Here is a 72,089-nt window from a genome sequence, read left to right on the forward strand (position 1 = left end):
TAGGGACAAATCATCTTTTCATTATGGAGAGGTAAATATGGAAGATATGGCTTATATTTCCCAACTCTTCAAGATTCAAGCAATATTAATTAAAGAAGGAATGAAATACTTGGGCTTTCAATTGAAGCCTTCGGGTTACTCCATATCCGACTGGTCTTGGATCCTCAATAGATTTTACAAAAGGATATCAGGTTGGGAACTCAAATGCCTATCTTTGGCTGGTAGGTTGATTCTCACTCAATCAGTGCTTGCACAATTAATTGTCTATTGGGCACACCTTTTTTACATTCCTTCAAGTATCATTAAAAAATTAAATATTTTAATGGCTATCTTCATATGGGGGGGTTGTAAGGAGAAGAGAAAATTCCATCTTACCAAATTTACAAACATTTCCCTCCCTAAAAAGATGGGCGGTTGGGGCATTATGAATCTTCGCCATTTCGGATTGGCCTTTTTATGTAAATCTCTGTGGAGAGTGGTTCTATAATATGGAGGAGCTTCCAAAAGGTTTTACATTTTGTTTTCAAGAATATGGTCTGGAAATTTCAAACTGGCAACAACATTCTCATCGGCCTTGATTCTATCATGGGTGTAGAGGTGGGTTTCCCTATCCCACATCAACTCCTATTGTTCCTACAGCAAAAAGGTATATTTTTCTGGGGCACAGGTAATTCAAGAATGGCAAGGTACAATACCTAGATGGAAATCTACTATTGAGATGGGTCTCAATGATCAAATGGTTGCCCATTTGGAGAAGGCTATCTGGGATATGAAGAATGGTGGGATTATCAGAACAGAGGACAATGACAGTATAGTTTGGCAGGATATGAGAGGCAGGACCAATGTTTTAGTCAGAGATATATATCTCTCCCTAATTGAAGAACAACATGATAATTCCCGGAAAATATTTCCAAATACTTTCTAGAAATCTGGATGCCCATTAAAAATTATACTTTTCTCGTGGCTTGTATTTCATAATAAAAACCTCACATGGACTAATCTACAAAAAAGAAATTGGCACGGCCCAGCTATTTGCTCGATCTGTCTATCTGAGACAGAGGACAACATGCACATATTTCTTTACTGCCCCCTCACACAGGACCTTTGGAAGAATTTGGCTTCATATTTTGGTTATCTTGTCATAACTCATTCATCCATTATGGACGCCTATGAATGGTGGAGTACCCAAAAAATTATTTGGCAGCCTATTCCCCTTATTGTCTACTGGTTTGTTTGGAAATGGCGAAACAGAAAGATTTTTCAAAATAGCAAAGAGGATTTCATGCATATATATGACAAAATTATCCCCTATTATCTCTCTATCCTCCCATATATTCCCCAACCAGTAAAAGTTCAAGTAAATGCAGATTCCCTTCCTTAGTATATTTACCCACGAGCACACTTTGATGGAGCTGCAAAAGACGGTCTATGTGCATGCGGAATTTTCATCAACATTGTAAAAGACCAACATTTTTCAATCTTCTGGAATGGTGGCCCAGGGACTAGCAACAAAGCTGAGGCCATGGCTCTACATGGTCTCCTCATCTTTTGCTCTTTTTTGAATACTAGCCCAATTCAAATTTTCGGGGACTCCAAAATTATCATTGAGCATGTGACCGGAAAACAGTCCATAAAAAACGACAATCTATCTGGTTGGTTGCGTAGGATTTCATCAATATGGGAGTCTTCACTCTTTTCCATTTCACATATTAAGCGTTCACAGAATATGGTGGCTGACGAGCTATCGAAGAGGGGCTTGCAGACACAATGTGGTGTTTGGCATCTGAGCATAACTGTGGAATCCAACAAGTTCCAAATTCATCCATTCTCCATGTCGGGTATATAGAAATCTTAACTATCCTGGTATGTATCATGATCCCATCTTTTCATCTCTGTCTGATGCTCAGGTAATATGATTTTGGCTCCTATTTTCTCTATATTGGAATCTAATATAACTATCACTCAACATACTAGATCTATCAGTAAATGCAGTCTTCTATCTATGGATGAATATGGTCCTATTTGTAATTAGATTGGAAATATTGTCAATATCTCCATACTATATGATGAATTATCATAATATGAAAATATGCAGCTTTTTCTTCTGAAAAAAACTATTATTAAATTTTGCGGGCCTTACAATATGTCGAGCTCCCTGTAGGCACAGGGCTTTCATCTGGGGATGGTACTAGATTTTAACTTCGCACGACATTTCTGCCCAAGACTTCCGGTTCGGTGAGATTTTATTCTCACAAATGTAAATATAAAATTTAAATTTATTATAATAATATATTTATTAAAAAACTAATTTGTAGAAATTAATTTTGAATGAGAGAGAATCAATTTTATTTTATGTATGAATAATTTTAATAATTTTGAAATTTTGATTGATTTTCAAGATTTTAATTATTAAAAATTTGATAATATTTTTATAAAATTATCTAAATTTATGAAATTACTATATGTTTTTTTATGAAGTGAAGTATTTATATTTTACAAAATTTTAATAAAATATTAGGTTGACCTGTTTCCCTATTTAACCTTTTTCACAAATCTGTTTCTTCATCATGTCCTGAAGATAAACCACACTCATTGGTTCGAAAAGCGTGGACCAAAATCTTCAATGTGATTTCTTCCGAAAAAATTATTTATACATTATGATATACCATCGTAAGTTTAGGGAAGCCATTAAAATTGAGAGGTCTTCTAGTAATATTAATAGGGACGACGGCTGGAAAATTAGTAGTTATTGGATTCTTGCCCTTTCTTTTTAGTTTTCCCCATCTTTATCAAGCCCCTTGGTTTTTTTTGTATGATCAATATTCTTATTATTTTTTTTTTCCCTTAAGGAAAAAGTCGTAATTTCTATTAATAATAGGAAATTACATTTTGTAGATGCTGGTCGCATATTCATATGAGGTCATTGACCTGTCTGTATATACAAAAATAAACTGAGAGAGCTGGATCTCCACGCAGGGAGTCATATAGTTGACTGTCTATTAATCCCTCAGTTTTTTACAAAAAATATTGCTCTGCTCAATGAGTACTGCTATAGGCCGTGCATAAACTTAAAAATATACAATATAAGTCCATGTGTCAAATTTTTTCAAAAATGGCTATGATTGTTTTTGGCGGGTCAATGACCCGTTCTGTTGAGGTCGTCAAAAGGCCTGTGATAATATTAATGGAAGTTTCCATCAATCTGCTCCTGAATCAGCCATTGATCTAGATGGTTGTGCGCCACTTCTTTGGAAAGTTGGTCCGCTTCTGTATTCTGTTCCCTATATATATGACGACAAACAAAGGATTCAAAGGATGATATCAGTCTTTTGGCTTCATCCAGTATGTGTCTCAAAGAATATGCATGACAATGTGATGCAGAATTCAGCCAATTGCAAACAATCTGTGAATCTCCAAACAATTGCAGGTGTCTGCAATGTTTTTGGTGAGCAAAATGAATGATGTGCTTTGCGGCGCATAATTCAGCGAAATTATTTGTGCCATTGTCATATTTGATCTGTACTTTGAAGTAGTGCGATTCATTGATGTGTAGTACAGCACCACCACCACAGCCCGCATCCGGTGCGGAACCATCGAAAAAGGCCCAGGGCTTTGTTTTATTGACAACAATGGGATTTAAAGTGCGGGGTGGGGGGTTGGGTACAGCATCTGGTATTAGATTGTAATCTGCAATGGTATGATTCAGGATTGTAGGCCAGTGGGGAGCTTTGTTGTTGAATATGATATGGTTTCGTGCTATCCAAATAGCTCTACATACTAAGAGAGGCATGTTGGTAGTTTTCCCTGAGTGTGCTCGAATCCAAGAGCACCAAGCCTCTTGTATGTTCGCACCCTGCCATGCAGTGAGGAAAGTATAGTATGATGATATTCTGTGCCAGAACTCTCTAGTTACTGTGTAGTGGAGAAATAGGTGATCGTGCTCTCCTCGTCGTTACAGCAAAGGTGACATCTGAATGGCCCGTGGAAATATCTTTTCAAAAGAATTTTCCCGGTGGGAACCTTGTCCCATATGATGTTCCACATTAATAATCGGCAGCGGGGAGCAGCTTGTAGCTTCCATATATTTTTCAAGTGAGGGAGGATATTCGGGGGCATATGAGGCTCCATTAATTTCAGGTATCCCATTTTGGGGGAGTACAATCCATGTTTTGAAAAGGCCCATAAGAGCTCGTCCGGTCCCTCAGTCAATCTAATGTGAGCCTGGGTGAGGGCTTCGGTGAAGTTATCCCATTCAGCCTGCCATTGCTCAGGAATACCCAGTGTCTCGGATGAAAGCCAAGCCTGTTGTAGGAAGCTTGAGTTATCACCGTCTCCAATTTGATTGATATGTGTGATGCCTCTGCTGTGTAGATGTCTGATGAGGCCTTCCGAAAGTCTGTGTAAATTACCACATTCGACCCATGGGTCCTTCCCAATCCTAACGATGTGCCCACTCTTGATACGCCACGTTATGCCCTCCCTCAAAAGAGGAAGGGAGCGCAACACTGCCTTCCAAATGTTGGATATATTTTGCCCAGGCTCATGATGCTGTCGGAACCAGTCCATAAGATGTGTAGGTCTGATATATTTTGCTTGGGTGACCCGGGACCAAAGGCTGTCAGAGGTCAGTAGCTGCCATCCTAGTTTAGCTGCTAAAGCATTTGCAAAGTGATCAAGCCTTTTGATTCCCCGGCCACCCCAGCGCTTTGGCTTGGCAATAGAGTCCCATTTCACCCATGCAAAGATCTTTCTAGGTTGCTGTCCTTTCCATAGAAATCTAGAGCATATACTCTGTATTCTGTTGAGTACTCCACATGGTATCCAAGCAAGGGTCATCCAGTAGACTGGCGTAGCTTCTGTTATCACTGTAAAACTTCCTTAAAAAAGTTTGGACAACTTACATGGTTTCTCAATTCTTGTACCAGTCATGGTCAAGTTATTTTTATGTTTTAGAGTCTAAGTCATAGGGTTAGAGTCTCGTGTCCATATTCAAATAAAGTTTGATAGCCTCATTCCATGTCCTAGAAGCCTCACCATGTGTTTAGAAGACATATCTCACATAATTTCGGAGAAATTTTGAAACTAGCTACGAATCCACGTTTTCGTAGCGCAGACAGTGTAAAAATCCTATTTTGCGCTACGAAATCAGTGTTTTCATAGCGCTACGAAACCCCTGTAGCAGCCTGTTTCAGCAGAAAAAACTGTTTTACTAGTTAACTTCCAGAAGCTTTCCAGAGCAGCTGAGAACTCAATTTTGCAAACTGAAAGAGGCTTTTCTTCCTAACATGTTGAATTACAAAAACCTCTTTCAGTTTCTTCAAATCCATTCTGATCTGGGAGAAATGAAGGACCAAAGTTGCGCTACGAAACTGCTGTAGGTGCAGTTTTTCATCTCCTGTTTTACACCTGTTTTTCAAAGACTCATTCTGGGCGGTAGAAAAGATGTTTCAAAAAACCAAGAGAGGTTTTTGTTAAGCACGGATTTTTTCACAAAAACCTCCTTCATTTTTTCCAAATACATATTTTACGAGAAGTTATGACCTCTGTCCCAAGACCTATTTTTCAGCCAGAACAGAGCAAGGGACAGTTTCCTGTTTGACACGTGTTTTTCAAGGACAGATTCTGAACAGCTGGAGGAATGTTTTAAAAAACCAGGAGAGGTTTTTGTTCTAGACAACATGGGCTACAAAAACCTTCTTCAGTTTTGTAAAATGTGTCATGGATGAAGAGATAAAGGGTCTGCAATTTTCAAGGATCTAAACCTAAAAACAGGGAAACATGTTCCCTAATTTCTAGGGTTTGTCATTAGCAGTTGGGTGACCACGTGGGAGGCTTCATAAAATTCGACTTCATGGAGTGTTAGGTGTCAAAGAATGCTTTAAATGTTTAGATAAGGTTATTGTAATCATAATAAGGAGTTACACTCCTAGTTGTATTAGGTCACTAGCACTCCTAGTTAACAGCTAGTTCTAATTAATGGTTTGTTTTATGGTTAGAATAGGTGTCACTTATGGAAAATTCAAATTCTCTTGATGAGGGATGATGAAATACTAATTGTAAATGCTTTATATAGAGCAAGAGGTCGAATTAGCAAAGGGTTGGAGACTTTTTGGCTCAACTGCTGCTCTATGTGCAGACTGTGTATATTTTTAACCTAATGCAGAATTTCTACTTAGACAACTCAAGATTCATGAAGAGTTCTTGTATGTTCTTGTTTTGATGGCATCTTCCAATACTTACATTGCAGTGAGGTTTACTTATGATACTCAGAATTCATCAATGATGCTCTGACTTCCTTCATAGATAAACTAACTGTGTTTCACTGTTTTATATTTGCATTTCTGCACTTGAACTCTATAATGCCTTGACTTCCATGCTAAGTAGAATGTTTTGGCTTCACTATTCAGGATTCAAAGAGGGTTTTTAATGTCCTATTGTCTCATGGCTTTCCTCTTTCACTTACTTGCAGTGGTATGAATACATGTTACTTAGAACTCATCAATGATGCTCTAACTTCCTTCATGTATTTATAAATTGTGTTTCCTTGCATTATATCTTTGTTTTGTTGATGTATAAAAACTCTCTATGCCCTGACTTCATGTTAAGCTGATCTTGCTGTGGTACTGAACATACTTTGACTCCATAGCCCAATGGTAGCCAACCTTCATCTTTCAACCTATAAACATATACAATCACAAACCATAGAGTTAGCCATCTATCTTATTCTTTAATCAAAATCATTAACCCTTTGAGAGAGCCCTCTCAGGCTGAGGAGGCTAAGCCTCAGCCAAAAGTTTGGTTTGAAATAGTTACTCAAAGTCTTCCTGATCAGCAGCCTTCCAGGGCCTGATTTTGAGATAACATTTTGGTGCGTCTGCCGGGAGCCTGAAGATTATTCATTCCCGAAATCATGAAGCTGAACTTCTGAAGGTAGCAGGAGCTCAGAAGGTTTTCGAGGCTGCAATCTACCTTGGCGACTCCATTGTTAAAGAATTCAAAATTCATACATTCATGGTGATTCCACTGGAGTTATGAAGGACCCAGATGCTACCATTCTTATCTCAAGGTATGCATGCATAGATTTTTCAGGAATTCATGGTTTCCCAAATCATTTTCCCAAGGATGCATATTTTCTAAGGAATGGTCCAAAATTCAACGGAGAAGATCTGAGTTTAACTTTGAAGCATATATCAGATTTTTGTGATTTTACAGAGCTTCTTAGAGTTAAGCATGAGGATGTTTGCATTATGTTGTTCTATGATTCATTTCAAGGGAAATGTAAACAGTGGATTGAAAGCTTCCCTACCAAATCCATTAAGTCATTTGAAGACTTTTGGCTTATGTTTTTGGAGGAATGGATAGATAGATCAGATGTGGTGGCAAACTCTCCTTCAATTCAAGGTTTCAAACAATGGAATAATGATCATAGTAATGGAGAAACAAACGAAAATTTTTCTTTGTCCTTGTCCTCATATCTAAAGTCATTTGAGTGTAAGGCAGAGGATAAGATGAAATTTTTGGATGAATTTGCTAAAGATATTGAGAAAGACATTGAAGGTTTACAAGGTCAAATTCAGGCATATAGTCTTCATAATCATGATCATTATTTTCAGCAGCTTTCTATGGCAGAACACAAGGAGAGAGTGTTGCTTCCTTTCTCTTTCACGATTGAGGAAGAGTACACTGCTGTTGAAGATCAGTTTTCACAACCAGAAAGTTATGAGAACCATGTATTCTGGGATCCTATAGCTGACTACATGGAAGAGTTTTACTCTCCAGTGTTTCAGTTTTTCTATGAAGATCAGAGGCAATTTCAATGGCAGCGGTCATCACAATATCATATTGGCTCTGAACTCCGATGCAGTCAAATAAATCAAACATCAGATAAGACAAATGATTGGCTACATTCGAAATATCATGTTGCTTGAGCTACAAGTGGAGCTTGCAGCTGATAGGGTAGGTAGGAATGTGCAAATAAGCTCAGGGTAGGTTGACTGAGCATCTGTTTCAGTAGGTGCAATTGGAATTCTTCATTCAGAAATAATTAGAGGCTTGAGGAGCAAATTGGGCAGAAGTTCAAAGTTTTCTTCTAGAGGATGGATAGCGGCACTGGAGCTACAGGTTCTTAATGTACCACAAGGGCACACTATCCCTAGTGGAGCCACTGTTATCACTGTAAAACTTCATTAAAAAAGTTTGGACAACTTACATGGTTTCTCAATTCTTGTATCAGTCATGGTCAAGTTATTTTTATGTTTTAGAGTCTAAGTCATAGGGTTAGAGTTTCATGTCCATATTCAAATAAAGTTTGATAGCCTCATTCCATGTCCTAGAAGCCTCACCATGTGTTTAGAAGACATATCTCACATAATTTCGGAGAAATTTTGAAACTAGCTATGAATCCACATTTTCGTAGCGTAGACAGTGTAAAAATCCTGTTTTGCGCTACGAAATCAGTGTTTTCATAGCGCTACGAAACCCCTGTAGCAGCCTGTTTCAGCGGAAAAAACTGTTTTAATAGTTAACTTCCAGAAGCTTTCCAGAGCAGATGAGAACTCAATTTTGCAAACTGAAAGAGGCGTTTCTTCCTAACATGTTGAACTAAAAAAACCTCTTTCAGTTTCTTCAAATCCATTCTGATCTAGGAGAAATGAAGGACCAAAGTTGCGCTACGAAACTGCTGTAGGTGCAGTTTTTCATCTCCTGTTTTACACCTGTTTTTCAAAGACTCATTCTAGGCGGTAGAAAAGATGTTTCAAAAAACCAAGAGAGGTTTTTGTTAAGCACGTATTTTTTTACAAAAACCTCCTTCAGTTTTTTCAAATACATATTTTACGAGAAGTTATGACCTCTGTCCCAAGACCTATTTTTCAGCCAGAACAGAGCAAGGGACAGTTTCCTGTTTGACACGTGTTTTTCAAGGACAGATTCTGAACAGCTGGAGGAATGTTTTAAAAAACCAGGAGAGGTTTTTGTTCTAGACAACATGGGATACAAAAACCTCCTTCAGTTTCGTAAAATGTGTCATGGATGAAGAGATAAAGGCTCTGCAATTTTCAAGGATCTAAACCTAAAAACAGGGAAACATGTTCCCTAATTTCTAGGGTTTGTCATCAGCAGTTGGGTGACCACGTGGGAGGCTTCATCAAATTCGACTTCATGGAGTGTTAGGTGTCAAAGAATGCTTTAAATGTTTAGATAAGGTTGTTGTAATCATAATAAGGAGTTACACTCCTAGTTGTATTAGGTCACTAGCACTCCTAGTTAACAGCTAGTTCTAATTAATGGTTTGTTTTATGGTTAGAATAGGTGTCACTGATGGAAAATTCGAATTCTCTTGATGAGGGATGATGGAATACTAATTGTAAATGCTTTATATAGAGCAAGAGGTCAAATTAGCAAAGGGTTGGAAACTTTTTGGCTCAACTGCTGCTCTATGTGCAGACTGTGTATATTTTTAACCTAATGCAGAATTTCTACTTAGACAACTCAAGATTCATGAAGAGTTCTTGTATGTTCTTGTTTTGATGGCATCTTCCAATACTTACATTGCAGTGAGGTTTACTTATGATACTTAGAATTCATCAATGATGCTCTGACTTCCTTCATAGATAAACTAACTGTGTTTCACTGTTTTATATTTGCATTTCTGCACTTGAACTCTATAATGCCTTGACTTCCATGCTAGGTAGAATGTTTTGGCTTCACTACTCAGGATTCAAAGAGGGTTTTTAATGTCCTATTGTCTCATGGCTTTCCTCTTTCACTTACTTGCAGTGGTATGAATACATGTTACTTAGAACTCATCAATAATGCTCTAACTTCCTTCATGTATTTATAAACTGTGTTTCCTTGCATTGTATCTTTGTTTTGTTGATGTATAAAAACTCTTTATGCCCTGACTTCATGTTAAGCTGATCTCGCTGTGGTACTGAACATACTTTGACTCCATAGCCCAATGGTAGCCAACCTTCATCTTTCAACCTATAAACATATACAATCACAAACCATAGAGTTAGCCATCTATCTTATTCTTTAATCAAAATCATTAACCCTTTGAGAGAGCCCTCTCAGGCTGAGGAGGCTAAGCCTCGGCCAAAAGTTTGGTTTGAAATAGTTACTCAAAGTCTTCCTGATCAGCAGCCTTCCAGGGCCTGATTTTGAGATAACAGCTTCAATGACCGCTTTAATGAGAATCAGCCGACCCGCTCGAGAGAGGTATTTGTGATACCATGTCTGAAGTCTTTTTTCCACCTTGGCTATCAGCCAAGTCCAGTCAGCAATTTTGTAGCCAAGGGGTTTTATTCTATACCCCAAACACTTGATACCGTCATCAAGGGTAGATGAGGTAAAGGGGAAGCGATGAGTGGTGTATGCTATTTCATGTCTAGAGCAACCAACCGCTGTGATAGAGGATTTAGTATCATTTACCATCATTCCCGTAGCTTGCTGAAATAGGAGAAAATTATTGTGAATGGTTGTGACATCTCCAATGCCTCCATTGAGGAATATGAGGATGTCATCCACAAACAGTAGGTGCATGAGAAAGAAATTTTCCGATATATTAATCCCAGTAATCTGATGCCTCTCCCTGGTGGCAATGATAAGCCTACTGAGCCCCTCCATGACAAGTAGGAAGAGTAGAGGGGAGAGAGGGCAGCCCTGTCTGAGCCCTCTTTCTGATGTGAAGAATGGTGTGGCTTCCCCGTTGAGGAGAACATTATAAGGCACATCAGTAATGCAGCTCATGACCCATTTAGTGAAGAGGTATGGAAAGCCGAGGTGTGTCAGAAGCAATCTGATATAGAGCCAACTGACTCTATCAAGTGCTTTGGATAGGTCCACCTTCAATATCATGCCTTTCTGTTTTTTAGTGTGGAGGGTATGAAGGAGTTCCTGAGCAGTAGCTATGGCTTCATGGATCTGACGGTGGCTTAAGAAAGCGAATTGTTCTGAAGAAATGTGACGAGATAAGATAGGCTTCAGATGATTGGCAATGATTTTGGCTACAATTTTGTATAGACAGTTGCAGAGATATATGGGTCGGAAGTCGTTGAAAGATGCAGGGTGGTCGGCTTTAGGGATGAGAGCGATGAAGGTAGATTTCAGGGCCGAAGAAACTCTACCTTCCAGCCTGCAAAGCTCGATGACTTTCAGGAGATCAGCTTCCAGGATGTCAAAGAAGGCTATATAGAACTCAATGGACCATCCATCCGGTCCAGGACTCTTGTCTTTTTTAAACCATTTGATGGTCGCTTCAAGTTCCTCCATGGTCACTTCCTGAGTAAGGTCGATATGATCCTCTTGAGAGACGAATCTGGGGAATTTCTCGACCACCCTCATGATTTCGAGTATGTTGACCTCCCTGGGTGCCTTGTATATGCATTTGAAATGATCAGTTGCGAGCTTTGCCAGGTGCCTCTGAGATGTGACGGTATGGTCCTGATCATCTTTTAATTCCCAGATTGTATTGATGGCCTTCCTGCCATTTGCATAATTGTGGTAGAATCTTGTGTTGTCATCCCCAGCAGTGAGCCATATGGCTCTGCTCCTCAGCCTCCAACTTTCTTCTCTTTCTTTCAGGATCTGTGATCGTTTGGATATGAGAGAAATGTACAACTCCTTGCTTTCCTGAGTAGGGAAGGTGCCTCCTTCATCTTCCTCATGTGTAGCAATGATCCCTTCAGCCTCGCTTAATGTGTGGTCATCACAGAGTCGCTTCTGATGGGCCCAGAGCTTGGAAATTCTTTTGAGCTTCGATAGCTTCCTGGTGAAGCCTTCAATAAGGTTTTCACCGTCTCTGATGGGGTTATTTTGCCAATACTCAGTGATCATCTGTGTGTAGGATGGGTCCTGTAACCACGATGAGTTAAACTTGAAGGGGCTCTTTTTTTTGTTGTGAGAGTCAGAGATCTCCAGGTAGATTGGGCGATGATCCGAGATGCCCCCTGATCCAATCCACTGCCTAATGTGGCCAAAGCCGTTGTGTAGGGGTTCTTTAATTAGGAACCTGTCGAGCCTCCTGGCTAAGCTCTGTTCACCGCATCGATTGTTAGACCAGGTGTGTTGGAGTTTTGCCATAGGAGTATCTATCCAGTGGTGGTCTTCCAACAGAGTAGATATAGTTTCAGAAAAGGGGTCCACCCTGGCACCATGTTCCCAGGATTCACAGAAGCCCATGGTGAAGTTAAGGTCTCCACCCATTATGATGTTATCTTCACGTAATAGGGCTGATCCCAGAAGGGAGCTCCAGTAGTTCGCCCTATCATAGCATGGGCCAAATACATTGATGAGGCGAAGGTTTAGTTCCATGGAGCGAGCATATGCATCTATTCCAATATATCCACGGCCACCCCAAGAATTGTTTAGCCTCAGGGTTTTATTATTGATGCCGATAGCCAATCCACCGGATCTCCCAGCAGCATCTAATGCAAAGAAGGTCCAATTGGGTAACCAGGATTTGAATATGGGTATAAGAGTGTCTGCAGGACAAAGAGTCTCTTGTAGAAAGATAATATCCAATTGTTCTAGGGAGAGCAATCTCCGGAGGGCTAGTTTTTTGGGGTTACTAGCAAACCCTCTGCAGTTATAGGATAGAATCTTCATGACGGTAAGGAGGCAGGGCCAGTCTGTGCTCTAAGGGCCCTAAAGATGGTCTACTGTCATCCAATGGCGACTTCAGCATCTGCAGTATGTCTAGCTTTAGATATGCGCGATGGCCTGCCCCTGGTGTGCTTGAGAGAGGCAGGCGCAGAATCCAGGGCAAGTCCAATAACATCTGGGCCTCTGTCTTTAGATCTGGGCTGGAGGGAGTATCTGGGGGAGCAGGGGAGGATTGGGCCGGGGGCTCTTCAGAAAAATGGGGGAGAGTCGGCGAGCTTGAGGAGGAGACCAGTGGAGGGGAGGGGATAGGGCAGTTGAGAGGGGGAGGGAGAGGAGCGATGGATGTAGCAGATGTAGGTGCAGTGTGCAAGTGATGCAATAGTGTAGATGCAGAACTATGATGATTAATCAGGGGCGATGAAATGCAAGGTGAAGATGGGGCAGACATACCCGGCATATCGTTCCTCATCGGTGCAGTGTCTGCAGGAGCTGAGGCAGTTGATGCGCGGGTCCAGACCCCAGTCGAGGAACTCGGCGGATCTGGAGGAGATCCATCAACCTGTCTCTGAGTATCCCCGGGCTCCCCTGAAAGTGGATGAGCAGGTGATGGGGGGGGCGAGCCTGAGTATCTTCATGGTCTTGTACCATTCTTTTATGAAGAAGAGGGAAACCCCGATAGAGATGCCCAACTTTGTGGCATCTGCGACATCTGTATGGGATTCCTTCGTAGTCTATGATCTGCCTCCAGGATGTATCCCTCCATTGAATCGTGATGTATTCCAGGAGGCCGCCCCTGGTGTCCAGGTTGATGAGGAGGCGTGCGTAGGCCATCATACTTGAGTGTAAGTACGACTTGTCGTAGTCCATGAAGCCACCGATGGCGTTTCCAATTCTCCTGAATATGTCTTCTGACCAGTACTGCAGGGGGAGTCCGGGAAGCCTGATCCATACCGGTCCAATCCCAATCTGCTCAGTTGCCGTGTTGAATAAAGGGGTCCATCGCTTGAGAAGTATCGGGGTGTGTTCGAAGTGCCAAAACGAGGATAGGACCCAATTTGTATGGTCGGCACGAGCGAAACGAAATTAGAACCATCCTCTCACAAAGGTTTGTACAAAGGGGATGTCAACCAGATGATGACCCCAAACTTCCATAGCCTAGGTCTTGAGTCGTTCAGCCGAGTAATGCCTGCCTCTGATGCATCCCACGAGGACTCTGTCTGCGGAATCCATAATCTCGCCCCACTGAATATCCTCTTCGAGCCTGAGAAAAGTGTTCTCAGCCCTGGATTTAAAGCAACGGTACTTTTGTTTGTGGCCAAATCTCGCCGGAGGGTTTGATACCGACGCGGGGCCGATACCCTGGAGGGGAGGAACGCTGGGAGCGGGGTGCAGGGGGTTGGTGTCGGAGGTGAAGTGAGGTCCAGAGAGAGGCGGGATCCCGGTGAAGCTACCCGATAGAGCTCCGGCTAATGAGGAGGCGGTTAAGGGGGGGGCGGAAGGCGGAGGGACATTAGTCGACCGGGGGACCGAGGAATGATGAGGGGCGGAACTAGGGTTAGGGTTTATGCAGCCCGCCACAAAACCCAGGGTGGCCGGAGAGTGTGGAGGGGTAGACAAAGCCGGCCAGGTGGGGGGGGGAGTCCTGGAGAATAACGGGATAGTGACCTGTCGGCAACCCATCGGAATAAGAAACCAAATTTTCCAGGAGATCTGTATGGAACATACCTTGAGCTGTAGAGTAGGGTGTACGCCAGATGGAGACGCCCTCCAGCGGGTCCTCGGAGTAGTCGATAGCGTCCTGTTCCTCCATGTTGACAGCGACAAACCTCGAAACAACAAAAACCTCAGTACAGTTAACCGCAGAGACGTTAGGGTTAGGGCAGAGTCCATAAACGGTTATGGCGGTCCGGTAGCGAAGGAGGCAGAAGCGGTGCAGGGGAGCAGGGGAGAGCCCGTGCCCGTGAGCGGTGTAGAGAGTGAACGGTGTGAACGGCGACCAGGGATAACGGTGCGAGTGACCGGGAGGAGAAACAGCGCGAACCGCAGAGATAAAAACAGAAACCCTAACAGCAGCCGTCGCGCTCCATTTCCGCAGATTCCAAGAGGCTAGCCCCCATTTTCTTCATCAATATTCTTATTATTAATAATATAAATATTAGCATTATTATAATTTATACTAGTGTTTAGTAATATTAAAATCTATTTTTTATTAGTTTTTAATCTTTAGTTATATAAGATAATATAAATATTATTAATTTAATTTTTATTATTAATTTTAATCTTTGATTATATTGTTATATATATAAATAAAATAAAAAGTTTCAAATATTACTAAAACCGTAATCTTTAGTTTTTATATATATCGATATAAATAATTATATTTGATTCTTTATGTTAAACATATTATTAAATCTTATATATATTGGACATAAATATAAATATAAATTACTATATAATATTTATATATTTAAGGATATAATATAAATATTATTTATTAGTATATTATAATTTAATTTAATATAATACAATAGAAATATGATTAGTTATTATTTTTAATCTTTGATTATTATATTTTTTAATTTTTGGTTATATCGATAAATAAAATAAAAGAGTAAAATACCATTAAAATTCTTATAAATATAGTCGTTATTAAGTTGATATATAATATATATATAAATATATATATATATATATATGAAATAAACAATTAATAAAATAATAAAATATTATTAAACATTCCCCTTTCCCTCCCCCAGTCAAATATAGTTGTTATCTTCTAATTGTTAGGTTGACATGTCTCCCTATTTAACCTTCTTCATAGCTCTGTTTCTTCACCGTGTCCTGAAGATGAACCACACTTGTTGGTTCGAAATGTGTCCACCAAAATCTTCAATGTGATTTCTTCCTAAAAAATTCTTTATACATTATTTAAAAATAAATAAAATTTAATATATATATATATATATATATATATATATATATATATATATATATATATATATATATATATTTAATTATGAAAAATTACATAGTGAACAAAATCAATCTTTAAAATTTTCTTATCTTTTTAATCATCGAAACTAAATTGAATTAACATTTTAATTAAGAACTTTGTGTAATGATTATAATATGATTCTTATTATTGTGTTTGGATAGGGAATTCATAATTAGATATTTGGGGAAGGTTTCTTATTTCAACTTAAGGTGGATGAGGATCTCTTGAATATCTTTTTTTAAAATTGACGGCTTAGATTGATTCCAAAGGGAATATGCTCATCATATGCTTAGTCTTAATGTTTATCAAGACTTGTTATAAAGTTTTTCAGGTTGCATTGACTATTAATAAATTAAAAAAAAATATTGGCTCCCTATCCACCAATTTCCTATGGATTTGAGATTATCTGAATTCTAATAAGTTCATATTCTAATTAGATGGGGAAATTAACATATAAGCAAATTTTGTTTAGCAAAATGGTCCATTTTACAATAAGATGTGTAATTCCTTTTTTTTCTCAAGTTAAAGCAGACCCATAACCTTTAGCCTAGAGGCTCGTTCTACATTAAAATTAAAAATTATGTTCTCAATAGAAAAATAATATCGGTTATATATATATATATATATATATATATATATATATATATATATATATATATATATATACTTTATGTTGTTACACTAAACAATACTAGAATCGCTCTGCAAGAACCCTAGCAGACCCGTGACTGCTATGAACTAAGTTGAGCCGCAACCTTAACCCTCTGACAGTGTCAACAGCGTGGAAAACCAGGGAGACATGTGCCAGGCTGGGATGGAAAAGGAAGCTGGGGAGGGAGAGATCCCCTTCTACCAGGACGCGGCAACAAGGGACTCCCGCCAAAATCTAAGCAACCAGCCACAAGCGCAGGAGATGAACCAAATGACAAGACCTATCCTTGGGGTGCGGTGGCAAGCTCATAGCAGGGGAAAATGCCTTCCATGTGCAGCAGAGAAACCGAAATTCATCATTCTGGTGAACCAATTGGAGAGGTACAGAAGCTTTATGAAGGACCACGTGTTGATCTGCAAGTTCATATGAATGTGGCCGATGGAGAAAGACCTTATCAAGTGGATACAATAGAAATGAAAACCCAAGGGCCATATCAAACTTAAGTTAGCAGCTAGAGGCTTCTTTACGGTAATATTCTCAAACCTGCAAGATAAAGAAAGAATATTTGAAAATGGCCCATATTTCCATTATAATGTTGGTCTGTTTATGAGATATTGGGAAGAATTTTATGACCCAGACAAGGATAAATTCCTGGTAGCCTCGGTATGGGCCAGACTGTTTGGCATCCTAATGGACTTTTGGGACACAGAAATACTAGAGGGTATTGGGAATACGATAGGACAATTTGTCAAAATAGAAGAAACGACAAAAAGAGGCAGATATACATCCTATGCGAGAATCTAATACGAACATAGTTGAACCCATACCTGAATCTGTGGAGCTAGAATACCATGAAGAGGTTTGGCAACAAACCTTAGAATATGAACATATCCCATTCAGATGTCGAAGGTGCCATGAATATGGACATTTATTTAAGGAAGGCCCACTAAGCATGGAGGAGATGGAGAATAAGGACAAGCAACAGAAGAAACCACAGGACAACAAGGAAGGGTTCCAAGAAGCTAAAACCAAGAGGAGGCAACCGAAGGAACCCCATAAACCAGGAAAAGAGCACCAAGCCCAGTCGAGTAGTAAAAACAGTTTTGAAGTATTACGGGTGGAAGAAGAAGAAGAAAGCGAGACCCAACCCATGGATTATTAGGATAAAGGAAAAGAGAGCAGCTTGATTGAAGTCAAACCAACACCCAAGCAGAAAGCCCAAGGATATCTCACTGACAAAGAGGACAAAGAAGAATGGGTTGGGATGGAAAACACCATAATGGAAATCGATCCAAGCAAGGGAGAGGAACTTAGCATGGAAGAAAAAGTCCTGAAGAAACTACTAAATGAATGGAGACACTTAGATGAAAGATTCATTCCGAAAGACCAAAAAAGACTGTACAAAGAGACTTTCCAACAATGTCAAGCCAAGCAAGGATAGGAACAAGTCGAGATTATAGAAAAACTAGGGACATACCAAGAAAACCCCAAAGAGTATCGAAACAAAGTAAAAGGGGGGAAAAAAGGGCTCAAAGAAACCTACAGGAATCCATACAGATTATGGAAGAAATGTTAGTGAACACACGTAGGGTCGTACCATTATCAACGGTATACCAACAATTAAATAAAGTTACCCAATGATATTAACATACTGTAACATAAGAGGCCTAAACAACCGAGGAAAATAGAGATACTTAGTAGAGAGACTGAGAAAAAAGAAACCCCAATTAATGCTTCTTCAAGAAACTAAGATCATAGGAGGGAAACTAGATGAAATTCTAAGTAAGATGAAACCGAGGTATGAGGGAATGGCAATAGACGCAAGAGGAAGCGCAGGAGGGATATCAATTTTGTGGAATCCAGCAAAGGTAACTATAGACTACTGGATAGGCATGCAACGTATCCTCAGAGGGTGGTTTCACCTCATTAGAAATAAAGAATGGTTCCTTCTCTCTAATGTTTATGGACCACACATTCTAGTAGAAAAGGAAAACTTTCTTCAGAGGATAAAGATTTTAAGACAAATGCATGAGGAAAAGTTATGGTTATTAGTAGGCGACTTCAACCTAATAACATCGTTGGAGGAGGAAAAAGGAGGAATGCGAAGGGACGAGCCAGAATTGGAGAAATTTAGGGATATCCAAGACGAATTGCACCTGGTGGATATCCCAACAATCAATGGTAAATATACGTGGAACAAAAAAAGGGAGGAAATAGGCAAATTGCATCTCGTCTTGACATATTGCTGGCAACACAAAATCTTATAAGCCAGGATGTTTACTGTGAGGCATCTATCCTACCATGCCTGGGTTTGGATCATTGACCTATTAAATTAGAAGTGGAAATGAAACAAGGACATTCGAATAGACCCTTCAGGTTTGAAGCCTTTTGGCTAAGAGAACTGACCTTCATTGAGAAAATGAAGGAATGGTGGAAAGGGAGCGGGAAAGAAGGTAGAAATCTAATGCATACTTTCCAACTCCGTCTCAAAGAGATAAAGGGTAAAATTAAAAAATGGAACAAGGAAGAGTTTGGCAACATTCAACAGGAGCAGGAATTGATCCAGGCTAAGACGAGGAAAGTACAACATCAAATCATCAATGAAGGTAGGACTGAATCTCTAGTGGAGGAGGAAGGACAGCTGATAAATAAATTAGAGGAAAGGAGACAACAATAAGAAATATTGTGGAAGCAGAAATCAAGAATCCAATGGTTAAAGGAAGGGGAAAGAAACTTTAGGTTCTTTCATAAAGCCATGATCCAACATAGGCAGAAAAATAGGATATTCTCCCTAGTCGATCAGCAAGGTAACCGCTTACTCAAAAGGAAGACATGGAGAATCTGTTAGTTCAACATTTTCAAAGCCTACTAATGGAACCCAATCTATACATGGGGGAGAGTATAAACAAATCACTCGGCACATTCCCTCCCCTGGTGAGAAGGGATCAAAACATGGCCCTGCTAAGGGAAATCTCTAAGTCAGAGGTATAAGAATTTATCAAAGGTTTGGCAGAAAACAAAGCACAAGGCCCAGATGGTTCACAGCTGAATTCTTTCAGGCTACGTCGTCATTCATGGGGGACGATATTGTGAAACTAGTGGAGGAGTCTCGATGCAATAAAAGAATGCATCCAGCCCTGAATGCAACCTTTTTGGCCCTCATCCCTAAAATGGAACACTCGAAAGAACCCCAAGGTTTCAGACCTATAGCACTCTGTAATATAATTTACAAAATCATTCCTACAACCATGGTGAATCACCTCAAACCTATCCTACCTAGTCTAATCGCTCAAGAATAGACAGGTTTTGTTAAAGGGAGACAAATAGTCGATGGTATTGTGATGGCACAAGAGGAAATAGACTCATTAAAGACCAAAGATACCAAAGGAATGCTGGTAAAATTAGACTTATCAAAAGCCTATGACCACCTGAGCTGGAAGTACTTGCAGGGAATAATGAAGGCATTTGGCTTTGATGCAAGATGGATAAGATGGATAATGTCGATGATATCGACCCCATTTTTTTCAATCCTCCTCAATGGGACACCCATAGAGGCATTCAATGAAACCCGTGGGCTCAAGCAAGGTGACCCGATATTCCCGTTCCTATTCATACTGGCTGTGGAAGGACTAGGAAGGTATGTAAAAGAGAAAGTTCAAAGGGAATAGTATACAGGCCTCAGAATGTGGGGGAATGATTTACCTTTAACTCACCAACATTTCGTAGATGACATAATGATGTACTAACAAGCAACCCTCAGGGAAGCCAGAGGGTTGATGGAGATCCTAACTGACTTCATGAGCGCCTCGGGGACGGAGATAAATAAGGAAAAATATGATATCTTTTTCTTTAATACGAAAGCCCCATCACAAGATTTTCTAGCAAGAATAATGGGATTCCGCATTGGTAATCTCCCCACAAAATACCTAGGAATACAGCTAAGTGACCAACAAACTAGAGTGGCAAACTAGAAGGCCTTGCTGGAAAAGATCCAAGGGAGAATGCAGAATTGCACATTCAGATGAATGAATATGTTGAGTCGTGTTATATTACTAAGAGCAATGCTCCAAGTGATCCTGATTTACCAATTATCTAGCCAAGCGATGCCTAAAACAATTTTCTAAAGGATGATTGACATCTTCAAAAAGTTCTTGTGGCAAGGGCCCAGAACAGAAAAAAATGGGCCCTGCTATCATGGAATTGGCTCAGCAAACCCCTAAAAGATGGTGGATTAGGTCTCAGAGACCCGTACATTCTCAATCAGGTCATGGGGGCAAAGCTCTGGTGGAGATGGATCCAGGGAGGAGCAGATCTATGGAAGAAAATATGGGGGAGAAAGTATGGAATTCCAAGCTCGATTGAAGGATGGCTAAGAATCCATAATAATATTAAGGGATCGACCATATGGAACTTAGCTTCAAAAAATATAGATCTGATAAGAACCCATAGCTTTTGGGAAATAAGGGGAGGAGACAAAGAAAAATTCTGGGAAGAGGCATGGCGACAAAGAGAAAAACTCAACAACAGACCTAAGCTAGGAGTAGTATGTCAGTATACCAATAACCCTATAGACCAAATAGTAAAAAAAAATTGGAGCTTGGACCCAGGATAATACTGGAGAAAATGGAAATAGAAACAAGATTGGCCAAATGCTCCAAAAACCACCCAATGGGAGGTTTATGAGAAACAGATGGAAACCCGAAAAATTGCAATAGTGGAAGGGCTGGACATAATAAGACGGGGGTATAGAATCAAAGGGATGTTTACGATTAAAGAGCACTATCATCTGCAAGAAGTGCACCACCTGCAACAAGGGACACAGATATGGGACGGAATCTGAAAAGACAAGTCATGGCCGAAAATGGCTTTCTTCATGTGGATATTTCGACATGGGCGAGCACTTACTTGGGACCAACTTAAGAAAAAAGGTTTGCGGGGACCCTTGATCTGAAATATCTGTGCCGAACAAGCATAAATAATGGAACACCTGACCAATGCCTGTAGATGCAGTGAAAACCTGTGGAGAAACCATGAACAACTCTTTGGAGTCAATGACAGGAACCAACCTAGTATGAAAGAAACAATGGACAATTGGTGGAAAAATCCTTACCAAAACCCCATTCTGAATTATGCCTGGAGAATATCCTTAGGCTTCATATTATGGGCAACCTAGAAGGAAAGAAATATAAGGATCTTCAAAGAAGTAGAACAATGGAAAATGATACTCCAGAACATAAGGGAAACAATCATTGCCGAGAAATGGTATGCAGAGGACTGGGGAAAAAATACACAGGAAGAACGAATAATGATGTGACTAAGCTTGAAGCCAAGCATGATGAGCCCCACTGTGTGGAAACATCATCCCCCACATTGTGAGATTGCGAACAGTTTCACATAGCCCCAGAAAGAATTCATTAAAATCAACTTCGATGGAGCTGCAAAAGTGAATCTGGGGGCAGCAGGGACTGGAGGAGTGTTTAGAGATGACAAAGGGAATACGGTTCACCTATTTTCCATTGAATGTGGAATTGCGAGCAACAATGAAGCAAAGCTCCATGCATTGAAGTGAGGATTGGAAATCACAGTAAGGGAAAGGTTTCAGAGGCTGGAGGTGGAAGGAGACTCGAAGCTGGCAATAGACATGATGAAAAAACTCCAGCAAGGAACATCATGGGAGAAAATTAGCCAAAGATGGAGGACTACAAAGCTCATCCAAGAGGTTGGTAATCTAATTCGATAGATTGGCTACATTATCTTAACACATGTCCGCGAGACGGGCAACGTGGCAGCAAATAATCTTGCCGACTAGGGGTGCAGGTAGGTAGGTAGAAACCTGGATATAAGGGGAGAAGAGTTAAGACAAATGGATGAGATAAGAAGGCTAGAGGAGATTCTAGAAAACAACAAGGAAAAGGGAGAAAACCCCTGATCGGGGTGTGGCAGGGAAGAAGGGGAGAAGACGGAAGAGGTGGGCCAGAAGGGATGGGAGCTAGCTGCACTAGAAGCTAGCCACCTGGGCCCAAAGAAAGATGGGGTATTGGGAGGTGGCAAGATGTGACAACAGGCAGGGCAGCACACCGGACAAGGTAGGGTAGAGGATGGTACCGAGATAGTACAGGTGTGGTTGAGGATGGAAGAGAGCGACGGAGGCTTGGAGTCAAGCAAGAGGGTGGGTAGACCAACGATGGAAAGTGGCATGGATTTAGAAGGAAACCCACCGCAGGAGCACCCGACAGCACGAGTGAAGTAATGGAAGGTAGTAATGGAAGGGTCAGGGGGACCTCATTCCGAGGAAATCAAATGAAAGATTAGACGGGAAGAGGAAGAGGGCAAGTGGGGGGGGTGGATGGAAGTTAGGTGGGGCAGCTGGAAAAAGCAGCAAGAGGCAAAGGCAGACAAGAGAGAAGGTAGCTGCATGCAAAGGGAGAAGGAGAAAGAACATGCAACGGAAGGTGGTGGATGCATGTTGGAGGATGTCGAGAGTATAATGGGCTTCACTGCAAAGCATTCATATGTTTTTTTTCAGTTTCCTTTCTCGTTTGCATCGCAAAAATGAATGTTACAGAGGAAGCCGAGGAGTGGGTTGAGGGAAGGCAAGGCTTAGAATGAGTCAAGCCCTGGGTTGTCTGGGATTCTAACCCATCCAAATGGAGATTCTATGCCTAGAATGCTAATGGAGGGAGGGGGCTCGGGAATTCTATAGTGTATCTTTGGGTAGATGGGATTTGAGGGAATGAGCACATGTAGACCCTCATAAAGGCGTATATGGTTGGAAATCCGTCGGAGGTAAGAGCTCAAATTGCAGAGTGGGAGAGGGAACTGAATGACAATATAACCAATCAGGATATAGAGACAAAAGAATGGGAAGCCACGGTGAGAGATCCAAGGAACACCAAAGGGAGACACGTTATTTCGGCAAACAATCTAGCAATACTGGGTTATGAAGAACATAGTGTCCCAAGAAATGACATGATACAAGGAATAGGAGGAGCGAGAGGAGACCCGGAAAAAAGAGGAAGCCCAAACAACGGAACCCAGTATGAATTATCTTCATAGAGAAATTGATGTTGTCCATATTCAAGTGTACAAAAACAATCTCGCACTGAATAAGATAGAGCAAAGCTTACAGGACATGAAAAGGAGAAAACCCCCGAGGTCCAGTGTGAAATCCCCAGCCCTGGTGGACTCATCTGACAAATGAAATAGGTCCTGAAACACATTTTTGTTTTATGTCAGATAGCCTTTAATTTTTTAAGATGAAATTTATAGTAGATAGAACTGCAAATGTTGCTTGGATGGTGTTGAAAAATTTATTCAAATTTTGGACAGCATTTAATGCAGACAGGTGGCCAATTGACCGGGTTTCCTGCGAGCAGGTTGAAACCACCTGCAAAGTTTGTTAAAAATACTTCTATGGTCTGGAAATATTAATAGAGAAAGTACTACCAAGCTTACAAAAAAAAATTATTGACATATACTTAAAAATATATTAATAATAAAAAAATCATTTTAATTTGAGTGATAAAATGTCTCCATGTACATGTTATATAGAATATTTTACTGTCAATTATGTATATATTATATATCATTTTTTAAAAAATTATGTATAAATCATGAAAAAATTAAGTTTTTATGGTTAAAATGTTTATTTGGTCCTATATATATTGTATTTAGCATTCAAAAAAATAATTTAAACAAAGAAAAATAACATTGTATTTTTCACTCTAAAGAAGTTTGTATGTGAAGAAATTTCAATTGTGTCATCTATGTGAAGAAATTTGATCTCTCTCAACTCATGTTAGATCTGCATTTAAAATGGGTCTATGTTGGTTAATATATAATGTACACATTGTTGTAATTATTTCCTTAAGTAATTTGTGATGTATAAATATTCTTTTTTAATTAAGGTTTCATTCTAACAATAAGTTATAGTATTTCTCTTTATCACAATATGATTTTTGAGAGATTATCATTATTATTGTAATAAAAATTTAAATAACATTTTAACAAATTATGGATAAATAATTGAAATTGAATTTTAAAAGTATTTATATGGTAAAAGTAATTTTCAAAGGTATATATGTGAGATGTATTTGATTTATTTCAATGAATTATTTTATAATAATGTAGGAAAATGGCATACATAAAGTTTAGTGAATATAATAATACAAAAATTATTAAAGTAATTGTTGTCACCTTCTGTAAAAAAATTCTTTACCTGTCAAAAAGGTGCAATAGAGAAGAAACGTTTGCAGTCATATTTCTAGCTACAAAAGCACTCGAAGCTAAATCAGCCCCACTCTATTTGATAGTGCTCGGAATTAGCTTTCCAACGGTATATGGAAATCCCTGAATGGACCTCGGAATGAAAAGTTAGAGTAGAATGAAGTTTCCCTTTGAAAATCTAAGGACAAGGAGAAATTTTCCTAAGTATAAAATCTCGGATCCCGCATTTCAAAGTTTTTAAAGAAGTGGTATTGGAGGTCAAAGAAAATCAGCGACCAATGATCATTGATATCAGTAATCGACAATCAGAGGTCCCGCATATCGACAATCCTACATATCGGCGATCCCAAATATTAGAGGTCCCAAGGCGCAACACAATAGCAGAGGCATTTCACCGATATGTGATTAGCAATCCCGCACATCGGCAATCCCACACATCATAGGTCTAAGGAATTGGGGCATCAAGAGATCGGTGCATCGCAATTAGCGATCAAACAAGTGACAACCTTTTAAAGTTGTGACATCACATATAGTTTTGATTGTGATTAAATTCGCCAGGATTTGAGCCTCTAGTGTTAAACCATCGGGAATGCCTTGATATATTTAACAAAGAAATCAGTCACAAAACTAGAAGAGGGCTAACCTTTTCTCTCTCCTCAAGGGGGGCACATGGCTGAATATCATTAGATCCGATAAATGAAACATGGCTACACATGATTGGTTTTGATACATGACACTTGGAAACACATGGTTGGTTCTGATAAGGGACATGTGACAACTAACGTTAGCATGGCGTGGAAGTACGATGGACACGTGGTAGGTAGATTTGGCATTTTAAGGGGTCATGAGGGGCCAAATCAGGGAGACACATGTCACCACTCACAAGATGACATGCGGTGGAGGACGACTCTGAATCAGCAATCGACGATTAGAGGATGAGTATTGTCGCTCCTAGTGAAACCTCCAATTGCGATCTGCAGATAAGGGGGCTCCGACATAGGGGTTGGCTTGCAGTCACATAAGGAGCTAAAGAACCAAGGGCTAAGCAAAAAATGTAATCAACGTTCAGCGATCAAAGAGGTGAAGAGTTGTAAACCCATGTTATGAAACTGTCGATTAGAATTTTTCGATAAAGGCGCTCTAACGTGGGGGATGGCCCACGGTTGTAAAGAGATTAAAGGACAAAAGGCGCAGGGCTAAGAACCAAGGGTGATCCCTCATATCGATGATCGCAGGATTTGGAAGGTGCAACGAAGTGCAATGCTATGAAATCACCGATTGCAATATCCCGATACTATGGGCCCAAGGCGATGCATACAAGTGGCATATGTTAAAGGTACGATAGAGGCAGCTCCGATATTGGAATAAGAACAAAGATTTTAAAGTTTAAAGAATAAAGGACTTGAAATAGTTTATAAAGAAAAAAAACTCCCGACAAGAGCCTAAATTCCTTAGCTCCTGAGGGCTAAGTTGATGGTCATAGCCCCCGATCATATGATGAAAAAGTATTGAAAGGGCTCAAAGCAAAGGGGGGCTAAAGGGATCAGAGTTTGTTGTTTCACAGAGATTATTGCAGGTAAATATTGTGATAAGCATAATCTTTAATATTACACTATGGTTGTTTTATGAGTCATGTTGCATTCCTATAACATGGTACAGAGCTTTGAAAGCATATGGGTCAACAACTGAGGCATTAAAGGAAGACATGGATTAGGTGGAAATTGGGATGGGCTAACCCTATGAAACCCCTTGTAACAAGAAACTAGGGTCAACACTGATAGGGGAATGAATTCGACTGCACTATGCCCATGTCTGCAGTGAGTAAATGAAGGTATGGGGGTTTGGGAGGATTTAATGGCTTAAGTATGGAGCTCCATGCAATGAGGATATGAAGCATCACCTAGATGACCTCCGTTTTCGCACCATGGAATGTGTTAGGTTCCTATACCAATAGGAGTCATAATTTTGAGTGAATAAGGTTAAGCCTTGTAACATTGTACACACCTTTTCTTTCTGAAAATTTTTTCCATATTAAAAAATGAAAAGAGGGTATGTCCTAAAAGAAATATCAAGGGACAAAAAAGAAAAAGAGAAATTCAAAAAAATGAAAATATATGAACCCCAAAAAACAAAAAGAGACCATGGAAGTGAGCAAGGCTAAATGCCACTACTTTTTACTTTTATGCATAATAATGATTGTGTGCAGCTTGTTATTCATGCCACAATCCATGGTAATCAAATTGTTTAATATTGATTATATCATGCTTTGAATTTTATGTCTATAGTTAAAGAATAAAATCTGACCAAACAGTTTAATCTTAGCAGATCATTATAGGTAGAGAAAATAAAAGGAGCTCATAAGTTTAATTTGAGCCCTTGGATGATATAAGGTTAGCAATAGATAGTTTGTTTTATTAAAGAAAATATAGAATAAGGGTTTGTTAGCCTAAATGCACCCAAAGAAATGAAGAAAACATGTTAAGGTAAGAAATGGGTAAGTAGAAGAAAGGTTGCTGAACTACAAAGTTGATTGGATCAAAACACATGCATCAGGCTTAGACACATATTTCAATATGTATGATCAACTGTGAAAGCAAAAACAAAGGTTTGCAAGTTAATGTGATTAACTCCCCGTCATTCATTTTTCCCCTTACTTACTAATTTCCTATCCACAAGTATGCTCTAGCACTTTAAATCCTTCAAGTCAAAGAGGCTTAGAGCATTTATCTAACTTTTGGTGGGACCGGACCCTCGGCTTAATGACTTAAGGACATCAAGTGATAGAATCCCCTTCATGAAATTCATCTCCCCCTCATTACCCTAATAAAACCCATTTTCCTAAGGTTAAAACTCTTTTGCCTAGGAAAAGTAAAAACAACTCCATGTTAAAGCCCTTTTCATTCAAAAAACCCACAAAATCATCTTATCCTAAGTATTGAGTATATGTAAATAAAGCACACAAATATTACATTTACATTTATACTTAAAGTTATACCCACTCCGCTCATCACATTTCATATTAGTTTTTAATTTAATTATATAAATTCTCGATATATATATCCCCGTATATTAAATAAATCCCTTAAATAAATATCCCAACCCTTAGTTTTGATAAAAACTATACAATTTACCCCTTATCCCGACAAAATAAATAAAACCCGTCATTAAACCCTGCCCGATCAACTAAGCCCATGATTAAGTCTTAAATTAATCACAAACCATCGGAAATTAAAGCCTTGGGCCCCCCGAAACCCATGGTCTTATCACCCGCGCACCTCCCTCGCATGACTGTCGTCTGATCATCTTCCCCTTCATCCAACGGTCCACAGCCATATCGGCCACACCATTACCCGCCCGATCAAGCAGTTTTCTCTAGGACCCCGACTGCTACGTGTCGCGCTCTGGAGTAGATCAGGTGACCCCTCCGAAATACCGCCCAACCTCCATAAGCACTGTGATGGCCTGGGAAACCGCCTCCCCGCTCAACCCACCAAACCGCCTAATGTTCATTCATAAAATTTTCTGCCAAAAAGTAACCATTGCTCCATAAAAAGTCCGAGAAGCCCTTTTTCACATTTTTACTCATTTTCTCTGTGAACCTCTGCGAACCAGTGTGATTCCTGCAAACGCCGAATTCACCATTTGAACTCTGAATTCACTCCTGAAGAAAGTTGCAAAGACCCCAGTCGACCTCTCAGTCTATACCAGATCCATTCTAACCTTTGCAACTGCCGTGAACTCCAAATTTGCAAATAATTCACCCAATTCTAGGTATTTCACCACGAGTTACCACTCACCCTTTCAAATTTGGAAAACGTTCAGCCTGTGAAGTATTTTAATTAAGTAAAATTAATTGAAAAATACTTTAAATTTGAAAACCCATGGCCAAACCCTCTGAAAAATCCCAGTTGCCGTGAAAAACCTCTGAATTAAACCTTTAAAGCCAAATTTAAATCCATAAGAACTAAATTATCGCTACCCCTATTGCCATGGATGTTAGACCTATCACAACTCCACATTTGGACTTGGACCACCTTCCCCTGGCTGACAGGGATTTCCAAATTAATGATACATCTACCCAGACCCTCTGGCTTAAAATCCATTGTTTAAGTAGGGAAAGATACCTCAACCATACTGATGATATTGGCCTTTTGGAGTCAAATTTGCCCAAATACCAGTTCCCAAAGGTACATGTTTTCCCTGAAATTGTCCACCAGTGCCATGCCTGTTACATTTCCAGCCTGAGAGATATTATGTCCCCTAACCAAAAGATTTCGTTCACCATTATAGCTGATTCCATTAATGAAATATTGCAAATCCAACCAGGTCAAAACCTAACCCCACTCTCCATTGGGGATTTGCTAGACCAATACTCCAAGTTGAGTCTGTCCAGGTTAGCCCAAATATTCCAGACATTCATTATAAAAGAGTGTATATTCCCAAAGATCCCCTGCATATGTTTCTGCCATGTTCTCCAAAAGGGGCAAACAAATCATCACCATGATATCATGTGTTCTTGGCTACACCACTAATGAATTTGTTGATGAACTTGTCCTGGCCTTCATGTTAGTTTATACCCGAGAACAGCCTCCTACTGTTTTGTACAATTATGTTGAGTTCATAGCGGAGAGAATGCATGAACAGTTCACCAGGATGCACAATGAGAGAGTGTTAAATACTCATCTATCCTCTACCATATGTTCCTATACTACCAACTAGACAGATTTCCTTTTTCCCTTCAGAGGCTGGATACCAAAGGCCAACCCAAATCTGTCATTTTTTGGACCCCGCTGTTCCATAAGTTTCAGTCACCATATACCTATTCAGATTTCATATATTCTTTTGTTCATCCAATCATGACTATATTGATAAGAAGCCCTCCACCCAAGATAACTACAGAGATCAAAAGGGTCCTTCAGTTGTCTAAACAAAGCAAAATGGGAGATTGGTACCTTTACCAAAACCACACAGAGATAAGAATTTATGGTTGCCAGCTTGCACCATATAAACTACCCAAATACCTCCCCATGAGGTTATTTGCTCTAGAGTACTATAGACAAATAATGAACTCTGATGAGATAAATTTTGTCTCGGCCAAGAAAAGATCACAATTCAAAGTAAAAAAATGCTAGAGAAGCAGGGGAGGAGGCAGACCAAATTTTGCAGCAAATGAAGTTCCAAAAGAGTTTCATGTGGAGGTATGACCCTCAAGAATTTATGACCAGATTAAGAAAGAAGGTCAAGTTGGGACCTTATATTCACCACCCCATACCAGAGATAGAAAGATATGCCAATCAATCTGAGTGGGTGGAAAATACTCTTGTAGACAGAGACAGTACAAAGGTAGATGTAGAGAATACCTTATGTGACTTAGAAAGATAGCTTGATGAGAGCTCATTTCTGTAGGTACCTGAACAGCAAGAAACAGCCATGAGCACCCCTCCTATCATGCAGACTCCTCAGAATGAGGAAAAGAACCCCAAAAGGACCAGGGAGGAACCCTCAAGTTCAGGAATGGGCACATCAAATATACAATATGAGACCAGTAAGAGCAAAAGAACTAGGCTATATCATGTTTCAGAGCAGGAAGACACAGAAGGCTCAGTAGAAATAATTGATACTGAGCTGGACAAAAGTAAAGGCACAGCTCCATCTAAGGAAACACAGGGGCCATCCTCATCACAGACCCAGATTTCAGAAAGGCAGCTAAGTGTAGAAGTATCCTCATTCAGTAGGCCTGCTGATAAGGATAAGGATATAAAAAATAGATATAAAGAGATCAAGATGAGAAATGAGAAAATAAAGGCCCAAACTTATGCTCAGTATCTCAAATTCACACCTACTAATCAAACCAGGTTGATGTTTTCTTTCGACATCAAAGAAGGAAAACTACAGATGTCCTTCATAAAACCAACTGCACAACAGCCAAGGACATCAGCAGAATACAAGAGAATTGATTTTGAAGTGATGGCAAGGGATATTCATCCCATATACCAAATTGAGTTTCATAAACAGGCTGGAGAAATGATTTACTCCACCCTTACAGGTAAATCCATATCTACCCATCAACTGAAAAATTCGTTGACCACAGCTCAATATCAGTTAGAGAAGGCCTCCTCACAGGCTAAGGATACTAGAATCAAGTCTTTGGAAGACTTAGTGATTGAATTAGGACATGATCCCAAAGACATTAAAGCCACTGAGCAGCTGATTAAGAAAAAGAACGATGACATTGTAGCACTGAAAAAATAATTGAAGATACCTCAGCTGCAGCATCCCCAAACACTGGAAGTTTTGGAGAACTAGACTAGACATGAAGAATTGATGGACCTAGTCCTGAAATTGAATGATCAATTAAGGGAGACAGAGAAGGAATTAGACACTTTAATTCAATTGAAGCAAAGTGATATTGCCACTACGTCTGCAAATGTCATCCCAACAGTCTCAACAACAGTCCCTTCCACATTGGCAGCCTCATTGGCTCCCATAACTCCTATGCCTACAACACAACCAGTTTCAATGGAGTCTACATCAGCATCAGGTGCACCAAGTGAAGAAGTAGCAAAGTTGGTCAGAGCCATGGAGGAAATTTCCATACAAGCTACATAGATGAATAAGATGAAGGAAAAGATGACAAGCTTGGAAACAGAGTGCAAGCTTGCCAAGATCATGCACAAGGAAGAAGTGCAGAAAGCTGCCAGAATGAATGAAATATTAAAGGCCATGGAGAAAGATATAACACTAAAGGAACCCCTTGGGCAAGCCAAGGAACTATTATGGGCCAATATCATTGACTCTGTCAATGATATTTGGCCATCCATTCAAGTGATTTTTGAACAGATAGATCTGATAAAGATAGCTATAGAAGCTATCCAAAAAGTCAAGGAAGAACTAGGAGACATGCCTGAAGATGCTACCAAACTTATCCACTTCCTCAATAGTAAAAACAAGTATGAACTTCAGGAATTGGATATAGAGGATAAGACAGAAACAATTTTGGAGGTAAGAAAGGTCCTTTCCAAGAGAAACTTAATGTTAAACTTGGAGGACAAGTGTCAAAATATGCAGGTAGCAATTGATAGATTTATGGCCAAGTTTCAAATTTTGAGAGAGAAAGGGTTACCTAGTCCCTTGGTCATAAATGAAAAGCTCATGACACAACAGGATTATGACAACAAAATCAGAGAGCTAGCTAAAGAACAGGCCAGTACATCATCGATAAAGGCATTTCCAACAGGCAAACTTCTTTACCAGACATTTGAAAATATGTTTTTCCTCCAGCATGAGGTGAAACACCTATTCATCACTAGGCCTACTTTTGCTAAGTACACCAAGGTAGATGAGATATATAGGAGGATCTTGAAAATCAAGTTACCTGGTGTTGAATTATGGAAAAAATTGATTGATTTACTATAGTAAAATGTAGTAAAAAGGTTAATGTACAGTCAGCAGGGTAAAAGGTAAAGGAAGGTCGGCATGATTAAAGAGTATCAATGTCAAAGTGTATCAGAGGAAAGCCAAAACTAAATGCAGCTTCCAACGTAAAAAACCAAATAGCAAGGTAGCATAAAAGGCTAGAAAACCAACTATAAAGGCCAGCAACACCAAAATACTAGGGAGAGCATGAAGCAGTTCAATAGCTGTCTCTACCTTCTAGCAAGAAGATATTTTTATTTCCTAGATTAAATCTCAAGCTAGTTTGGGATATTTTGTAATAAAATTTTGTATAAATACTTCACAATTCGAAGTATGTAGGGTGGATTCTTAAACATTTCTATAGACTTCTTGATCAAAAGACTATAAAGCTATTGTATCACTGACTGGGCTAGCAAGCTGGATTGATAAATAAAGACAAGATATTTCACAAGATTCATGTATTAAGTGAAGTGCAGACAAGTATTTTCTCATGTTGTTGTTATCTTTCTTAAAGTTTTTCCACAATCTTTAATGTATTTCTGAATCTGAATGCTATAACTGGAACAATATCTCAGAATTTGTTTAATTACACTCTGTTTTAACAGTTAGGCATTTAAATGTTTTCAACTGATATATAGTTAAGGAATTCTTAATTGCTCCTTAGTTTAGGTTGTTTCTTGCTAATCCATATCAAAGGATTCTTAATTGCCCTTTGTTTCGATTACCCTCTATTCCTCCTTTATATCTCAGTCTTAGAATTCTTAATTGCTCTATCACCCTGATTAAAACCATTTCACCCTCCTGTTCCAAAGAGTTGCACTTTACTCCGCTAGCTTGCCCTCTGAACATTCCCTTTAGTAATTTGATCTAGTCCAGCTGCCCTTCTGTTGACTCCATAGCCCAATGGTCTAAAGACATCATGTTATCCATCTGTTTTAAGGATCCCACCATCCAATCTTTAATACAAATCAAAAACCCCCCTGAACATTCATAACTAGCCTGAACTCCCAGCAAGCAAAGCTAAATCACATAAAGAGAGCCCTCTCTGAGCCTAGGTTGGCTAGAGCCTATGTAGTATACCTAGGAGGGATAATATTGGGTACAAAGGGAGGTACCCGAGGGAATAATGTAATAATGGAATGGGCCATGGTAATAAATAACGTGGTTAACCCATATCATGTAAGTGACCACAAGTAGTTAGCAATAATGTAATAAACCCACAATATTAGATAAATGGTATTGAGGGAACCATGGTAATGACCCATGGTATTGTATGTATGAGGCCTATATAGAGGCTAGAGACTCCACATTAAGGGATGTCAAGGAATATTGTATGAACAGGCATATGGCTTGTGGAGTGTTCTCCTTCCTTAAGGAGTGAATGTATGGTGTTGCCCTACCTTAAAGGTTTGATCAATAAAGTGAAGAATTTCTATATTTAGATCTTATTATTCTTGGGTTTATTTCTATTATCATATATTTCTGGGTTAGATCTATAACAAGTGGTATTAGAGCACTTTCTTAGGCAAAAGTGCAGAATTTTCTTTATTGTATTTATTTTTTTCCAAGAACATTCTGGGGCGGCGAGTTTGCAGATCAGATCTATACATTTTGGGGAAAATCTGAAAAATCTAATTGCAAATCTAGATTCTTTGTGAAAAAATACCCAAGTTCAAAAAAAATCAGCCAAATTGGAGTCCGAATGAAGGAGATATCGTTGATCTAAAAATCAGTGGTGTTGCAGACATTTTTCAGGGTGGTGAATTTGCAAATAAAATCTGTATGATTGGGGGAAAAATCTGCAAAATCTAATTGCATATCTGGGTTTTTTATGAAAAAATACCCAAGTTGAAAAAAAAATCAGCCGAATCAGAGTCCAGATGAAGGAGATCTCACTGATTTAAAAATCAGTGTTGTTGTAGACATTTTGGGCGGCGAGTTTGCAGAGCAGAACTGTATGTTTTGGTGAAAAATATGCAAAATATAATTTCAGGTTTAGATTTCTTGTCAAAAAATACACAAATTCAAAGAAAAAATCAGTCGAATTAGAGTCCGAATGAGGGAGATATCACTGATTTAAAATCAACTCTTTTTTCAGAATTTTTGGTGACGACAGGATAGTTGCAACGCGGATCTAAAATTCCATTTCTGAAAACAAGTCATAATAAAGATTCTGAGCAATATTGACTAAACTGCGACCACTCTAAATTTTCACCAAATAAGTGATTTTTTTTTATGCCATCGAGCAAGATGTTTTGTACAGGAAAAGATAATGGCCCTACTATTGAAGAATTCATACAAAGACAAAAGTTCACATATGGGGAATATTGGAAGGATTTAGTGTGGCTTGGTTTCAAAGATGAGGCTGCCAAATGGTGGTTCTCAATTGACAACAAATAGTTGACCAAACTTTCCAATGCAGAATTTGAAAGAGTCCTTTTAGACAAATGGTCTCAGGCTAGAAAAAAAGATGAGGGGAAACATGTGGGGTTATTTCCTACTGGTATATACTTATTGCGGGTTCATGGATTGATTCAGAAGGAAAAAATCATTGTGTCTATAAATCCGAGTTGCAAGCAAAATCTCATAAATGTCAACTTGGAAAAAAAATTACAAGTGCCAACGAAACACATAGAGCACACACAAGTTAATAACGAGCAGGTGCAAATTTATAAAGATTTGAAGATTTCTATGGACAAGTATGTATTGCATTCTGATTTTTATGCTTCAGATATGGGTAATGAGGATGTTGTTTAGGATACCTGTGGATGGAATCGGTGGGTACTATAAATATTAATGCGCAAAAGAAATTCCTGAAGCTCTTGTATAAAAAGAAGAAAATTATATTACAGGATATTTCCATCAATAAACAAGTAGAGTCCACGGAGGCTGAAGCAGAAGATGTTCCAGGGACTGACATATCAGATGATGAGCCATTGATGGTAGACAACCAAACACAAACATCAAACCAGGTACTAGAAAAATAGGTAGAGTCCAAGGAGGCTGAAGCAGAAAATGTTACATCGGATGAGGACTCAATGGTTGAGGTAATATTGGAAGATAAGAAACAACAGAAGGCACCACAACATGTACCAGATACCAATCAGGCTCCATTCATTTGTGAATTAAAGAAAGATACACCATCAGCATATCACCACCCACATCACCCAGCAAGAAAACTACCAACAAGATGGCAACAAATTAGCTACAAGGACAACAACCCCTGCATGGCATATAGAGAGCGGCGAGGATCCACCTACTATACATCAACACAGAAGAGCTACGAGGATCAACTTCCATCTCAAGTGAGCGAGGCACCAGTGAGATCAAGAGTTCACCTTTCTCTTGGATGGCTAGATGCACGTGCATGGTACCAGTGGATTACCCTTTTGAGTAGATCTTATTATTTGTGTTCTTCCCATGTTTCGGGGACAAAACATGTTAAGGGGGGTGGAATGTAGTATACCTAGGGGGGATAATATCAGGTACAAAGGGAGGTACCCAAGGGAATAATGTAATAATGGAATGGGCCATGGTAATATATAAGGTGGTTAACCCATATCATGTAAGGGACCACAAGTAGTTAGCAATAATGTAATAAGCCCATGGTATTAGATAAATGGTATTGAGGGAACCATGGTAATGACCCATGGTATTGTATGTATGAGGCCTATATAGAGGCTAAAGACTCCACATTGAGGGATGACAAGGAATATTGTATGAACAGGTAGATGGCTTGTGGAGTGTTCTCCTTCCTTAAGGAGTGAATGTATGGTGTTGCCTTACCTTAAGGGTTTGATATCAATAAAGTGAATCATTTCTATCTATATTCAGATCTTGTTATTTCTTGGATTTATTTGCATTGTCTTATATTTTCATATCAAATCTATAACAAGTGGTATCAGAGCACTTTCTTGGGCAAAAGTGGAAAACTTTTTTAATTTTTTGCATGAACTTTCTAGGGCAACGAGTTTGCAGATCAAATCTGTATGTTTTGGGGAAAAATCTGCAAAATCCAATTGCAGATCTAGATTATTTGTGAAAAAATACCTAAGTTCAAAAAAAAATCGGCCAAATCGGAGCCCGGATGAAGGAGATATCGCTGATCTAAAATTCAGTGGTGTTGCAGACATTTTTCGGGGGGGCGAATTTGCAAATCAGATCTGTATGATTTGGGGAAAAATCTGCAAAATCTAATTGCATATCTGGGTTGTTAATGAAAAGATACTCCATTTTTTAAAAAAAAATCAGTCGAATCAGAGTTCGATGAAGGAGATCTTGCTGATTTAAAAATCAGTGTTGTTGCAAACATTTTTTGGGGCAACGAGTTTACGACGCAAATCTGTACGTTCTAGTGCAAAATTTGCAGAATCTAATTGCAAATCTGGATTATTTGTGAAAAAATACCCAATTAAAATAAATAAATAAATAAATAAATTCAGTCGAATCGGAGTCCGGATGAGGGAGATATCGCTGATTTAAAATCAGCTCTTTTTTCAGATATTTTTTGTGATGGCGGGACAGTTGCAGCGTGGATCTAAAATTCCAGTGCCTAGATCTATATGCTTACCACATGGGAAGATACAGAATGGTTGTTCCATTTCTGAAAATAGGTCATAATAGGGATTCTGAGTAATATTGACGAAATTGTGGCTATTTCAAATTTTCGCCAAAATTTTTTTGTGATGGTGGGCCTAGATCAGAATTTGAGGGACTTGTATAAATTTGATGGATCTCATCTAGCCACATGGGTAACACAAATGGAGAAATATTTCACATTGAATCACATCATAGATGATGTGACTCAGCTGAGTGTGGGAATCATGTACTTGGACCACAAAAGATGGCAATGGTGGCAGTATCATCAAAAATGCCATCCAAGGACAACTACTTGGCAGATGTTTGCAAAATCTATTTGTAACCACTTTGACCGTACATCTATTTTTGTGGGTCCTCTTACTAAGCTCACACAGACAAGCACACAACCTAGCAAATATTTTATTTTTACAGGAAAGAATGAAACCAAAAAACCTAAAGGGTTATTTTCTGCAGGTATCTCCTTATTGCAGGTTCATGGATTGATTCAGAAGGAGAAGATCATTGTGTCTATAAATCCTAGTTGCAAGAAAAATCTCACAAATATCAATTTGGCAAAAAAAAATTGCAAGTGCCAACAAAACACATTGAAAACACACAGGTTAATAATGAGGATGTGCAAGTTTATAAAAATTTGAAGCTTTCGATGGATAAGTATGTGTTGCATTGTGATTTTTACACTTTAGAGATGGATAACATGGATGTTGTTTTAGGATATCCTTGGATGGAATGCATGGGTACTATCAATATTAATGTGCAGAAGAAATTCCTGAAGCTCTAGTATAAAAAGAAGAAAATTACATTGCAGGATATTTCCATTAAGACCCATGCAAAGATTATGGAGGCAGAAGCACAAAGCTCTAAGGATCCCACCATCCAATCTTTAATACAAATCAAAAACCCCCCTGAACATTCATAACTAGCCTGAAATCCCAGCAAGCAAAGCTAAATCACATAGAGAGAGCCCTCTCTAAGCCTAGGTTGGCTAGAGCCTATGCCCAAAAGTTGGTTTGTGGTTACCTCGGTCATTTTCTTTCTTCTAATAACTTTTAGAGAAAATTATGAGTGATAACATATTTGTGACCACACTAGGGAAATCGAGTCCTTGGTCCTAATAAAGCTTTGAGAAAATTATAAATCTACATTCTAAGCCTCTTAAAGTAATTTGATATAAGTTATCTTGAAAAAATCTCGCAAAAACAATTAAAAATTTTGAAATTCTGGCTTCCGGGAAGACTCATTTTACTAGGGCTTATCCAGACCCAAACCCTGCCCCGGTAGTTGATAATCCCAACCTAATTTCAAGAAAATCTAAAAAAGAATAAAGTTCATCTAGTCAAATACCATTAGTTAAAGCTAATTCATGTCTTGATGAGTGGTTATTTTTAGAAAAACTTCCCTTTGATGTGCTATTTGATCTTTCATTATTTAGAACAAAATCTAAAAGTGCAATTGATGAAACTGTTCTAGATCCTGATTTTATTGCAGACATTGAAGTTCAACAGGCCAACAAATTAATTGATGAATACATTCTGAAATCTCCACAATCATCCATTAATACTGCCACAAACCCTAAGCTTTCTAAACAAGTGTCCATTACTTTGAGTTCACCATTGTTCCCTTCAACTTCAATAATAATACCTTCTGAAGTCAATTCTTCACCACCATTTATACCTACACTCCCTCACCAACCTATCATTAACCATTCATCATCTACTAGTCTTGGTTCTTCATCCACTACTGCATCATCTCCAAGTACCTCAACCCCACATCTTAGCCCCTCCCAGCTTACAGCCATGGAAAATAGATGTGCTCCTCTTGTATTACCTGCCCAACTTGGTGCTAGTCCAGCAAACTACGAAAGAAAAATTGTTCAATTTTCTGGCATAGGACATTACACTGCACAGCAACATCTCAACAAGATAACAGATTACTTTGAGTTGCACGAGATTGACACAGATAATGTTCAAATGAGACTCTTTGCCCAAACTTTAGCTGGTGATATTAGGAAATGGTTTAGAGCATTTCCTACTAATAGTATTGATAGTTTAGATGCATTTTACCAGCAATTTTTGAATAGATGGGAAAATAAAAAGAATCCCCTACAAATCCTTTCAGAATATGAGAATATTAGAAGACGACCTAATGAAACTATTCAAGGTTACTGCACTATATTCAATAATATATACAATGCCATCCTATTTAATCTTAGACCCCCACTTGACTTAGCATTAATAAATTTCCCTAATGGTTTTGACAGAGATATGGTGTACCAACTTCGGGAAAGAAACCCCCCAACATTAGAAGAAATGCAAAGTGTAGTTGTTAGTGTTAAAGCTAATTTGTTAGCTAGAAGGGCTAGAGTCAGAAATGAAAGAAGAGGAACTGCTAAGGATGAAACTTCACCATCTGACATTAAAATATATAGTTTAGCCAAAAGTATGGAAAGACTAATGGATAGAATAGAGAATATGGAGAGGAAACCTCAATGGGATAACCAACAAGCACCTCCAATTAGAAACCCAAATTTTAGAAAAAACCAAAACATTGGGAAAAATGGACCGGATTAGAACATTAGGCCTCCTTTTCAAGAAAATTATGCAGAGACATCCCAGCCAAAAGATCCAAAACAAGATACACAAATTAACCTAATGGGATTAAATGATGAGGACACTATTTTTCTAACCCAAGATGAGTAGGAACTGCATATGCTGCAGCAATTACAAATACAGTCTGGAGAATCATTTGATTACAAACAAGGATATGATTCTGCCATTTTTGAAGTACATAAATAGTATAATCTAAGAAGCAAAAAAGAATTTTGATGTCCCTGACCAAACCAAGAAAACAATATAAATTCAACCCAAGAAAACAAAAGAAGCCCCTGTTTCAAAAATCCTCCAAATTCTCCCTAGGGAAAACCCAAAACCTTCTGGCCCCACAATTCTAGACATAACCTCTTATCAACCTTCTCTTGATCTGCCATCCACTTCAATTCCACCTAAGGAACCAATGGACAAAGCTCAAAACATCAGATTTGAAAATCCACCTAAGGAGGTCCCCAATAAAGGAAACGAATACAAGCCTACTCAAGTCCTTGCTGTAAAAATTCAAAACCTTCAAACAGAAAAAGTCTCTTTGCCATTCAATCTGGGAGCAGAGATTGTACCATAGAGGTTGTATTTAATAAGTCTAGAGGTAGTGTTTCCAATCTCTGCGCCCTGAGCTTATAGAATTCCTCTAGTCCTTCTGCTCCCAATTTTATTTTGGCCATATGTTTGACTTGAGAAAATACTTCTGCAGAAACAAACAAGTCATCGAAGCTATCCTCCTCAAGATCAAATTTGGTGATTTTAGCTTAACAGGTAACATTGTAGGCAACCGATCTAGGATCATACTATCTTATTGGGATAGTTGCAAGTTTTAACAACTTTATTTTCTCGAACTCCTTCTCTGCATGTTTAAAATCATGCAGGGTAAAAGCACCACATCAAAGGGGAAATGTCGGCCACATGTGCTTTTTAGAATCCCTAAGGGTCCTTAACATCCCTTCAACTATTATTTGATGTGCTAATTCTCTAGCCAACAGTTTATCAGGGATGTACAGAGGAAGGACATGAGGGTTGGCAAGGCTGCCAAAAAGTCTTATGTAGGTGAATCTTTCTTCTCCAAACCAACTACCAATTGCAGTTAGGTCGACTGATGCTTCCTCGGATAACCTAGGAGCAGGCTTATTGAATATGGCATAATACACGGGAAGAATAAAACCATGACAAATTCTATACAGATGGTTCTTATAATGGGCTTTCCATAGCTCCTTATGATAGATGTGAATGGGATTGGGATCCTGCGGAGTCCATTTCCATCCAAGAATGGGGTATTCGAAATTAAAATAGATAGTGTCCATGATATAGGCACTCATGTAAAAGGGAGGTATCACCCAGGTAGACACAAACCTATTTTTTCTATAGTCAAGTATCTGGGTGGCCATTTTATCAGACAAGATGTTTGCCCAGTCCATGATATAGCCATTAATTGCAGCCTCCATTAACGGTACCATTTCTATAGAAAATTTAGTAGAATCATGGACTTCGTAGAGTCTGCACATCATTGCACCAGCATAACAATAAGGAGAGGCTAACGAATCAACGGAGTACATACCCGATGTTTCATGCTTGTGCTTGGTCAGAAAATTCCTCCATTGTTTGATAGGGTCGGATTCAATGGCGTTCTCCTTGGCAAAAGCCTCCAAAAATGCTTTGTTATAATGCTTCTCTGGTTGAGGCAAATGGTACATTTGTCTAATATCTTCTGCTCTAAATGACCCAAACACTTTTCCATCAGTTGTAGAGAATGTTCTGTCTGTGGTTGCAATGCTTTCAACAATCCACCTGACCACATCATTATAGGGTAAAACCTTGGCGCAAGCTGCTATTCTATGTAGATATGAGCAGGCCAATTCCTTAAGAGTATTCTCTGATTTGCTCGTGGAATCTATTGTTGCTTCTTCTTCGAGTTCTTCAGGCTCCTCTACTTCCAGCAAATTGTAGATACTTTCCCAGGATGCTTTACCTAAATCGAGGCAGGTAGTATCAGATATCAATCCTTTCTTATTTGGTTCTTCTTTAGCTACGACAGGGGCCTTGGGTTTCTTCACCTTCTTTGTCATTTTCTCTGGATTCATCAGCTCAGAGTTGCTCTGCACAAACAATGAAAAACGTAACAGAGAAATATATCTACTCAAAGCTAATATGAAATGAAAAGAGTTATGGTAATTCGTGCATGATAAATGAAATGTAATTAAGTATTACCACGGACGAAATCGTCGAAGGACTCACCCTTAACTGTAAAATTAATGACCTCCATAACTATCGATCTTAATAAATAAATGTAATATTTATACGTCACATCACTCATATGCGTGATGGTCCTTTAAAACGTATCTTTTGATTTTCCTGATCAGCGATCAGCGATAAATCGCTTATCGCAATCAGAAGGTTCATCAAATAGCCTTAATGTTTTGGACTTATAGCCACGATTGCGATAAAGGTAAGGAATACAATAAGGCGAAGGGATAATCAGTGGACCGTTTGATTTATTGATTTTTCGTTTATTATTTCTTTTAAGATTTACGCTCGCTAATAAAACCTTTTGACGATATTTTCTTGAAAAGCACACCTTTCTATATGATATCTCATCGGCGAATTTGAAAGGGCTTTCGCTATGTGTCACGTGATATGTGTGATCGCCGATTGTGATTATGTTATCAGATCGGAGGTTTAGTATAGACCATTTGGGATGCATCCTTGTTTAATTTTGCGATATGCAATCTTTGATCGCATTATCGCATCGGAGATTTGCTTATGAGGGCTTCTCAAAGAAGGATATATCATATTATATTACATTTTAACAAAAGGTTTTGGATATTATTTCTATCGAATCAGACCTTTTGATAAGGATTTCCATGTGTTATATAATTAAATCCAGGCATGCAATTATTATTGAATCATTGAATTTAACTAAATCTTAAAAAAGGGACCCATTTCTATTTAAATTTTTTTTTGATAAAAATTTAGAAATGGGGGGTTTTTGTACAGCACAACACCACCATAACCCTGCACCCAGAATATTCTACGTAGTTTCTCTACCTAAATAGTTTCCCCTCACCACTCCTCCATGTGCTTCGATGAGGATGCTAGCTCGTTCAAACTCTGGAACATATCGACACATTATTTCATCAGTACCCATCTTATACAAGTGTCCTGCAATCACAAAAAATTTAGTAGTGCGGACCACTAATTCCTTCTTCTGTTGAGTAGAATATCCTTTCGGGGTTGTTCCAATAGTTAAAAACTAGATTATATCAGTAAAATGATCATCTGCGACATGCACAGCAAAGAGTTGCACATCCGGAAATCCTTCTTCCAAATTTGTTGGTTCTTCACCAGTCTTAATTCTAGATAGATGATTTGGTCCCGCATTCAATCGTGCAGGCTTCACAATTACCTCAAATTCATATTCTTGAAACATCAACAACCACCTACAGATCTTCCCCCTCAACACAGGCTTGTTGACCATGTACTTGAGAGTGGAATGATTTGTGTACATTTTGAAATGCGCGCCTAACAGGTAATGTCGAAATTTTTGTAGCACGTAGACCATCGCCAATCCTTCGCGCTATGTATTTGAATAGTTCTTCTCTGCCATTGATAATTTCCAACTTGCGAAGGCTATCAGATGATCAATCTCGCCTTCTCCTGGCTAGGTCAATATCGCACCCAACACAATACAGGAAGCATCCACATGAACATGAAACTCTTTCTTCCAGTCTGGGAACACAAAAATGGGTGTAGTCACCATATTTTCCTTTAACACATCCAAACTACGCTGACACTCTTCACCCCAACAGAAAGTCACGTCCTTCTTTAGTAATTTCTCCATCAGTGCAGTTATCTAAGCATAAACCATAATAACTTTCTATAGTAGCCAGTGGGCCCTAGCATTGCATGCATCTGCTTTACATTCTTCAGAGCTTCTAAATTGACAATCACAGCTATATTCGTAGGGTCTACCATTAATCCCTGCTTGCAGACCACATGTCCTAGCAATATCCCATAAGGCACACAAAATATACATTTCTTCAATTTTAGAGAAATTTGGTATCTGTGACAAGTATCCAACATAAGGCACAGACTTGCAACGTGGTGCTTTACCAATCCAAACACAGTCCAATCATCAAAATATACTTCTAAAAATTTATGGATGAATTCTTTAAACATTGCAATTAAAACCCCTAAGAAGATTGTGGGCAAATTCTTCAGCCCGAATGGCATCGTTGTGTATTGGAAGCATCCCCACTCTGTCACGAAGTTTTTCTTGCTACGATCCTCCGGCGCAATCTTAATCTAATGGTACCCTGAGAACCCATCAGTGAATGAATAAGCTTCCTTTCCTCAAACATTCTCCAAGACTTTCTCAGATCTAAGAATAACCTAATTTCACCTTGTTACTTCTTCTCTTGAACAACCATAGGGCTCACCCAATCAGATTCTTCGACTGGCTCAATGATTCCAGCTTCCATCATTTTGTCTAGCTCTTTGTGCACCTTCTCCTTATACGTGGTATTCATCTGGTAAGGCCTCTATTTCACGGGCTTCGCATCGGGCTTTAAGGTGATCTTCATCACTCCCAGATCCCCTACTATTCCTTTCAGGTCCGAGAACTTGGTTGGTAATAATTCCTGACATTCACACAACAGTTCTACCACTTTATCAACTGTATCTTCATCCAAATAGTCACACATCTTTGAAAACTTATGTTGTGCGTCGAATCCAATATTTACTTGCCTAGTCTTCAATGGTTCTATTATATCAAGGTTCGTTACTTTAGGTCCTTCAACCTCGCGTTGTCCTTTGGTCTCTGGAATATTTATTTTTCGCAGATTGTCTTGTTCTTCTTCTGCAGTCACATTGTAGCATTCCAGTGCATGTCGTAGTTGAGTACCCTAGTCTGGTTGAACCCATTCTATCGGCTCTTCAGGTGTTCTAAAGATAGAAGCCTTAATTTCTTGGAGCACTTCATCAATGCACTTAAATCCATCCTCAAAGATGAAAGTTAACAAGAAACTTTCCCTCAAGATATCCAACTCAGTCATCCCATGGAGTAGCTATGTTTCCAAAAATCAATTCATTGGAATAGTACCTAGGGTATGAAAAAAGATATGTACCCATTCCAGTTGAGGCTCTTCTCCCCAAGCTTTAGTCCATCGTGCCAGGTTTTTGCTCAGATCATCCTTTCCATTGTATTTTTTAGTCATCCGGGTATTACCGTACCCAAACTTTAGCTTCATCATCTGACTATATTCATTCCAGTCAGTGAAGCTATCCTTATGCATACCCCACCAACAGGAAAGCGTAGCGTGGAGTGCTAGATCAAGTGCTTGGAATCGATGTTCCTCGAGCACCTCCCTTTCAAACTCATCCAAAAATAGATTAACATCATTTAAGCCATCATAATGTGGGATATTCCTTACCTCCATTGATATGCACTGCAATGACTTTGTCATCATATTGCAACATAGCGTAGACAATTCATGCAACCTATTCTTCCAGTGTTCGAGCTCTTCATCTAAGTGTAAGGTACAGGAGCTCTTTTTATCCTACGTGATTTGCCCATCTGCATTGGGATTGATCCAATCTTCATCGCACACATTAATCTTGTGTATTTATGTTATATAGCAAAATGACCCCCTCATTAGCTCAGAGGGGAAAGACACGATGGTTGAAGCAAAGATGAAGTTCACAAGCCTTGTTTCCACACTAACGCTAGCTATACACTGACAACATGCTTTATAAAGATTCTCTGTAAGCCTAAGGGGGCGTTAGTGACCCCACTAACTCTACTTGTTGGTTCGAGGATAGCGTTAGTGAAACCTAATGAGGATCTAGAGGTCAAAGGAGCGAATTGACTCAGAAATATCTCTATATTCTCTCCTAAATCTACTCAAAAATGCAAGGAAACATCTAGGTTTGACCTATTTGAGGGATTTATAATCCTAATGAAGGAGACAAATGGGAAAGAGCTCAAGAGCATGGAAACATCATTGCTTTTACCTAAAGAAACCCATGGAGGAACTTGGCAACCCTAACTTGAATGCTACATAAGCAGAGCTAGGGCTATTGTGATAGGGGTCAGATCATTTGAAAGGATAGCTTACTTGATTGTCGAGCATAGTCTCAAATCTAAGCATAAGAAGTTGGTAAGAAGGGAGAGAGAGAGAGGAGCTGGAGGGGTAAGGGAAGGTTGATGCAACAAATGGTTGTAATTACTCTTCCAACATTAATATAGAACTGTAGTTGTACTGTCTACTTCGTGGTGTTGGTACTATCATTCATTTATTTGTTTGTCCAATACCTTTTAGCATGAGTAGCTTAGTTATGTGTAACTAGATGTCTTTTATATATTCATGTATTAGTTATCAAAGTTGTATGTTGTGATTATGCTTGTCTCTTCTATGTGTAGGACTTGATCTGGATCCGGCTCAGGGGACTTCCACCTAGGTGCATTGTGCTCTCCAGCAAATCTACATGGAGGCTTGAGGTAATGAATCTATTTTTCTTTGATAGTTAGTTATCGAGTATGGACATGCATGTAGCTTTGTGACAACTGCAGATAATATTACAGCCTGCCAAGGGTCCTAGGAAGACCCTTGAGGGTATCTTCATTTTCCATACACCGTGCATTTTATCCTATAACAGAATTGGTGACTTTGCTCGGGACTACACATTACTTCCCAGTTTACCCATTTCCTCTTCCTTATATACCTTCATGTACTTCTGTATTCTTTTTCTGACCCATCAGGACCTTGCAACACTCCTCTTTCATATATTCAGCCCTGGATCTAATCCCCAAAGCCCTGTTTTGAAGTGTTTTCCCACACTAATGCAGGTTAGTAGTGTAAACAGAGCTTTATAAAGCTCTGTGTCTACACAAACAATGTGTTAGTACCTCCAGTAACTCTCTATGGCCTCTTGCACAGAGTGTTAGTCACCCAAATTTTGATATATAGCTGTGTTTGTGACCTCAAAGGGTTGGGAAACTTGCTTATGGACTGATAAGGGATCTGTAGCTGTGTTTTTTTGCAAGATCTATGTCCTGAAATAATTTTTTTTGAAGAAAATATATTTTCTTCTTAAAACTTTTTATTTTCATAAAAGAAAAAATCAAAAAAAATTATTCATTATTCTTCTTAGTTGGTTAAGTTTTGCATTATTTGGTTTCAGTAGTTGTTAGAGAGCATTGAAAAATTTTTGTTAGTTATGCTAGTGTTGTAATCAATAGGATGCATGGAATGAATATTGATGTATGAAAGACTCTCCCTTGTAGAATATATCTTATTTCAGCGAAATTGAAAATTTACAAGCATTGTCTTTTGCATGATTTTGAGTCAGATTCCCACCAAATATCATACGTCAATACCCCCACCAAAGACACTAACAAAGTACACTTAAAATCTACCTAAAATCAATCAGTAACTCTTTCTAGAGAAAACAAACATTATTTCAGGCTAGGATCTTGGGATAGGTAGTGTGAGTAAACTGCCCAAATCAGAAGCCAAAACTAGCGTCATTAAAAGAGAGAAATCCTTTTGCACTCATACTACCAGGACCACTCTAGTAAAAGCGGAGCTAAATACGAGACAACCATCGGACTATAAGTGAAGGTAGCCCACCTTCGCTTGCAACTCCTTTGGGTATTATGTGTATCGGGGATCCTTTTGGGGATATCAGAGTTGAGTCGAAGACTCAGGTATCCTGCCCACACAGTGTACTGTCTGCGACTATTTCCCCCCTGGTGGTGTCTGTGATCTGAGGTATCCTTAGTGGCCATACTTTTAGGGACTTACACAAGGTGACTGGGGTGGGCTTCCCTGGTACCTAACACAGATGGACCTACTCTGTCTTCAGTTTTTGGGAGGGTGCTCATCTTCATGAGAGTACTTGTCCACTCAATATGAGGTAGGGGTGAAGCTCTAGAGTAACCGTAACTATACATTTGGACAGCCCTCTCTGTTATTCATTGTGATACTGGGTTTCATCTCCAGTGATAGGTGCTTATCAGACAGGGTCATTTCCCTCCATTTGTTGAATGATTCACTTAGTGTATTTTTTAACTTTTAGGTGCCAGAGTGTTATCATTGAGACTTTAATAAACATCACAATAAAATTTATTGATAAAAATTATCAGCCACCATTGCTACATCTGGCCCTCCTCGTCAATCTAAACGATTGTTAGGACTTCCTCCACTCATTGTGGAAGATCAACCGAGCTCCAGTGAACCGGATTCCCCATCTTCAGGAAATCAGTCTCCGGGATCTCACATAGAATCAGTTTGGATAACCGACGATTCAAGCTTACCAAAGGATTTCTTTACTATAGGATTTCTTCCTCCATATAACCCTCTGATCATGAATCCATTGGACCCACTCTTTGTTTGTGTTGCATCTGTACCTCCTTTTTCTTAAATTGGAACACCTCTATCCATCCCGTTGACGACTAATGGGTCGTAGGACTTTTTGGACACTTTTGGGCCCCCACCACTTCCCAAATCAACAGTCACTACCACACCTTTGATGGTGAACCCTATTATCCCATTTTTCCTAGGTACAAACCCTAACATGACACCCTCCATGAGTGGAACCCATTCCATGCCAAGTTCCGCCCCTTTAGTGTCCAACTCTATACCTTCGACAAGTGCTACATACAACGCTCCTTATAACGCTCAATATAGCATAGTTAGCATGGGTCCCTTCAACCAACAATATGGTTGGAATCCATAGTATAGTTCTAACCCCCAAATTCAAGTATCTGGGGGCACTCCCAATATGCATATACCGGCTAGAAACGTAATGGCTCCCCCTCCATTTTCAGGCATGCATGGTCATTCACTGATTAACATGAACACTCCTTATGCTAGTCAAGGACATATGGTTAGTTCTGTGGTGGGCAGGAATCCTCAATGAGGTCCTAACCAATCCATGGGGGCACCCTACTCACAACCTCAAATGAATTAAGGGGGCACTGCTTATCCTAGGGGCAATTCTATACCCCAGCATCACAATCCCCATGGAAATCCACATTACAATGCCATACCCTAAGGCAACTACTATACCACGCAACCTATGTATAATATTGGGAATCAAACGATGGGAGGACTACAAGGATCCTCAAGTCATATGTCATCGCCTTGGTCTGATTCAGGGGCATCACACACTCTACCTTTCTTGGCAACGTTGGATATCCACGACTTGTACAAACTTACAAATGACCCCATCTATCATAACTTACTCTGGCCACCAATCCCGCATAAAATACTAACAGACATCCCTAAGTTCAAAGGGAAACAAGTGGAGGATCCGGGTACCCATATCACCACCTATCATCTTTGGTGTGTTTCTAACTCCATAGTGGATGATAGTATCCAGTTTCATCTTTTCCCCGCACCCTTACTGGCAACGCAACCAAGTGGTACATTGAGTTACTGTGCACGTCAGTCAATACCTTTGATGCTCTAGCAATGGAATTCTTAAAGCACTTCCAGCTACCCATTCACTATGAAACTGGGACAAAAATCCTCACTTCATTACGTCAGGATACCTCCACCCACGTCTCTGATCATATACATGAATGGAGACATAGGCGAAGGTTAGTCAAATCTCCCCTCCCAGACTATCTCTTAGCGGATTGGTTCTGCAAGTCTCTACTCCCCCAAATCGCTAAGGATGTCGCCTTAGGTGGTGTGGTCACAAAAGACCAATCCATACATTGTGCCCAGCACTTAGATCTGATATATTCACAGTCTAGCACTCTTTATGACGTAATCCCCAATGCCCCTTGCAACTCCAATGCTCCTACTACTCAACAACTCAGAGCGCACGCCAATGGGATTATCAGCGCAACCTCCAAGGCTATTGTAAAACAACTCAGCAGTCACATTTCCCAGATGTCAATGGACCCCTCTACCAAATAGACTTCTCTTCCTACCCCCGTGATAAACTCTGTGCAATCTACGCAAAAACTCGGTGATAAGAACAAGAGGAATAAGAAAATACCGCTCCTTCTGAGGAGTAGTCAACAAAGCAGAAAAACCCAAAGTAGAAGGTTGTTGTGCCTCCTAATGATGGAAAGGATAAACCCACCAGATTCCCTTACAAAATCTGTGCTGAGGATCACATGACCTATCGTTGCCCGCGTCTTCAGGAATGCTCAAATTTCATTACTAAAACGGATACTAGTAGGACCCCTGCTATCCTGAATAATCCTTTCCCCACTCAATAGCAGCAACACCTTATTTAAAACCAACCCCAACCCCCGTAAGGGGGCAATGGTGGTTCGCAACATCCTTCAACTAGTGAAGGACCCTCTACCGTTTACACCTTTGAAACGGTATATCTACAAAACAGAGCCAAATCTTATGGATCTCTTGTCGCTCATGCAGAGGAACCTTCTTCAATTCAAAACCCATTGCCACCTAATGATCTGCATATCGAAAGGTCGGTTTCTGACCTTGTGATTCTCCCCCCTAAAGGGGCACTTCGACACACAACGCACAATACATCTGCACGTGCTGCCCAAAACTATAGCATTGTAGAAGACTTGGCGTAAGCGTCGTCGGCTATGTCAGCGCTCGAAGTATTACAAACATGTCCAGCACAAAGGAAAGCCTTGCTTTCAGCCATTGGTGGTATCGACCCACAGGATTCCATGCTTGCAATTTTCGACATGGAAAAGTGTACACCTCCCCTTTCCCATCAGCTTGCATTTCAGGTGCAAATATTTTTGAAAGGTAAAGGTATACATAGAACTATCATCGACGAAGGTGCTTCTACCCATGCCATGTCGGCTTCATGTTGGCTTGCTTTGGATTCTCCAACCCTATCCCCGCTGTCGAATTCCCTTAAAGCTTTTGATAGCCACACTTTCATCCCAAAAGATTACCTAGCTAGCTCCCCCATCACCTTGTATGGGAAAATGGTAATGGTGGACATTGAAGTCATAGATAAAAAGCTCGACTATAATCTCTTGCTGGGCCACAGTTAGACTTATGCCATGAAGGCCATTGTGTCTACTATCTTTCACATCATCCTATTTCCATTGATGGAAAGGTAGCCACAGTGGACCAGCTGTCCTTTTGCACCCCTAATTATTCCCCATTACCAAGCAGCTTTGTACCCCTAGTACGTGGTGTACCTGACTCTTACATCAGTATCAGTACCAGTCTACTAAAGGCTTCTTCCCTGATGGGTTGTTTCCCTCTTCAGCCGCCAAAGGTTCCACAAATGGTAAATATGGTTTCATCCATTCCTCATGAACCGACGATTCATGGATCCTACTGGCTCCTTCAAACATTGACACTTACGGAAAAAAAATGTCATTGTCACTAGTTGAATTGGCCTACCAGGCCATTCAATCTGCATCCGAGTCTCCAGTCACTATGGTCACAACCAACGATACCACCGCCCCTCCCATAACTACTCCTTCTTTCGATCCACTCAATCAAGTCCTACCTACAGACGAAGCTATTAGAGAAATCACGAGTTTAGAAGAGCGACCTTGGGAGGACTCACACCATCGTGTTTCGATATCTACTTTGGACATGATGCCTCTTCAAATCTTGTCACCTGACACACCTGAAATCGTTTCCTCACCATATATGACTATCCAAACTTTGGACGCGGAAGGAAACATGGGAAATAACTCAAAAACATTACTCATCGATATTTCAATCAAGACAGGTATCGCGGAAAATATAAAGATTGTAGCCAAATGCAATCCTGAGGAAATTGCGAGCTTCCCCTACCCTTTTAAGGACTTCTGCGATGTTTTCCCTTGGTCTTATGAGGAAATGCATGGCATAAACCCTTCTATTGTCAAGCATGAGATCAAGGAAGATCGAGCATTCCTTTTATGGTATTCTTCTTGCTCATTAATATGAAAAAACCTTGAGTCTCCTACTTTGGGCTCGTTAAAATACCACGAAGAAGATCAAGCATTCTTTTTATGGTATTTTTCTTGCTCATTAATTCGAAAAACCTCGAGTCTCCTTCTTTAGGCTCGTTAAACTACTACAAATAAGATATGAGCATGTTCTTTTTTGGGACTTTTTCTTGCTCTTGAACTGAAAAATCCCCGAGTTTTTCATCATTGGACTCGTTAAACACATACAACGACGGTTCGAGCAACTCTTTTTCGCTCTTTTTCTAGCTCATTAAACTGAAAAAGATCATTAGAGCATTCTTTTTAGGTGCTTTTTTCTCGCTCATAAAATTGGAAAAATCCCAAGTTTTTTCTTTAGGCTCGTTAAAAAATTTTAAAGATGACCTGAGCATTCTTTTAGGTACTTTCTCGCTCGTTAAACTGAAAAATCTCGAGTTTTTGTCACCGGGCTTGTTAAAAATCTACAACAACAACAAGAGCACTTTATTTTTTGGGACCATTTCTCACTCTTAAATCGAAAAATCCCCGAGTTTTTCCCTTCTTCGGGCTCGTTAAATCTACGAAGAAGGAATGAGTAGTTCTTTTACCTCTTTTTCGTTGCTCACTAATCTGAAAAATATACCTTGAGCTTTCTTCATTTGACTCGTTAAAATTTGATAAAGGTATTGAGTTTGTCATCATGTGACTCATTAAAAATTCATGATGAAAATTGAGTTCATTCCATCTCCTCGTACTCGTAACAAAATGAGATCAACATCTACTGAGCATAGGTTTCTCTTTATCCGGACTCAATAGATTAACTCATGAAAAATTAACCGATCCGAGTATACTATAAAACTTTTGTTGCACCCGGTTAAAAACTATGGCAAAGGGACCAACCTAGAGTCATTCTTTATGACCTTTTTAGACTCTCTAAATATGAAAAGACCACTGATTTATCTCATATGGACTCATTAAATTACATAGATGAATGATAGAGTCACTCTTTTTGTGGTCCTTTTTAGACTCTTAAAACATGAAAATATCGACAAGTTTGCCTGTCTAGACTCATTAAACTAATCAGAAAGGACATAGAGTCGCTCTTTTTGCAATCCTTTTCAGACTCTTAAAACATGAAAAGATTGATGAGTTTGCCTGTCTAGACTCATTAAACTAATAAAATAGGGCATATAGTCACTCTTTTTTCGGTCCTTTTCAGACTCTTAAAATATGAAAAGATCTATGAGTTTATCCGTCTGGACTCACTAAACTAATCAGACGGGGAAAGCGGACAATACAACAGTATTTAGTATTAGAAAGCGTGGTTTGGTAGCAGTTGTTCCCTTGAACATGGCACTCCCTCAGATAAACCTTCCTTATGACGGTCTCTCAATATGAATCCTACCATCCTATGAGTTTAGCCTAAATACCCCAATGTTCTTGCATCTCTGTATCCTAACACTCTTTGGTTTTCATGAGTCTAGTGTTGCATGGTTAAAACCGTTGTCATGCCTTCTATTGTTCAAGGGCTAACCTTTTGTTTCCTCCATCAACCCATCAATAATATCCTTTCATCATGCCCTCCGTTATTTTGACCCAATGCTCAAAGATTCCTCAAAAAACAAATCATTCTTGTCCCGTTTCGTGTCGACTGATGTAGGACACATTATTGCCTACCTTTCGATAGGTATCTTCCTATCGACTTCAACACTCTATCTAGGAAGACAACCGAGAAACACATTCAGTGCCTTGGTACTTGCAGACATTGGTGGAAGGTCACCTTGTGTTTGATTAGGGGTTCTCATTATTAGCTCCTGGTTAAGCGATTCTATGAGTATTTGACGACAAAAACATTTTTCACACTCGCTAGATTGAACTGTGCATCTTAGAGACCATCACCATTATTGGTGGCCTTTCTCGCGTTTGTTAATGGTCTCCATTATTGACTGGTAATCAAATGATTTCATGCATGTTCAACATCAATGCATATATTCACATGCATCGATGTATGTTGTTCGGTGAAGTGGAAAAGAAGACCTTGAGTAGAGGCTTGCATCACTCAGCCTTGTTTCCTCTCCCAAGTTGCGTATATTATTTTTTGGAGACAGCTCATCAGAATGATCCTATTATGACACCAGATCCACATTGTGCTTATCAACGCCTAGCATCGTCATATCTCTTTTATGAGAAAATCACTCTGACATAGCTACTGAGCGTGGTAATTCCTGACTCAAGACATGAATTTAGTTGTTTTAAATATGTGTGTTGTATCAATTTTCCTGTACCACCTGAAGCTCTGATCCTCTCTCTCTTTTTATCGAAGAAGAAAAATAACAGTTAAGTAAAGTATTCCAGCCATCATCATAGCCTGTGATCTCACACTTTAGGGGGCATCTTTTATACAGCAAAATGACCCCCTCATCAAATCAGAGGAGGAAGACATGATGGCTGAAGCAAAGACCAAGTTCACAAGCCATGTTTCCACACTAACACTGGCTATACATTGACAACATGATTTATAAAGCTTCTTTGTAAGCCTAAGGGAGTGTTAGTGACCCCACTAACTCTACTTGTTGGTTCAGGGACAGTGTTAGTGAAACCTAATGAGGATCTAGAGGTTAAAGGAGCGAATTGACTCGGAAATATCTCTATATTCTCTCCTAAATCTACTCAGAAAAGCAAGGAAACATCTAAGTTCGACCTATTTGAGGGATTTCTAATCCTAATGAAGGAGACAAAAGGGAAAGAGCTCAAAAGCATGGCAACATCATTGCTTTTACCTAAAGAAACTCATGGAGGAACTTGGAAACCCTAACTCAAATGCTACATAAGCAGAGCTAGGGTTATTGTGATAGGGGTCAAAGGATAGGTTACTTGATTGTCGAGCTTAGTCTCAAATCTAAGCATAAGAAGTTGGTAAGAAGGGAGAGAGAGAGGAGTTGGAGGGGTAAGGGAAGGCTAATGCAACAAATGGTTGTAATCACTCTTTCGGCATTAATATGGAACTGAAGTTGTACTGTCTACACTGTGGTGTTGGTACTATCATTCATTCATTCGTTTTTCCAATACCTTTTAGCATGAGTAGCTTAGTTATGTGTAATTATATGTCTTTTATATATTCATTTATTAGTTATCAAAGTTGTATGTTGTGATTATGCTTCTCTTCTATGTGTAGGACTTGATCTGGAGTTAGCTCAGGGGACTTCCACATAGGTGCATTGTGCTCTACAGCAAATCTAGATGGAGGCTTGAGGTAATGAATCTATTTTTCTTTGATAGTTAGTTATTGAGTATGGAAATGCATGTACCTTTGTGACAGCTGCAGATAAGCTTACAGTCTGCCAAGGTTCCTAGGAAGACCCTTGAGGGTATCTTCATTCTCCATACACTGTGCATTTTATCCTATAGAAATTTGATCCAACTCGTCTTCCTCCACATAGTCATGAACCCGTTCAGTGTAGTGTACTCCTTCGACAGGGTCCAATGCTATAATAACTAAGAGTGCCTTCTTCTCAAATTCCATCCTCTTCTTCTTCAGATTAATTGTTGTATCCATGTCGAAGGCCCACATAATTCCTAGTAGCACAGGGTAAGGATTGTTTCCATCCACGATTTAAATTACTTCAAAGTCATCCAAAGTGCTTTCTCCTTCAATTTCGATTGTTACCCCATACAGGTGCCCCATAGGAATGATTTTATGTTGATTGGCCATGCGTAGTTGTATAGGAGACCATTGTAGCCCAAGTCTCCCCATCCTCTCCCATGTCTACTTAGGTAGAACATTTGCATCAGATCCCAGATCTAAGATGACTTGATCCATTTCATATTCTCCAATCTGCGTGGTTAACCTCATCTCATGCCTTGTCCTCTTCTTATGTTTACCTAGTTTTCTCACAACGTTTTGTTCTGAGGAAATCTTAATTTTCCTGGTACAATTGTCGATCAGCTCCTAAAGTCCTTCCACTGCCTTCTTATCTCTCAACAACTTTATACAAGTTTTGAGAAAAGTGGCTAATAGCAAGGCATCCACATCCTACACTTCATTGTTTTCATCCAACTTCTTTTGACTCCCTGATGTAGAGGCTTCAGAAAAATTCTTCTTGGCCCTTATAAACATTTCTCTAGCCCAATTGAGATTAAACCCGACTTCCTTTTTGGCAGCCTTGTTCACCCATCCATCAGCTTCTAGTTTTTTTCCCTTATCTTCTCCCATGGCCATACCACTTTGTGTCACGATATTAATGCTATGGTCCTCTTCGCAAGGCCTCTCCCTCATCATATGTATGTTTTACGTAGGTTGTTGCACCTTTTCCTCATGCATCTTGGCTATCAGCACTGGGCAAGCTTCTATCACGTGATCAAATTATCTACAATATTAAAAAGATGGATGCATTAGGTTCTGACGGTCGCACGCAAAATGTCCTGCTTCGCCACAGTTATAACAAATGATTTGGCCATTACCTATGTCAACCCCTCCTCCTCTTCCTCTTCCATGACCTTGGAATCCTTTGCGTGATGCACTGCGCCTTGATCCTGAGACCGATTCTTCACTTGCATCTGATACGTAGGGGTTCGCTCCATCATTAAGTCATAGCTTTGGCAGTTTCGTTCATCATGCCCAACCAATTTACAGAAAGTACAAAATAATTGTTGCGGGGTGTGTACAAACTTTTGTAAGAGGTGAAAATTATCATTTGCATGCTTTCCAGCTATCTGGCAAATAGCGCACCATAATGGTACTCCCAATCTTGATCCCACAATGTTTTCAGGCTTTAGAGGCACAGGACCTCCTCCAATCAAGTAATTCTGATAAACAGGGCAATGGTCCTTATCATGTCCCTTATCTTTACATTTTTTGCACCAAACTTCAGCGCGTGCTTTAGGCTGAGCATCCTTCCCTATCTTCAAACTCTGCAACTCCATATGTAGGCTTTCCAGTTGCAACTAAATTTGTTGTACTCCTACATTTGTATACTATACTGGTGAGGCTTCCAACCTCATCGCGATCTACAAAACCTATTCTTGCATTCCTATGTTCTTCTGCGATAATGGTAATCTTAGATGTGAAAGAAGGGACGCAATGTACCAATCCCTATGCTGAGAATCTGTGATCGACATGTTACCCTACCAAATCAAGCACTTCAACCTCTGATCGAAATCCTACAAGGACTCATTTACCTTTTTCTATATTTCCTTAAACTTTGTTACATATTGTGCCTCAGACTTAGGCTTATTAAACTCATTTTTCAACACCTGTTGAGCCTCTGCCAACGATGCATGAGTTCTATCTTGATAAAACTTGATATACCAAGTCAACATTGTGACTAGCTATGCTTTCTTTATATTATCATCAACAATCTGATGCACTATCCACACAGGATCTGCAATGAACTAGAATTGTTTCGGGGTTTTCACTTTTTACCCCTTTAAATATTAGGATCTTCATTGTGTTGGCCATGTTGAAGGGCTGATCGGAGGTGAAGGTGGAGGTGTAGGTGTAGGTGTATGTGGTGTTGGTGGAGGTGGGGTAGAGTGGATGGAAAAGGTATACCCTGACTTACCAACTACTGTACACTTCACTAGAAGAGGATCCTTATAGCGAACTGTATTCAGAACCAGATTCTCCATTCCTTCTGAAAAAATTTCACTTTGCGTAGTCCCAAACATCAAGGTAATGGCATAACCCTTTTTTCACACAACAACATCTTAATCCAAGTTTTCATATATTTTAAGTACTTACCTTGTGATCCCTTGAAGAAATTGTGCTTTGCTCCACTATAGTTGATTGTTGTATCAATTGCAAGTTTAGTGATGAATCCTCCTAATATACGATCAATCCAATGATCAACGGCCCAAGCGATGTTATTTTTTGAAGCTTCCAGGTGCCTCACCAACTTTGGAGTCCACACAATAGGGTCATCAAGTTGCCACGTACCTTGACTGTCCACTAATATAGACAACCACTCATGCAATTTGCAAGGAAAGAAACAAAAAAAGGCTCCGGTTTCGTCTATGTATAGGTATCTATTCAACCACTTTTCCTTGGATAACTGCGGGTTTCTATTCTTCTAAGCTGCAAATGTGTGTAACTTTTGATTGATTTGATTCTCGATTTCCTTCTTAGTACGAAACCACTTATTCGACATCACACATTCCTGAGATAGATCCCGGTCCTAGTAATGGAACCATTTGTTGGCTTGAGGGGGCCTAACCGAGGTTCAGCGTTATCTGCGCCAACCAACAAAACCCTAAACTATTGGCCCTTTTAGGAACAACCCGCATAGCGCAGGATGTAGTCTCACCCAAAGCAATAATGGGGAATGCTAGAACTAGTTTTCTGCATCCAGAGGCCTATGTGATGTGTTCCTCCAGTCCTTAAGGCTTAGATCTACCTTCGTGCAGCTCTATCACTTCTAAAGAGACAACTACTGCAAATCTATCTAAACGAATTCCAAATCTTTGTGAAGGTGCTTAATTGTACTTCTTATGCATAAACATTATAGATCTACCAGTTTCATGCAGTAAACAAGAATTAATTCATATAAAACATATCATCAGACGAAGATACATAAGCTTAGCAGAAGTAAATAATAAGGCATAGATGGATCATAATCATCTCAAAACAATCTTTATTAAGTATAAACATTCAATTATAGACTTCTTATCCCTACACACTCAACTGTAAGGGCCCGTGCACTCAGCCTGCAGACTTACCAAGGTCCCTGCACACTTAGCTATAGGATCCTTCCCCTTTCCCCTAAGGAGAGGAAACAGACTTTTCCTACCTTAGCACCTTGCCCTTACAATGATTCTTCTTCAAAACATATATTTTAAGACCCATTATGACTCAACTATATATAACATTTGCTTTACAATACCATGGTCCGCGAACCATGGTGGGTCTCGAAACAACTCTATCACCTACCCATCTAAGGGACTAAAGCCCCTTTGACTTCTACAAGCTTCGTGCTCTGCTTTCCACATTTCGCAGAGACTTTACATTCGTTACAAAAATATATTACAAAATTGACTCAAAACTTGACCAAAATGACCCCAAGGACACCATCTCAACAATAATTTACTACATTTTTCCCTGCAATGTCTTTGAACTCTGCAAGTATTAAAAATCACAACTTACCCATCAATCCAACTGAATATGAGCAAAGGACTACTAGCAGCCATATCGTCTTCACCATAACCAACAACCTTTCATTTTCATGTTTTTTCCGATCAATTCCCTCCACTGTCCTATCTTTTTTTTCCTTAGATTTCTTGATATGGATCCTAAAAGTAAGACTACCACCAATGTTGAAAACCCCATGATCCCTCCACCCATTGACCTGGATCACATTCCCCTAGTTGAAAAAGATTATAAAATATCATAACCAAATTGCGAACTCAATTTTTTTTTAGTTGCATAATTGGCTTAAATATCTTCATCTTAACCAAAGTGATAAAATTTTCCTCTAGGAATGAAATCTACCCCTCTACATGTTTCCCCAAACACACTATTTTCCTGAATTTATCCTCAAATGTAGAGTTGACTACATATCTAATCAAAGAGCCATAATAGCCCCACTAGTGAAGTTTTGTTTGAAATTACCCCTCAATCCATCCAACAGATGACGCAGATTCCTCAAAATAGTGCCTCCACTCCTTTTTCAATAGAAGCCCTAAATGAACTATACCAAAAGCTAGATTTTTCCTGAAGGGCTAGGATTTTTGAGATTTTCCTCCCTGAGGATACACAGTTACCTAAGAAAAACCCTCCCTATCCTTCTTCAATGTTTCCAGAAAGAGCCAAGCAAATCATATCAATGCTTTCATATTTATTAGGTTACTATTATGATGAATGGGTAGATGAACCCATCTTAGGTTTTCTATCCATATTTTCCACTAAGAAAAATCCCTCAGTTGTGTTTGATTTTAGCCAATTTCTTGCTGATAGGATCCATGAACAATTCCTTAAACTCCAAACTAAAGGAATGTTTAGATATGCTTCTGTTTTAATGTACCTATTTTTATTTTTCCAAGCAGACAAATTCCCATTTGCAGTGCAAAAACTCAATGAGTAGGGGGAGCCACAATCAATTATATTTTGGACCTCCATTTTAAGAATAAATTTAGAGGAATATGCTTTCAAGGACTTCATAGATCAGTTTTTGCATCCATATACTTGCTTCCTGACCAGTCATATAGAACCCAAGGTTAGTCAAGAAATCCAAAAGATCTTACATCTCAGTGAGCAAGCAAAGATGGGTGACTGGTACTTGTACCAGAATTACACCGAAATCAGAGTATATGGGTGTGAATTTCCACCTTATAAGCTACCCAGATACCTTCCAATGAGGATTTTTGCCTTGGAATACATCAAGAAAATGATCAACTCTAATGAAATTCATTTTGTTGCAGCCAAGAAAAAATCACAATTTAGAAAAAAAACACAGGTTGGGCCTTTCATCTTTAATAGCAGAACAACAAGGCGGGAAGCAGAGGAAATTCTAAAATAGATGAAATTTCCCCTAAGCTTTACCTAGTCATATGACACATTTCAAATAATTTCAAAGCTTAGGATGGAGCAGAAGACTACACCATATGTGCATACTCAGAGACCAGAAATTGAAAAATATATGAACCAGGCTCAATGGGAAGAAAACACTTTACAAGAGTTAGAGGGATAGCTTTTGTACAGGACCACTTCACATACTCATGTTCCTCAGGAAAAGGTAGAGAAGATACCAAGAGAAGAGGACTCACGTTTCGTCAGAGAGGTCTCAGCCAAGGAGTTTAAGATTTATACAAAGAAAACCAAGAAGAATACTACAACATGGTTTTCAGAACAAGAAGAAGAACAAGGACCATCTACAATAGTTCTGAAAGGTCCACTGTTTCAAACACATTCAGAGGATATATCTATAGGGCCCCCAACTTCATTATTTTCAAAATTCAATCTAGAAAACACTCCAACATCAAAAATTGTCCAGAAGCAGAAAGAATTAAATGTTTTATAAAAGTACAAAGAGATCAAGAAAAGAAATGAAGCCCTCACGTATAGAATCTTCACACAGTTATGGAAGCAAACTTCCACTGCTCAGCATAGGCTCATGTCAGCATTCGACACAGAAAAGGGAAGAATGTAGATGGAATTCTTGCAAGCACAGGTCCCCCATCCTCAATCAGCAGCAGATTACAAGCAAACCACATTTGAGTTTGAGGCAAAGGATGTCCATCCTTTGGACTAGATGGACATGCATAGGAAAACTGGAGAGATGGTTTACTCCACATTCACACAGACTACAATGACTGCTTCCAAATTACAGGTATCTTTAAGTAATATTCAATCTCAGTTAAAACTTGAGAAGATTTCTTCTTTGGCTAAGGATAATAGGATAAAATCCTTAGAAGATCTAGTTATCAAAGCAGGGTATGATCCAAGCAACATAAAGGCAGTAGAAGAAATCATCAGAAAGAAGAATGTTGACATAGCTTCTCTCAGAAAACAATTAAAATTTCCAGCTACTGAAGATCCTCAAGCTAAGGAAATGGGAGAAGTTGAAAGTCAGAAAGAAAATATGCTCATGCTCATCATGGAACAGAATGCTCAGATAAAGGAAATGGAAGTAGAGATGGATAAACTCATCAAGGAAAAAGAGCAGAATTCTTAGCTCGCTTTGGTAACTCTTGATGCAGTGCCTCTTGCATCAATAATTAAAATAGGCATTTCTACATCGGCTACAACAATAGGAGAATCCACCTATACAACAACCCCTACTTCAACTACAGATGATTCTATCAAACTGGTCCAATCAATGGAAAATATGTCAATACAAGGAGAAGAAATCAAAAAGCTGTGGGAGGATGTAAAGATCCTACAAGAACAAAACACCAAATATGAAAACTCTCTCCTAACAGAGATGCAGAAATCCCAGAGACTTACCCAAAGAATGCAATAGATAAAGAAGGAAACCACCATCGGTAATACCCTAGCCCAAGTTAAGGAGAACATCTAGAAAGGGATAAATGAAGCCATGATAGAAATCTGGCCATCTATACAGATCATATTTGAGAAGAAGGAATTAATTGAGAATTCTAGTGAAGCTATTGAACAAATCAAAGAGTAGCTAGGTGATAACCTAAGTGAAGCTATAAAGCTCATTAAGTTCCTCAATTCCAAAAACAGGTAGGAGCTAGAATAACTAGAGATCGAGGATAGGACTGAGACAATACTAGAGGTAAAAAAGGTGCTAACCAAAAGAAACTTAATCAGGAAGCTGTAATAAAAATGTCAAGTTATGGACATAGGTGTACAAAGGTTCTTTAGAAAATTGGAAGTCCTCTACAAAAAGGGACATCCTAGCTTACTAGTGATAAATGGTAAACTCAGTACATGGCCAGATTATAGCCATAAATTGATGACCATTACTAAAGACAATACTAAGTTTACAGGTGTAAAAGGCAACATAACAGGGAAAGAATTTCTAGAAGAACTGGCATATGATTTAGACATCCAGTATGAAATTAAGCACATCTTTATTTATAAGCCAACTTTTTCCAAATTGTTGGGCATGGGATCCCCTGCAGCAGGTTTTGGGGCTTAAAGCCCGAGTTTTGGTCAATTGTATTGTAAGACTCCGCAAAGTGCAGTCGCGAAGCGTGAAAGTCTAGGATGAGTCATAGGGTTGTCTGCCCTAAGAATTGTAAAATAATGTAAAGTTGTGTCGGCCTACCCATGGTCCGCGAACCATGGGATTGTATAAATAGAGCGAGGCTCTAAGTGTAAAGATAGTTTTTTGGCAAGCAAGTAATAGATAGATGTGAAGGCATGGTTAGAGCATAGAGGGAAAGTCGAAGTGTACTGGGTCGTAGTAGTAGGAAGAGGCTCTGTAGCTAAGTGTGCAGAGGCCTAGTAGAGTCCGCAGCTGAGTGCGTAGACCCCTGCAGTTGAGTGTGCAGGGCAGAGTTGGGTCTGTAAGTGGATTATACTTGAAAAAGAATACTAATAAAGATAAGTTGGATTCGGAATATTGTGCATCTATGTTTCTGTTTATCTTTATGCATTTATACTGTTTATGATTACGCACACTTACCTGAATGTTGAAAGAAGTAATAAGAATATTGGGCCCTCACAAGTTAAGTTAAGCACTAATATAACAATGCAGTTAAAACAGAGATTAGGGTAGTACTTTCTTTGTGCCCTTACAGAGGTGCACGGAGGTAGTGGCATAGGTCGCGAAGGATAGATAGCTGCATAGAGTAGCGCAAGCGCACAGAGTCGGACCGCGAACCTCTAGAAACTTCATCAAGACATCCCTAGGGTGTGGAAACCTGGTTCCAGCACCCTCCCATACTACTTCGGGTGAGACCTCAGTCCGCGCTCCACAGGCTGTTGTCGAAAGGGCCAGTAGTATCGGGATTTTCTTGGCTAAATCTCTTCCGAACCTGGGTCACGCCCCACTAAGCCAACACAAATATACTGAAGTAGACGATGTCTATAGAAAATTACTTAAAATGTCTATTCCAAGTGAACAAAGTTGGGATAAATTGTGTGAGTTACTAGAGTAAAAGATGATTTTATTTTTTCAACACAGGCCCAACAGTGCAACAGAAATTCGAGGGCCAGATATTCAACAGTTCCACAAAGCTAGGGCCACCAATCTAAGCAGTTTTAATTTTCCTATATTTTGTAACAATTAGATAGAATTTATTTTAGAAGTTCCTAAAATACATCCTGATTAGGTTTGATAGGATATTTTGTAAATAAACTTATAAATACTTCTCTTTTTGAAGTATTAAGGGTTGATTTTTTCATTCCAGAAATTTATTGTACCTTTTCCATTTGATGGGTTGATCAATAATAAAAAGGACATTCTTCACAGGATTCATGTGTTGGACTATTTGGTGAAGTGCTTCTCTCACTATCTATGTGTTTATTTCTTTGTTTCCATACTTATGTGTTCTTAAATCTGAATTATTTTACAGAAAGTTGATGAACAGAATTTGTTGAAAGATACACTTTGATTCTGGTTATGGATAATTTAAATGTTTTCCCCTGATATTAAGTTAAAGAATTCTTAACTGCTCTTTTTCTTAATTGAACCTATTTATTTTCTTCTATTACATTTCATTTAAATCTAAAGGATCCAGTTAGTTCAACTACCTTTCCCTATGAAACTCCTTTGAAAATCTAAGACAAATCCACGTTAAGTTTGTAGACTCCATAGCCCAATGGAAGTTTCAAGCATTTAATCAACCAAACCAATTTTAAAATCAAACTCTAAACTCTCATAACTAGCCTAAAATCTCAAATACAACAAAGTTAAATCTAACAAAGAGATCCCTCTCTTAGTTTAGGAAGGCTAGATCCTAAGCTCCAAAGTGGTTTTATGGTTACCTTTGTGGTTTCTTTCACAAACTCGGAAATTACAGAGTGATAACAAAGGTCAATGTAGTGATCCTTTAGAGTTTTTCGTATTTGCAGAGACATGGACAACCACTGATCAATTATAGACATGAGGATAGGAATAATGGGGCATATGGTAACAAGTCTCATGGAGGGAACAAGTCAAACATGGATGGCACAATCATAGATGGTATATTCTTGGATACAGCTGATAGGAGAGGCAGTGGATATAGGTTCTGTTCTAGCTCTGGTTCATATAGGTATCATGGTAATAATTGTTACCATCCTTATAGGAGGAGTGAGAAGTAATACTTGTCAAATGAGTTCAAGAAATACAATCCACCTACGTTCAATGGAGATTTGAATAAGTCGAAAGATGTAGAGGCATGATTATTTGGGATGAATAAGTTCTTTGAGTTGCATGACAATACAAAGAACATGAAGGTAAGGATATTTATTTTCAGTCTCAATGGGAAAACATACATCTAGTGGGAAGATGTGAAGCATGTCAAAGATATCAAAATAGAGGAGTTGATTTGGCATGAATTCATGAGACCCTTTAGGAAGAAGTAATTCTCAGAGAGATATTATGATGGAAAGGCCAAGGAGTTCTATGAGCTGAAGATGGGATCTATGATGGACAAGGAGTACACAACTAAGTTCTTGGAGTTGTTGAGGTATGTACCATACCATATGGATGAGAAGAAAAAATTTCAAAGATTTATTAGTGGAATACCATTAGCATTTAAGGATGAGATTGAGTAAGATGAGCCTTGGTGGCTAGAGGAAGTCATTGAGAAGTTGAAGCATTGTTATGAGAAGTCTAAGTGTAAGGCAGAGCCTAAGCAAGGTCGGAAAGGTAACGGCAAGACTAAGGGAAAATGGGATAAGAAGTGAGGAATAACTCAAGATGCGAGTAACAAGGAGAATGCAACACCATACAATAAATTCAATCAAGTTGACAAAGGATAGGGATTTCAATCTGAGGAGTAGAATAAGGGTGATAGCGGGAAGACTTTGTAGTGTTGGACTTGTGGTAAGGATCATCATAGGAGATATTTCCAACAAAATCATGGTGGTAGACTGTTATACAGGAAAATGACCTCCTCATCAGCTCAGAGGGCAAAGACATGATGACTGAAGCAATGACCAAGTTCACAAGCCTTGTTTCCAAGCTAATGTTGCCTATACACTAGCAACCTGCTTTATAAAGCTTCTCAGCAAGCCTAAGGGTGCGTTACTAACCTAAGTAACTCTACTTGTTACCTCGAGAATAGTGTTAGTAAACCCTAATGAGTTTCTAAGGGTCAAAGGAGTGGATTGACTAAGAAATATCCCTATATTCTCTCCTAAATCAACTCAAAAAAGCAAGGAAACATCAAAGTTCGACCTATTTGGGGGATTACTAATCCTAATGGAGTATGAAAATGGGAAATAGCTCAAAAGAATGGCAACATTATTTCTTTTACCTTAAGAAACCCATGGAGAAACTTGGCAACCCTAACCTTACATGCTACATAAGCAGAGCTAGGGCTATTGTGAAAGGGGTCAGATCATTTGAAAGGATAGCTTACTTGATTGTCAATTAGAATCTCAGACTTAAGCATAAGAAGTTGGTAAGAACAGAGAGTGAGAGAGGAGCTGGAGGGGTAAGGGAAGGTTGATGCAACCGACGGTTGTAATCACTCTTTCGACATTAATATAGAACTGTAGTTGTACTGTCAACTCCATGAATTTGGTACTATAATTCACTTATATGTTTATTCAATGTCTTTTAGCATGAGTGGCTTAGTTATGTGAAACTAGATGTCTTTTGTATGTTTATGCATTGATTATCAAGGTTTTATGTTGTGATTACGCTTGTCTTTTCTATGTGCACGACTTGATCTAGAACCAACTCAGGGGACTTCCACCTAGCTGCATTGCACCCTCCAGCAACTCCACACGAAGGCTCAAGGTTATGAATCCTTCTCGCCTTGATATTTAGTTGTTGAACATGGACATGCATGTATCTTTGTGACAACTGCAAATAATCTTACAGTCTGCCAAGGGTCCTGGGAAGACCCTTAAGGGTTCCTTCATCTTCCATACACCATGCATTAATCCCTATAGTAGAATTGTTGACTTCGTTGGGGACTACACTTTAGTTCCCGATTTTCCGAGAAAGTTCCTAGATTTCTCCTTCTTCCAGACCTTCCTGTACTTCTTCATTCCTTTTCTGACCACTCAGGACGTTGCAGCACTCTTCTTTCATTGCTCAGCCTTGGATCTGATCCCCACAATCCTTTTTTGAAGTGTTTTTCCTCACTAACACAGGTTACCAGTGTAAATGGAGCTTTATAAAGCATTGTGGCTTCACAACCATAGCATTAGTGCCACCAATAACTCTCTATAGCCTCTAGCATAGAGCGTTAGTCACCCATTTTTTGATAAACAACAGTGTCTGTGACCTCAAAGGGTTGGGAAACTTGCTTCTGGACTGATAAGGGATCTGTAGCTGTGTTTGTTTGACTGATTTGTGTCCTGAACAATTTTTTTTTTTTAAAGAAAATAGTTTTCCTTATTAAAGTTTTTATTTTCATAAAAGAAACAATCAAATTTTTTATTGTTTTCTGCTTAGTTTGTTAGATCTGCATTATTTGGTTTCAGTAGTTGTTAGTGAGCATTGAAGTTCTATCGGTTATGCGAGTGTTGTACTGAATAGGATGCATGGTATAAATATTGATGTATGTATGATTTTCCCTTTGTAGAAGTAGCTTATTCATCGAAATTGAAAATTTACAAGCATTGTTTTTGCATGATTTGAGTCAGAATCCCATAAAATCTCATATGTCAACACCCATACCGAAGACTCTAACAAAGTACACTTAAAATCTACCTAATAAAATCAATCAACAACTCTTTCTATAGTAAACACACATTAGTTTAGGCTAGGATCTTGGGTTAGGCAGTGTGAGTAAATTTCCCAAGATCATACACCAAAACTAGTGTCATTAAAGAGATAAATCCTTCTGCACTCATACTACCGGGACCACTCCAGTAAAAGCAGAGCTAAATATGAGACAACATCGGACTGTAATTAAAGGTAGACTGCCTTTGCTTACATCTCCTTTGGGTATTATGTGTATCGGGGATCCCTTCAGGGATATCGGAGCTGAGTCAGGGACTCAGGTATCCTGCCCACACAACATACTATCTGCGACTATGCCCCCCCCGGTAGCGTCTGTGATCTGAGGTATCCTTAGTGGCCATAATTTTAGGGAATAACATAAGGTGACTAGGGCGGGCTGCCCTAGTACCTAACATAGACGGACCTGCTCTGTCTTCAGTTTTTGGGAGGGTGCTCGTCTTCACAAGAGTACTTGGCCCCTCAATCTGAGGTTCGGGCGAAGCTCTAGAGTAACTGTAACTGTACATTTGGCCATCTATCTTTGTTATTCATTGTGATACTGGTTTTCATCTCCAATGATCGGTGCTTATCAGACAGCGTCATTTCCCTCTACTTGTTGATTGATTTACTTAGTGTATTTTTTATTTTTTAGGTTCGAGAGTGTTATCATTGAGACTTTAATAAACATCACTATAAAATTTACTGATAAAAATTATTGGCCACCATGGCTACATCCGTCCCTCGTCATCAATCTAGACGGTTGTTAGGTCTTCCCCCACTCACTATGGAGGATCCTCCGAGCTCCAATGAACCGAATTCCCTGTCTTCGGGAAATCATTCTCTAAGATCTCACACAGAATTAGTTTGGACATCCAAAGATTCAAGCTTAACGGAGGATTTCTTTATTAAAGGATTTATTCCTCCATACAATCCTCCAATCATGAATCCGTTGGGCCCACTCTTGGTTCCCGTTGCATCTGTACCTCCTTTGTCTTCAGTTGGAACACTTCCACCCATCCCGTCGACGACTAACGGGTCATGGGATTTTTTGGACACTTTTGGTCCCCCTCCACTTCCCCAGTCGACAGTCAATACCACACCTTTGATGGTGAACCCTGCTATCCCATTTGTCCCAGGTTCAAACCCTATGGTGACACCCAGTCTATTCCGGGTTCCACCCCTTTAGTGTCAAAACCTGTACCTTCGATAAGTGCTACATATAGCACTCCTTATAACGCTCAGTATAGCACAATTAGTACAGGTCCCTTCAACCAACAATATGGTTGGCATCCATTTTATAGTTATAACCCCCAGATTCAAGTATCTGGGGGCACTCCCAATATGCATATACCGGCCAGGAGCGTAACAATTCCCCCTTCATTTTCAGGCATGCATGGTCAGTCACTGATTAACATGAACACTCCTTATGCTATTCAAGGACTTATGGTTAGTTCTGTGGCGAGCAAGAACCCTTAAGGAGGTACCAATCAATCCATGGGGGCACCCTACTCACAACCTCAAATGAGTCAAGGGGGAAATGATTATCTTTGGGACACTTCTATCCCCCAACCTAACAATCCCTATGGAAATCCACAATACAATACCATACCCCAAGGCACCTACTATACCACGCAACCTATGTATAATATTGGGAACAACACGATGGGAGGACTGCAAGGATCCTCAAGTCATATGTCATCGCCTTGGTCTAATTCAAGGGCATCAAACACTCTGCCTTTCTTGGCAACGCTTGATATCCCCAACTTGTACAAACTTACAAATGACCCCATCTATCATAACTTACTCTGGCCACCAATCTCGCATAAAATACCGACAGACATCCCTAAGTTCGAAGGGAAACAAGGGGAGGATCCAGGTACACACATCACCACCTATCATCTATGGTGTGTTTCTAACTCCATGGTGGATGATAGTATTCGGTTACGTATTTTTCCTTACACCCTTACTGGCAATGCAGCCAAGTGGTATGTAGAGTTACCACGCGTGTCAATCAATACCTTTGGCACTTTAGCGATGGAATTCTTAAAGCACTTCCAGCTACCCATCCATTATGAAACTGGGATGGAACTCCTCACTTCATTATGTCAGGATACTGCCACCCACATCTCTGATCATATACATGAATGGAGACATAGGCAGAGGTTAGTCAAAGCTCCCCTCCCAAACTATCTCTTAGCGGATTGGTTCTGCAAGTCTCTACTCCCCCAAATCGCTAAGGATGTCACCTTAGGTGGTGTAGTCATAGAAGACCAATCCATTCATTGTGCATTACACTTGGATCTGATATATTCGCAGTCTGGCACTCTATACGATGTAATTCCTAATGCCCCTTGCAACTCCAATGCTCCCACTACTCAGCAACATGGAGCGCACGCCGATGGGATTATTAACACAACCTCTGGGGCTACTGTAAAACAACTCAGTGGTCACATTGCCTAGATGTCAGTGGACCCCTCTACCAAATTGACTACTCTTCCTACCACCGCGATCAACTTTGTGCAGTCTACACAAAAACCCAATGGTAAGAACAAGAAGAATAAGAAAAAGACCACTCCTCCTGAAGAGCAGTAAAAAAAGCAACACAACCCAAAGCAGAAGGTTGTTGTGCCCTCTAATGATGGAAAGGATAAATCCACTTGATTCCCTTGCAAAATCTAAGCACAATACCATATGACATATCTATGTCCACATCTTCAGGAATGCACAAATTTCATTGCTAAAAAAGACACCGAAAGGACCCCTGTTGTCCTGAATAATCCTTTCCCTGCTCAGCAGCAGCAACATCTTATTGCAAACCAACCCCAACCCCTGCAAGGGGGTAATGGCAGTTCGCATCATCCTTTAGTTGGTGGAGGATCATCTACCATTTACACCTTTGAAATGGTAGATCTAAAAACCAAAGCCAAATCTTATGGAGCTCCAGTTGCTCATGCAGAGGAACCCTCCTCAAGTCAAAACCCATCGCCGCCTAATGATCTTCATATCAAAAGGGCAGTTGTTGATCTTGTGATTCGCCCTCCTAAAGGGGCACTTCGTTGCACAATGCACAATACATCTACACGTGCCACCCAAAACTACAGTATTGTAGAAGACTTGGCGCAAGCGCCATCGGCTATGTCAGCGCTCGAAGTATTACAAACCTGTCCATTACAAAGGAAAGCTCTGCTTTCGGCTATTGGTGGTTTTGACCCTCAAGATTCCATGCTTGCAATTTTCGACATGGAAAAATGTAAACCTCCCCTTTCACAACAGCTTGCATTTCAGGTGCAAATCTTTTCAAAAGGTAAAGGTATACACAGAATTGTCATTGACGAAGGTGCTTCAACCTGCATAATGTCAGCTTCATGTTGGCTCGCTTTGGGTTCTCCTACCCTATCCCTGCTGTTGAATTCCCTTAAAGCTTTCGATGGCCACACTTTCATCCCAAAATGTTACCTTGCTGACTAACCCATCACTCTGAGTGGGAAAATGGTAACGGTGGATATCAAAGTCGTGGATCATAAACTCGACTATAATCTGCTTTTGGGCCATAGTTGAACTTATGCCACGAATGTCATTGTGTCTTCGGTCTTCCGCATCATCCTCTTTCCCTTGAATGGAAGGATAGTCACAGTGGACGAGCTATTCTTTTGCACCCCAGATTACTCCCTGTTACCTAGCGGCTTTGTAGCCTTAGCAGGTGGTGTACCTAACTCTTACGTCAGTATTGGTACCGGTCTACTGAAGGGCTCTTCCCTGATGTGTTGTTTCCCTCTTCTACCACTGGAGGTTCCACAAATGGTCAATATGGTTTCATCCATTCCTCACAAACAGACCGATCCTTGGATCCTACCGGCCCCTTCAGACATTGACACTTATGGAGAACAAATGTCGTTGTCACTAGCTAAATTGGCCTACCAAGCCATTCAATCTGCATCTGAATCTCCGATCACTTTGGTCACGACCAACGGTACCACCTCCTCTCCCATAAATTCTCCTTCTAAATATCTCCTCAATCAAGTCCTACCTTTGGACGAAGTTATTCAAGAGATCAAGTGTTTAGAAGAATGACCTTGGGAGGACTCTGACCATCGTGTTTCGATATCTAATTCGAACACGATGCCTATTCAAATCCTATCATTTGACGCACTTGAAATCATTCCCTCACCTTATACGGCTATCCAAACTTTAGACTCGAATGGGAACATGGGCGATCTTTCAAAGACATTTCTCATCGATATTTCAGTCAAGACAGGCATTGGGGAAAATATATAGATTGGAGCCAAATGCAATCCTAAGGAAATTGTGAGCTTCACCTACCCTTTTAAGGATTTCCACGATGTTTTCCCTTGGCCTTATGAGGAAATGCATGGCATAGACCCTTCTACTATCAAGCATGAGATCAAGAAGTAGCAAGCATTCTTTTTATGGTATTTTTCTTGCTCGTTAATCCGAAAAATCCTCGACTCTCCTTCTTCGGGCTCATTAAACTACCACGAAGAAGAGCGAGCATTCTTTTTATGGTATTTTTCTTGCTCGTTAATCCAAAAAATCTTGATTCTCCTTCTTTGGGCTCGTTAAACTACCACGAAGAGGAGCGAGCATTCTTTTTATGGTATTTTTCTTGCTCGTTAATCCGAAAAATCGTCGAGTCTCCTTCTTCGGGCTTGTTAAACTACCACGAAGAAGAGTGAGCATTCTTCTTATGGTATTTTTCTTGCTCGTTAATCTGAAAAATCCTCGAGTCTCCTTCTTCGGGCTCGTTAAACTACCACGAAGAAGAGCAAGCATTCTTTTTATGGTATCTTTGTTGCTCGTTAATCCGAAAAACCTCGAGTCTCCTTCTTTGGCTTGTTAAACTACTACAAAGAATATATGAGCACTTTCTTTTATGGGATGTTTTCTCGCTCTAAAAATCAAAAAACCCCCAATTTTTTCATCATTGGGCTTGTTAAACACCTACAACAACGGTCTAAGCAACTCTTTTTTGCTCTTTTTCTAGCTCATTAAACTGAAAATATCACTTGAGCATTCTTTTTAGGTGCTTTTTTCTCGCTCATAAAACTAAAAAAATCTTGTTAAAAACTTATGAAGATGATCCGAGCATTCTTTTAGGTACTTTTCTCGTTTGTTAAACTGAAAAATCCCGAGTTTTTTGTCACTAGGCTCATTAAAAATATACAGCAACAATATGAGCACTTGCTTTTTTGGGACCATTTCTCGCTCTTAAATCGAAAAACCCCCGATTTTTTCCCTTCTTCGGGCCCGTTAAATCTATGAAGAAGGAATGAGAAGTTCTTTTACCTCTTTTTCCTTGCTCACTAAACTGAAAAAGATACTTTGAGTTTTCTTCATCTGACTTGTTAAAATTCGATGAAGGTATTGAATTTGTCATCGCGTGACTCATTAAAAATTCATGATGAATATCGAGTTTAGTTTGTCTCCTCGTACTCGTAACAAAATGAGGTCAACATCTATTGAGCATAGGTTTCTCTTTATCCGGACTCAGTATATTAACTCACGAAAAGTAACTGATCCAGGTATACTATTAAACCTTTGTCGCACCCGGTTAACAACTATGACAAAGGGACCACCATGGAGTCATTCTTTATGATCTTTTCAGACTCTCTAAATATGTAAAGACCACTGAGTTATCTTATCTAGACTCATTAAATTACACAGTTTGTGAAGTAGAGTCGCTCTGTTTACGATCCTTTTCAAACTCTTAAAACATGAAAAGATCGATGAGTTTCCTTGTATGGACTCATTAAACTAATCAAATAGGACATAGAGTCGCTCTTTTTGCGGTCCTTTGCAGACTCTTAAAATATGAAAA

Source organism: Pinus tabuliformis, chromosome 1_2 (genome assembly GCF_031772625.1).
Source record: "Pinus tabuliformis cultivar Carrire ecotype Pingquan chromosome 1_2, CPIR1, whole genome shotgun sequence".
In the NCBI taxonomy this organism is placed as follows: Eukaryota; Viridiplantae; Streptophyta; class Pinopsida; order Pinales; family Pinaceae; genus Pinus; species Pinus tabuliformis.